At 34.0% G+C, this 72089-nt stretch overlaps 1 long non-coding RNA gene across 1 annotated transcript; it reads right to left on the reverse strand.

Moving 5' to 3' along the window:
- Positions 1-27286: 27286 nt before the first annotated feature.
- On the reverse strand, positions 27287-37705 carry LOC126956971 (uncharacterized). The gene is made up of 3 exons (XR_007726621.1): positions 37616-37705; positions 36506-36560; positions 27287-27360 (listed from the first exon to the last, which is right to left on the reverse strand). It is a non-coding gene; the product is annotated as an uncharacterized LOC126956971 (long non-coding RNA).
- Positions 37706-72089: the final 34384 nt, after the last annotated feature.

Below are 72089 nucleotides of genomic sequence, written 5' to 3' on the forward strand. Positions count from 1 at the left end.
TTTAAATGGTGGATTTCAGGGGTGTGTGTGTGTGTGTGTGTGTGTGTGTGTGTGTTTCAACACAATAAAAGAAAAGAATACAGAATCTACCTTTATGAAATGAAAATGAGCTTTTCTTGGGTGAACACTCTCTAACCTAATTTTTAACCTTGAATTCAATTTGCCCCTTTTGACTTCTGTTTTTATTTACCTTATGCATCTTTGCCAGCGTATTTTCTTTTTCTTTACATTTTAAACTACCTGTAATGGAAGATTCAAGAATACACATAAGTAGTGAAAATGATAATAACAATATTTATAATTATTTGATAATTATTATCAATTGATAATAAATTGATAATTATGATTGTCCATAGGCCATCAACCACCTACCTATTATACGCTAATAACCAATCTTGTTTGATATGTTCCTAGGCACTGTACTAAAGACCTCTGCATTACAACTTGAATAGTACTCAAATTAGGCAAAATAACATGGCATCTGCAAATATCTATAAGAGATCATGATCCTTTTTAAAAATCACAATCATAACATCATTCTCACAACTTACAAAAATAGCATCAATCAATCTCATCAAATATTCATTCAAAAGTAAATTGGTCTTTGTTTTGAGATAATGTGTTCTGTGAATAAAATCTTTGTTTAAAAAAGTAAACAATTTTATTTCTTCATTCCTGAGATATGTGTCTTGTATTTATTTTTCTTGCTTTATATTCTGGCTAGATACTCTACCACAATTTTGAGCAGAAGTCATTTGGCAACAAGCCTTTTCTTTATTTCTAGTTTTAGGGACAACATGATCAGTCTTTGCCATTAAGTATGATGTTAGTTGTAGATTTTAAAACATTTATTGTTAAGTTAAGAAAGTACCCTTATGAGTTTGCTAAAGAGTTTTCCTCATGTATGTGTCATTATATCAAATTATTTCCTTTTTTTGCAACGATTGAAATTATCTTTCTGTATTCTCCTTTATTCTGTTTATATTTAACATGGACAATTATACTGATTGATTTCCTATTGTAAACAAATTTTCATTCCTGAGATAAGAATTATTTGGTCATGAGTTATTTTTCTTAATACACGTTTCCTATAAGTTCCTTTGCAAGTAGCTTTGGCAGACATTTATAATGAAATTATAGATCCTTTATTTCATTAGAAATTGAAAAACTGGGATGGTATCATTCCATCATCAGTCTATCACATCATCCTCAATTATTGGATAGAATACTACTATAAACAAAATCTACTTCATCTTACGCTCATATGATAACTCCAGATCAAATTTAGTAATAAGATTATTTGATTTTATTTTTATTTATCTCTCTTACTCCTTATATGGAAATACTAGTTTCTAATAAGACTGTTACTTATTTTATTTATTTTATAATACATATATAAGTATTTTAGAATAAAATATCATTAATATTGCTGAAAATTTATGAAGCCTAATTATTTTCAATCTTTCGTTATAAATTTGCTTTGAGTATATTTCTTAGTTCATAAAAACTACATACTTTGGGCTTTAAATAAACTATTTTCTTCTGACAGAAAAGCAGAGCAATTGTCTATGGTTATCCAAATACAATCATTTAGCAGTATAGTGATACATTCCAAATTGAACAGGGCACCATTCTGCATGACGACATTCCCACCGCATATGTTTTGGACTCTTCAGTTAAATACCAGGAATCTTCAATATGCTGAATTATAGAGCAGTGCTGTATTTTTACCCTCCTGGAAACTGTGATTTGTGATGATAAAACCCTTAAAGGTGGCTTTACTAATAATTGAAAGAGATCATCCACACGATACCACAAGTAGGAGAAACACAAAGAACGGTTGTTATGACCAAAATAACTTATCTTATATGTATCCTGTTGTGCTATGTATGCCTGCCATGAAAGCAAGAGTATGTCCACGTAATATTGGAGGTCATTCGTGAAAAACACCTTATCTGTTTTATTATATTTCTTTCCATTTTATGAGTCAGAGCAAACTTCACCTTAAGTCTGTCCATAATTTATAGGGATGCTTGGTTTCAGCTACATCAGGTAAAATAATGATACCATTTCTCCATTCTGCAATGTGTTCTCAAATCCATTGCAGGACTGCTGTTTCTGTATATAAGTCATTCACGGAAAGATCAAAGAATGCTTATATCTGGAAAACAAGTAAGTTCAAAGTGATTAGGTGATCCACTTCAGTAACTGAAAACTTATGGGCAACTAGTTTTACATAAAGATTTATGATTTTTTTTTTTCTCCTTTCCTTTCTCTGATGTTTGCCAGCAATTATGTCCTCTTTTCTCTCTTTCCATTGTTCTTTCTCCCTCTCCTGTTTAAATTTTAGAATTCTACTGACATTTCTATGCTAAGTGTAGAAATTGTTTTCTTTTAAAAGCCAGAATTAAATGTATGTTCTATTAATATATTAAATTCCTACCCTCTTGAAATCTATTTTATCAATCTATACCTTAGCTGTCACCACATCTTCACCTCAGCCTAATTCTCATGTTCTGTTATTTGGATTTTTTTGAGATTTTAGAATATTTATCTGTAAATCATTTATATACCATTTATGTATTTATGTTTCTGATTCTATAACTTTATTACAAATTTTACACTGTAACTCATAATTATTCACTAGATTTGACTATAAATATAATAATATCAATTGTTCACCATTAGTTCATATACTAATGCCTAATTCAATGTCTTGTTTTGATTCATTTTTAAAATCTCTTACAGATATTGTTTGGATACCCTGTGAGCTTCTCTATATCCAAAAATTGTTTTTCTTTTCTGACAGATGACTCATTTCACTTCTGGATATACTGGGTACACCGTTCTTTTTTCTTAGTAATCTGTAGTCATTGTTCTATTGTCTTCTTGCTGCAAGTTATTCATATGAGAATTCCAATCTAATTGATTCTATTTTCTTTGATAGCACCATATATATGAGATTTTCACCTTTAAAAAAGTCTCTATTTTTCTTATTATGAAAACACAGATAACCAAATTTTTACATGTGTAAATATGAACTATGGTAGATTGTATTGCTAATCAACATATATTCAATTTTGCTTTTTCTGAGGTGTCCCTGACTGAGAAAAGCTCAAGAATTCCCATTCCATTCCTGTCATGATAACCCATGCGGCCTGCTTTGGTTAATGAAATATATGTGAATGTGATCAATTCTAGTTGGAAGTTTTAATCCAGTGCTTGGTTCATCAAATCTCTTTCTCCTTTTATGTGAGCTGGGTGATCTTCCAGCCAGTGGCTACTCTTTCAGGCTGGGTTTCCCGAGTGAAGGTCTCTTGAAGGTAAACAAGCAGATTAGTGACAGATGCATTAAATACAAAAGATTATTGCTTTAAGGCGGAAACATTATGGATTATGTATTATCTCCCTATTAATTAGTTTATCCAGACTCATTCAGAAATTGGTAGAAAAGTTTGGTGCAGCAATAACAAAAAGCTTAACCTAGATGGATGTCTTTGTAGGTAGGCAGTTAGCAATTAGGGAAATTTTACTGAAAGTTCAAAACATATTAAGCAATAAAATCTATATTCAGCAATTAAAAACATTTAATAATAATGCCTGAGAAAATGAGAAAGATAATAATGTACCATATGAGCTGGTGGCTTAGAAGAAGCTATTTGAAAACAGAATGCTGTAGAGTGCCTCAGACATTTCAGCAAAATTGGAAAAAAAATTAAACTGTAAGAAAGAAATTATCTCATAAAATCTAACCTGCACGTATGAAGGAAAGGGAAAGGAGAAAATTCAGGAGACGGGCGGATCAAAGGTCAGGAATCTTAGAAATTTAAAGGGATACAAGTCTTACTAAAAAAAAATACAAAAAACTTTATTCTTATTTCAACTGGCAATGCATAGAAAGGCGGAGCTTTGAGCTGAGATGCGGCCACTGCACTCCAGCCTGGGCGACAGAGAGACCAAAAAAAAAAAAAAAAAAAAATTAATACTACAGTTTATGTCATTTACTGGCAATGATAAAACCTTGAGTGGTAGAGACCAATTAATTCAGCAGTCATTTACATCAAGGTTTCTTACATAATTTCTTAAAATTAGGATGAATTGAATTGGAAACATGAGAATTCTTTTAGTTGGAAAAAATGGCTAAGAAAAAAAATAAAGTTATGATTTCCCTTTGATGTCTAACAGATGCCTGCAAGTAGAATTTTAAAAACATAAGTATGATAAAAATAATAGTGGTTTTGGCTCTCAGCACTTAGAACTAACTGGAATGTAATAGCTAAGAAACCCACAAATGTATTAAGAAAGGTGTTCTGTCGAGGCCGGGCATGGTGGCTCATGAATGTAATCCCAGTACTTTGGGAGACCGAGGCGGGAGGATCACAAACAAGGTCAGGAGATCGAGACCATCCTGGCTAACACAGTGAAACCCCGTCTCCACTAAAAATAAAAAAAATAGCCAGGCATGGTGGCGGGCGCCTGTAGTCCCAGCTACTTGGGAGGCTGAGTCAGGAGAATGGTGTGAACCCAGGAGGCAGAGCTTGCAGTGAGCCAAGATCACACCACTGAACTCCAGCCTGGGTGACAGAGCAAGACTCTGTCTCAAAAAAAAAAAAAAAAAAAAAAAAAAAGGTGTTCTGTCAAATAGCCACCAGTCTGGTTTAAAATACTGTGTAATTGTTTAATATTTAAAACAAGCAAATAAACAAATAAAAACACCTCTGGGCCCCAACATACTATAGAAGCTAAATAAAACAAGAAATTCCACACTTCCCAGATATGAACATCCTTAAGTGCTGTTTTTAGGTGCCATCAAAATGAAAAATGAAACAAACAAACAACAACAACAACAAAACTCTTTCCAGAAGACGGAGTTAAAAACCACAGGAACAGGGGAGTAGATGCACGAGATCCTGATAAATAATCCCTACCACCCAGAATGGGGGAAGAATTTGCATGTGACACTGGTGGAATTTAAAAATATATATGTGTCAGTGATGGATGTGGTTTTTTTTCATTATTTTTCTTTCCAAATGTGATTATTTAATATGATTATCTTCTTGTTTCACTATTAGTTGGGCTTGTGGAGGACAGGTATCTGTTATAGTTCACAGGTCTCTAAAAAGGAGGGAACAAATGTAGTACTCATGTAGAGAACATCATGAAATCAGTTAGTGTATATTACATAAGTATATATTCTAGCACAAGCTGTTGGGGCCTTGCATCTAGAACCTGGGTGCTCCTTGCTACCATGTCTTCCTATGAAAACACCTGTGCCTCTGCCTAAGGCTTTTCTCTGGGCTGCTTGGTGGATGAAAAACTCAGTTTTGTAGCCCTTGTATGAGGCGACTCAGGCATGCTCTGAACTGTCACCCAGAAAGCCCCAGTTCTCCTTAGTGGTCATCCACTCACTAACATACCTTGCATTGAGTAATTTCACTCATCTCTCTCAGTCTTTACTGTACTCCACAAATGCTTTCTGGGGTCACCTTCTAAATAAATCCTTCATCTTCAAAATCTTGTCGCAGGGTTGGCTTCCGGGTAAGTCCAAACAGACATATGTACACATATGTACACACACAAATACACCACACTCACAAACCACACACAAACGCGCACGCGCACACACACACACACACATAAAAATATATAAAAACACACCCTTCCAATGACTTTAGTCTACAACCTAACTGAGATGGAAAGTTGAAAGATACGAGAATTTTCCTAATATATTAATTCTAAAACCTCAAACTATATTTAAATACTTCAGTAGATTCAATTATATCTGAGATTTTTAAAATGTCAAGTTAGTAATTTTGATATTGGTTTTCTATTAAAAATCAAATGCTTCAGCCAAGTAAATATTTATTTCAGTTGATTTGAGAGCTCAATGAGTTTGAATATTGCAAGATCAGGTAAAAGAATTGCTATTCCACGGAAGTTCTCTGCTGCTGAACAGTTATTGTGCAGTGAAGAAGGAGTTTCAGAAACAAATGCTTTCTCAAAAAATGTGGACAGTTCTTGATTATTTTCTAAGCTTTCCAATTGAAAAGTTATATTTCACTTTGATATGATGACAATAAATCATTGTAGACAGTTGAAAGTATTGTAACACTTAAAAGTAAGCACTATGGCTGGTCTACAAAGTCAGATACCATGCCTTGTGAATGTATATAATAATATGTCTAAGAAGAAATTTTGTGGATATATTGCTTATTAAGAAATTATTCTGCATTTCATATAAACAAAGTGGTCTATGATTATTAGAGCTTTAATGTTATATTGTTTCTTTGTAGTCCTTACCTTTTTTTCTTATGCGATATGTATAAAATTTAAACAAGAAAAAAATATGTAATTGGATATCAAATACTTTATAAATGCTATTTCTCTTTCTGTATTTCCTTAATTTTTTCAGTAGACTTTTGTTAGAGAAAAGCACTTGTCACATCCTTAACATACTTAATTAACAAATATATCTAATTTTCTGGTGTTGGACACAGACGGACTACCACCACAGACTACGTGTCAAACACCAACTCACACAGAAACCTGGACATCTACCTGAACTAATTGGAAATTGCTGATTAAAAACAGTGTTCGTATTTTTCTAACATTGTTTTCACACTTATTTTGATTTTAGTTCATATAGTTGTTATAATTGCATGTACTTTTAGCCTTGTTGTTTTAAACTATAACAGAAAATATTTTGCCAGTTATTGGTTGGATTTGAATTTACTTCCAAATTTTATTCATTTCCTTTAAATGGGCCTCCAGTTTGCAGTGGAAAGTGAGTTACAACGTTACCTAATGTGAACTCTTCTGCCTTTCCAGTAGGCATCTAAAAAGTTACAATTAAAATTGCAATTAAAAAGTACCGCTACCTGGTGGGGCGCGGTGGCTCAAGCCTGTAATCCCAGCACTTTTGAAGGCCGAGGCGGGAGGATCACGAGGTCAGGAGATGGAGACCACCCTGGCTAACAGGGTGAAACCCCGTCTCCACCAAAAAAAAATACAAAAACAATTAGCCGGGCGTGGTGGCGGGCGCCTGTAGTCCTGGCTACTCCAGAGGCTGAGGCAGGAGAATGGTGTGAACCCAGGAGGCGGAGCTTGCAGTGGGCAGAGATCCAGCCTCGGCACTCCAGCCTGGGCGACTGAAGGAGACTCTATCTCAAAAACAAACAAACAAAAAACCTCTACCTTTATGTAACACTGACGTATGAGAAAGGAAACTTATCCAACTTTCAGAAAAAGATACACCATATAAAAAGTAAATGGAAGTAGAGTGATGTATTTTGGCCAACCAAAACAAACAAACAAACAAAAAAACAGAGTAATCTTATGTTCCTTTAAAAGAACATAAGAAAATCTATTCCTTCGGCACTGCTTGCTTTCTTTATTATAACAAACGCGCCAATCAACAATCTCTGAAGGTCAGAGAGTTGCATTTAAGATAGCCAGCGAAATATTTAAAAATGGTTTCTATATTGCAAGCAGCCATAAAGCAAAAAGGCAGAAAGCAGAAATATAGGCAATATCAGAAGTATATTGAAATTTGAGAGTTATAATCTCTACAAGTACATAACAGGGGTTGGAAAGAGAGCAGAGGTTGTTTTAATGACAGAGCTGGAAAAAACCTTCAAGTTCTGTACGCCAGCTTTGTGATTTTATATATGATTCATCAGTTCCCGGTGATTGAGAGGTCGTCGGTGGTGGAAAATATAAAAAAAGGGCCTCATAAAGTAGGAAATAAAGATGCTTATAATCATACCACTTAAAAATAATGGAAAGTAAACTATTTCAAATTCATGAGTGACACTTTGTTAGGCTAGAACTCATTTTAGTTCTTTGAAAATAAGTGTCAAGTCAGAAATCTCTAGACTGCAAAATATCATGAGAACATCTAGTATTATTTCTGCTGATTGCTCCTGTACAGAACGCTGTCATGACATTAACATACTGCTTTAGTGGTTTCAGACCTTCGCTTATGAAATTCTAATCTTCTTTGTGAGGTTGAGTCATTTTTCTCTGTCTAATCAGAATCAGACCTCTCTCAGCAGTTTATGGGACAGACACAAAGCATTTGCCAGTAGCCGCCCATCACCTCCCAGATTTTTATGTGTTCCAAACCTTCTAACAACCATTCTAAAGGAAAAGTGATCAGCAGTGATAGGAATCAATCATAACTCCATTATCCGTTTGTAGTAGATGAAATGAGCAGAGACTTCTGTGTTATTTAGAATCAGCTTTCAACAACAAGCGGGTACAATTTTTATAGAGTGATTTCTTGCAGAACAATGAAAGCATTTCATGTTCAATTTATTACAGTAATTTGAAATTCATATATCAGAGAAAGGTTGACATGGATCTTGCTGGGACTTCCTTGAAAACGATAATGATTAACAGTCATGATTTCTCATTCTCATCTTTTTCAAAGAGAGAAGGAAAAAGTCATTAAATGTGTCGTGAATGACAGGATTTCTAATCTATGAAAGAGGGTTTGAAAAGTGATTTTCTGCAACAATTTCCACATTTTTTCTTTCTACATAAATCCACATTTATTAATATTTAAGTGGCATTTAAAGTTACATACAATTTTATATTTTTATAATTGATATCCTTAACATTATAACGTTAGTATTTTTCATCTGATTAAATGATACTTAGCACATACTTTTAAATGTAACCTGATATTATATCATATGGATTTGGAATAATTCAATTAAATATTCTACTATCGTTAAAAAGAAGTCTTGCTTTTATAATTAATGTTGTAAATATTTGTGGATAAAATATATTCTTAGCATAAATAACAAAAGGTTAATTATTGAGAAAGTAATGTCATCATCTGAGTTTTATTCATATTGAATGTATTTTTGTAAAGACTAAGCATATAGGAGAATTTCCATATCGTCTGTTTTTTTCTATGATAAATCATTTTGTAACTTTACTTCCCTCAATCACGTTTCTTCTTCCTCTTTCTTAAATCAACTCTGCCTTGGATTGACTCAACCAGTGAGATCATTATAATAAATGTTTGTTTATTTTAAGTGGCTGCTAATTGTCAAACACTCTACCAAGGGGTTTACATTTATTAATGAATTGAATTCCCGTTTTAGAGATGAGGATACTGAGACACAAAGACATGCATAATAAGCTTCCCAACGTCCCCTAACCAATAAATAGCAAAGTTTGAGTGCAAAAGCAAGGCAACTGTCTTTAAACACTATATTTGATGACAATAGAGTGTGGTCTCTGATTAAAGCCCGAATGCCTGGAGGTGGATTCTCATGTTAGAGGAAATCGGGACCAATGCTGGGACCAGTAGGGGATTTACATAGGCACAAGGTTTCATTGTTCTGAAAACTGCTTACCAGCATGAGGCCCCAAAGGCTTCTAGGCAACACTTATTATAGTGAATAAAGCTGGGAAGGAAACCAGTTGTCTGGAGGAGGCTCAGCTAGAAGTGAGCACATTCCACATCATCTCTGACCCTGTTGACAGTGATGACACATGTGAACTGGACGATATGTTAATTTCTTACTATGAGTTGTCTATTAGTCTACATATGTTTGAGATTCCAAGTAGGCAATGGTGTAATTTAATACACAAATAAAGAATTGAATTAATGCAAATTAAATTAATAAAGAATATTAATATATTAATTTAAAAATAATTTTACTTCTTTAAAAGTATAAATTCTTAAAAACTATTAGGAAGTATAAAGATATTTACTTCTTAAAATATTTAAAAGTATATACTAAAGCTGGGCATGGTGGCTCACGCCTGTAATCCCAGCACTTTCTGAGGCTGAAACGGGCAGATCACTAGAGGTCAGGTGTTCCAGACCAGCCTCGTCGACATGGTGAAACCCGGTCTCTACTAAAATTACAAAGCTTAGCCAGGTACAGTGACGCACGCCTGTAATCCCAGCTACTCAGGAGACTGAGGCAGGAGAATCTCTTGAATTCGGGAGGAGGAGGCTGCAGTGAGCCAAGACGGTGCCACTGCACTCCAGCCTGGGCAACAGAACAAGAAACAAACAAGGAAACAAAACAAAACGAAGTAAAACATAACGTTAAATATAATCCATATTATTATTTTGTAATTCGGAAAATGAAGGACAATGTGTAAAGAAATTGTCCATTTCTAAAATAGTATCAGTTATTTAGAAAAGTAATATGAACACAACAAAATATACATAAAATGATGACTTATTTTATTTTATGAAACCAAGGAATATGTGAATAAATTAAGCTGGAGGTTTTGGATAGATAAACAAACTGAAAGGTGATTAAATCCTTCTCATCATAAAATACGTGGGTGTTATAATTGCAATTTAAGTCCTAATGGGAGTCAATGAAGTTAAAGTGATTCTAAATTTCATGTGAAAATTAGAGTTAAAAATATAGATAAGACCTAGTCTTTGATAGCACAACAAAGTGGCTATAATTGATAATAATTTAATTTACATTTTAAAATAATGAAGAGTATAATTTGATTATTTGTAACACAAACGATAAATGCCTGAGGGGATGGATACCCCATTCTCAAAGATATGATTATTACACATTGCATGCCTGTATCAAAGTATGTTATGTACCCAATAAATGCATACACCTACTATGTGTACACCTACTATATACTCCTAAAATTAAAAAATTAAAAAATAATATTAAAAAAGTAAATTGTTCTGATAAATAACAGTGAATACAAATAGGCAACTTTTCAAAATTCTGTTATTTTTATTTATTTGTTTGTTTATTTTTGAGACAGAGTCTCACTTTGTCGCCCAGCCTAGAGTGCAGTGGCATGATCTCGCTTCACTGCAACCTCTGCCTCCTGGGTTCAAGCGATTCTCCAGTCTCAGTTTCCTTAGTAGCTGGAATTACAGGCACGTGCCACCACACCCAACTAATTTTTGTATTTTTTTAGTAGAGACGGGGCTTCTCCCTGTTGGCCAGGCTGGTCTTGAACTCCTGACCTCAGGAGATCCGCCTGCCTCGGCCTCCCAGAGTGCTGGGATTACAGGCATGAACCATGACGCCCGGCTGGCAACCTTTGAATGAAGTGAATTGTGAATGTGATAAATACATACATATTTACACATACAGAGACATGATGAGAAAAACGAGAATCCTGGCATAACATATACATGGAATATTTCATTTAGAAACTAAAGTAATTTTATATGTTGAATATGTGATAAAAGTAGATTTTAGAGCAGTTATAGATGACATACTTTTGAGTAAAAAATCATTACTAAAATTGATTAACGATGATGGTAATCATGTACTCTGCAGCGTTCACTAAATATTTACCCAAACTATAATATTTTAAAATAATAATAGACTTGAATGTATATAAATAAATATTAGATATAAATAAATATATTAAAATATTACATAAATTTTATATTATTTATATTTATATTTATTATTTGTATTTATATATACATAAATGAAATATATAATTAGTCAACAATATCAGGAACCTAGGTAAATATTCATTTTGCTTAATAATAGTATCTACAAATATCAAATTGTAACTTTTAGTTACCTCTGTAAATTGTATATAATATTTCTAAAGTATTTTAAATTCTTCATTTCATGGAAAAGCTAAACGCTTTTGAGTTTACTTAAGTTTAATATATTCTGAGAATACAATATACAATTCTTTTTTATTCTAATGTGTACTAGGAAAACTGTCATTCCCATTATGAAGGAGGTAAGGCAGAAAATCTGAAAAATTACAACTTGTACTTTCTGTTGACATCACTCTTGTCAGTAGACCTAGTAATAAATAAATAGCAAACAGAGTAATTGATCTATTAAGATTTTATAAACTACTAAAGTATCCAAAGTAATATGAGTGCTAAGAAAATGAAAAGAGAAAGAATGTGAGAAATATAAATGTATTTTTATTTTTTGACCCAAATCATTGAGATTTAAACCAAATAAATTCTAAAGTCTTTTTCTTACATGTTTCAGATTTTCTGACCAAATATTATCTGTATAACTTGGGACAATTTCTGGATAATAAAATCTAGTTTTTTACAGTTAATCATTACTTCTTACATTTTTAGTTTTTATGTAGGCACTCCCTTAAATATATATTTGGGTAATTGAAACAAAACTTGTATCCCAGAGAAAGCTTCTGATTTCTAGGAATTTTTATGCAGTCAAATATTTGACGACCATGAATTCTGTTTGGGAAATTTAAAAATAGATATAATTAATATACATACTAATTTTGTTTGCAAATAAATGTACAAATTTAAACCCTTAATTATGAAATATTAAGCTAACAAAATATTCAATTAATGATAAACTGATGTGCATCCACGCATGTGGAGATATATAATTGTATTTTTGTGTGTGAATAAAGCAAAACAAATACATAAGCCTCTGTTATTCTTCCCTTGCCTATACTCCATACATAAAAATGTGAGTAACTGCAAACATGGAAGGACTTAGTCACCAAGGTTCTCTGCTTTTCTCTCGACTCTCAGAAAACGAGTAAATTTCAAAAGTAATGTTTGTCTTTTTGTCTGCTTGTTAGTATAAACAAAGTTAAAAATCGTTCCTCTGTAACAAACCTGCACGTTATGCACATGTACCCTACAACTTAAAGTATAATACTAATAAATAAATTAAAAAAAAAAATCGTTCCTCTTCTATTTATACTCTTATTTTGCGGGGTCAGGGAAGGGCAGTCATTGTTGCTTATAAAACCATGCAAAAAATGTGTATTCTGAAAAGTTTTTGCTGTAGTGCCTTTAATCTTCCATTTGTAGTTACTAATTTATTTCAAACTACAAATGATTCATGGCATTTTGAGATCTATAGTTAGGAAAGAGTAGTAGCTTTGTGTTATAATTTAGTACAAATGTATTTTCTTTTCAAACATACTTAAATAAAAATCAGGTTTTCATTCATTTTTAAAAAATATTAATGAGGTTGGACATGAAAAGCAAGCTGATGGGAAAAATATATATCTTTACCTAAAGAACATAAAGTCATCTCTAAGATTTTTATACACATATGGGGCATTTCATTTTCTAAATATTGATCTACCGCCATGACACTCTTCTGAAACTCTAGCTCTTCATTTATTTCCTTTAATTTGGACATTACAACTTTTTATTTTTACTACTTTTTATTTTCAGGAAGTCTAAAAACGAGCATAATTTTTGCATTTAAAATTTTATTTATCTTCTACTTTCCCTATGTCAGTGGCTTTCAAATAATATAGAAATTATTGAGTAGTTACCCTAAATGAATATTTTTGTTGTGACACTCAGAAAACTTCATTTTATGATACACTCTGAAGCAGTGTTTATCTAATTATTTCAAATCTGAATCTTAGAAACTCCAAAATAATTTGTTAAGTTGCTGGAGCTATATACTAATGAAATAAAACTTAAAAGAGGACACAGTCAAACTTTGGAAGATCTAGTAACTCTGATAACAATTCTTTATTTTACTTATTTTATTTCCTTGAATGAAATAAAATAGTCTCATTAAGATGATGGCATGAGCAAAACTGTATCTATGGAAAAAGACACCATTGGTATTATGGTGATGGAGAAGAATCCTTTAAATATGAACAAAAGTGGATAATGACTGGATGAAGTTAAAGGGTTGATCATTGGGAAAAAAAAGTCAGACTGGAATCTGAGGTTGACTTTTATCACTGGTGCTGGCTCTCCTCAAAATTTCATGGTGTGATCAGAAAAGAATAACCTCAGTAAATACTCCCTTTTAATTAATTTTTTTTTTAGTTTTTAATTTTCATGTACACATAGTAGGTGTACATACTTATGGTATACATGTAATGTTTTGGTACAAGCATATAATACGATATAATCAAATCTGAGTAATTGAGATATCCATCACCTCAATCTCTTATCATTACTTTGTGTTGGAAACATTTCAATTCTACTCTTCTAGTTACTTTGGAATATATAATGTTATTATTAACTACAGTCAGCCTGTTGTGCAACTAAACACTAGATCTTATTCCTTCTAATTAACCATATTTTTATACCCATTAACAAATGGAAGAAACATGGTAAACACTGTTTCATAGAAATCCTGAAGTCCAGCTCAGCATGTGGTGCTAGCTTCTCTTGATTACGGCCAATTCCTCTTTATGGGAATTATCTTTATGGCTTTAGGTTTTGCCCTTTGAGCTCTTATTTTGTGCTCTTCCTTTTCAGTAAGGACGGTCTATATTTGTAGCTGAGTAGCATTCCCAATCTTCTTACTCATAGAAGGTTGTCATTCCTAAACTTGCTTTTGATTTTGACCATCCTTTGTATTTTACAGTCCAAGCTTACGGTGCTTCTGTTAGTACAATTCTCTTAAAAATGGTTGGTTTCCTATTAATATTTTGGTTTTTCTCTTTTAAATAAAAAGTTAAACTCCGGAAGCTTTGTAAGATGGGTTCCTCTCTATACTGGTCAGTGAACCATGATGCTGTGGAACAACCTTCCAAGATTCTTTGAAACGATTTTTAAGATTTTTATGGAGTGTATTCACATGGCATGTCCTTACGATTATGTAGAAGTCGTATTATCTGAAATGGGATAGCAACCTTAAAAATTCTTAAAATAAAATTTCTATAGTAAAAAAAATCTAAAAATAAATCACTTTATGCCATTTTGACATCTTATCAAGAATTCCCACAGCTACACACTTAATCTTAAAGTTACTGTAAGGCCATGTTTTACCAGTAGGCCCTGAATTTGAGGTTTCCTCTGGTTATTCTTATCTTGAGAACATTTGAGTGGGTGGGAAGAGTCTTCTAGTCCCTCATATGTCCTCTAAATTTTGCTAAGCTATCAAATGGTTTCATCCTTAGTTTATTTCTTTATATATTCACTTTTTCAGACACTGTTAAAAGAAATTAGTTGGCCTGGAAAATCTCTTTAGATCAATTCATATGCTCATAAAGTTCATTTTTTCTTTTTCATGTTACTGCAGGCAATTTTTCTGCTAAACATTCTGCCACTAGAGAACACACATTATCATCCCTCTGGGCTCTTGTTTAGCATCCTTTTAGCTTCCAGCAGAGTCTCTCTGACATCATTTTTGCTTCTTCTAATTGCCTGGTTTCAAAGTCAATGTCAAATTATTCAGATTTGTGTTATAGCACCTCAACATAAAATTCCAAGGTGGCTCATTCACATGGCAGGTTTTTGACTGAAAGTTCAATAGATGCTGCTTACTGTGGAATCCACATATAACCTTTCACGTGACATGGGCTCTCACTGCAGGGCTACTGAGTTTGAAGAGAAAAGCAGCAGAAACTACAGGTTAGTTAAGAGCTGTTTGGACCTGACAGTTGTACTATATTATTTTGGTCAAAGCATTCTCAGAGCTTGCACACATTCAAGAGAGTGGAAAGACGATCCCAACACCTAGTGAGAAAGTAGTAAGAATATAATGCCAAAGAGCATGAGGATGGAAGGTAGAGGTGTAGTCATAATTAAAAGATACAATCTGCCATACATTCTGCTTAAAATGATTCTTACACCTGGACTGCATTCTCACTTAGAAAATTCATTTCATACACTCTGTATTTTAGACTAAACTAAACGTTTACTAATGGCATATTTTGTTTTAGAAATAGTGTGAATCATTTTGAACCTGGTGATCATAAACAAAAAGTTGTCAATCTAAAACAGCTCATAATAAATGATGGGAGACATTTATTCAATTTTGACTCATATTAGGAAGTATAGGACAATTTAATTCTCATTATTTTCCAAATGGCCTTTTTTTTTTTTTTTTTTTTTTAGCTTTTTAGTGTTAGTTTATTTATTTATTTATTTTTATTATTATAATTTAAGTTCTAGGGTACATGTGCACAACGTGCAAGTTTGTTACATATGTATACATGTGCCATGTTGGTGTACTGCACCCATTAACTCATCATTTACAATGCTCATCATCACTCACCATCAGAGAAATGCAAATCAAAACCACTATGAGATACCATCTCACACCAGTTAGAATGGCAATCATTAGAAAAATCAGGAAACAACAGGTGCTGGAGAGGATATGGAGAAATAGGAACACTTTTACACTGTTGGTGGGACTGTAAACTAGTTCAACCAAATGGCCTTTTTGTTTGTTTGCTTAGTTTTGTTGTAGCTTAACAATGAAAGTTTTCAGAGTCTTTTTTTTTTTTTTTTGTCCGTGTTATTACAGATTTTCACAATGGTTTTGGGAAAGAGCCTTTAAAACTCACTCTGCTGAGCTATAACTGAGACTTTTCCGTCTGAAGATATTATAATTCTAGGTAATACAGTAGAATTGTGGTGATGATTTTCTTCTCTTCAATTTTTAGATTTCTATCTTTCTATAATACATGTAATGCAGTTGTTGAAATGTCCACTTTGATTGATTATCTAGGGCTCTTATCTTTTCAACACTTTAATCTTGGTCACTTGATTCTGCGTTTTGGGAAATTTACAGATTTCTCCAAAACTTCTACTTTTTTCATACTGTTGTGTTTTTATAGTTGTAGTTTTAATATTCAAGTCTTTCCTATGCCTTTACTTGTATTACTTCCATGTTTCTTTCCATTATTTTAAATTTATTAATTTATTTTTTCTCTTTTCTTTTTCTTAACCGACTTCCTAAAAATATATATTTTAGATTTTATAATCCAGGCTCTCAAAGTTTTACTTAGTTATGTGTTAATCCTTGATAGTCTGTTAATTATTAAGATATAAAAATATTGAGTCGCCATCATCATGTCCACAGCCATAAATCTTAGGACCAAGACCTTCCAGGCATGGCCCCTGGGCACGGGCAGTTTCCCACTGAATCTTTTCAATGAATATGAAAGCTTAAAGAGAAATTATGAAGTGTCTTCATGATAATAAATGTGAAAATAGTTTGCAGAAGAATAAATCAAAAGCATATTCAGAATACAGAATGGAGAGACAATGAAAGGCATAAAAACCAACAGGACTACTGGGATTTGGAGGTTTGACAGAAAATCATAGACAAAAATAAATTTTGGTGGGAATAACACTGGGCTTTGTTCAAGGAGCAGTCTAAGAAACAGCATGTTGCACTATGTGCATCATATGAACCCTGAAGGTTTCATTATCATGTCGAATTACATAGGAATGAATTTTCAGAATGCCCTTTAAGCACTTAAATTGAAATCAAAACTGAGATACTTACTTTTACAGATAGGAAAACAGGGAAAAGCCTTATCATTTGAAAACCTTACAGAATTATTTACAAAACAAAATATTGTTTATTTCAGATTCTTACTTTCCCCTATAAGAGCATTTTGTTTTATCTTTAAATCCATAAATGTGACAAAGTTAACATGAAGGCTTACGACAGGAAGTACGAATGCCATCTTAGCATTACAATTAGTAAGTGGATGCCTCAGGTCTCCTACGAAATGGTATTTTTACTTATAATACTCTATCTTTCAGTATTAACATGTGTAAAATATTCAAAATTTCAGTCACAAACATCAGTCAAATTATATAGACAGATATTGTCAGGAAATAGCCTTTCACTGTCAAAATGTTTTCTATTTTTTACTTGTAAATATAAATAACATTTTCTTTCTTTTTTAAAAAAAATGGAGTACAAAATAGAAAGTGAGAAATTTTGTTTTTTTACATAATTGACTTTTTGATTTTTTTTCTGGTTATGCCTAAACACTAAGTACCTTCCCAATCAAAGGATCTTTTCTGATTCCGTCAAGCTACATTTATAAAACCAAATGTTTAAGTTCAATATTATTTATTGTAACTATGAAAAGTAAAATTCCAATACATTTGCAGTTTGACTTACAAAATAAAGATTGAGAAAGTTTGAAAACTTCTTACAGTATTTTCTATACCTGAGCGAAATTTATTGCTTGGGAGACTCACATGTATGGAAAATTGTTTGCAAGAGTTCTGCCCTAGACCAACATGAAACAGTAGGGATTGATTAAAATAAAGCTACTATTTGAAAAATGTAAATCAGCCCATGTATATGAAACAATGATTTTCAAGGCATTGAACATCAAGTCATATAAGACAGTGTTCACAGCAGGAAAACAAAGGAGTCCTGATCATGCCAGCTCACTGCCCTCATGGAATTCCCAGGTCGCACCTCAGGATGGGGATTCCAAAAGGAGCTCAGGAAACTCCCTGATTGGAAGATGTAATACTGTCTTAAATTAACCAAAGAAATACTAAGGACTTTTTAAATAAATGGAGAAATGTGCCATGTGAGTAGATTAAAAACCTAGTTTTGTTAATATTAATTTTTTTGAACTATATCTTCAGATTCCCCCCAAGATATAGATACTGATTAGCTGACTCTAAAATCTCTATAGGAATGCAAATAAACAAAAATAGCAAAAATGATTTCTAAAATAATGATCAGAGTTGAAGGATGATATGATTTGGCTCTGTGTCCCCACCCAAATCTCATCTTGAATTGTAATTCCTGCATGTCGAGGGAAGGAGGTGAGTGGATCATAGAGACAGTTTCTCCCATGCTGTTCCTGTTGTAGTGAGTAAGTTCTCATGAGATCTGATGGTTTTATTTATTTTTATTTTTGTTTTAATTTTCTTTATTCCTTCTAAAAAATAATTGGGATACATGTGCAGAACGTGCAGGTTTGTTACATAGATATATGTGTGCTGTACCTATTGATCTATGACCTAGATTTCCTCCCTTGGCCCCCCAACCACAACAGGCCCTGTTGTGTGTTGTTCCCCTCTCTGTGTCCACGTGTTCTCATTGTTCAACTCCCGTTTATGAGTTAGAACATGTGGTGTTTGGTTTTCTGTTCCTGCGTTAGTTTGCTGAGGATGATGGCTTCCAGTTTCATCCCTGTCCCTACAAAGGACATGACCTCTTTCCTTTTCATGTCTGCATAGTATTCCATGGTGTATATGTACCACATTTTCTTTATCCAGTCTATCATTAATGAGCATTTGGGTTGGTTCCATGTCTTTGCTATTGTAAATAGTGCTGCAATAAACATATGTGTGCATGTGTCTTTATATTAGAAGTGTTTACATTACTTTGGGTAAATACCCAGTAATGGGATTGCTCAGTTAATGGTATTTATGGTTCTAGATCCTTCAGTAATCACCATACTGTCTTTCAAAATGGTTGAACTAATTTACATTCCCATCAACAGTGTAAAGGCATTGCTATTTCTCCACAGTCTTACCAGCATTGTTTCTTGACTTTTTAATAATTGCCATTCAAACTGGCATGAGATGGTATCTCATTGTGGTTTTGATTTTCATTTCTCTGATTATCAGTGATGTTGAGCTTTTGTTCATAGGTTTGTTGGCCATGTAAATGTCTTCTTTTGAGAAGTGTCTGTTCATATGCTTTGCTCACCTTTTGATGGGTTTGTTTGTTGTAAATCTGTTTAAGTTCCTTGTGAATTTTTGATATCAGACCTTTGTCAGATGCTTAGATTACAAGATTACAAAAATTTTCTGTAGGTTGCGTGCTCACTCTGATGACAGTTTATTTTTCTGCGGTGAAGCACTTTAGTTTAATTAGATCCTATTTGTCAATTTTGGTGTTTGTTGCAATTGCTATTAGCTTTTTTGTCATGTATTCTTTGCTCACACCATTCCTGAATGGTATTGCCTATGTTTTCTTTTAGGGTTTTTATAGATTTGGGTTTTACATTGTAGTCTTTAATCCATCTTGAGTTAATTTTTGTATAAGGTATAACGAAGGGGTCCAGTTTCAGTTTTTTGTATAGGGTTAGCCAGTTTTAACAGCACTATTTATTGAATAGGAGGTCCATTCCCCATTGCTTGTTTTTGTCAGGTTTGTGGAAGACCAAATGGTTGGAGATGTGTAGTGTTATTTCTGAGGTATCTGTTATGATTCATTGGTTTATATGTCTGTTTTGGTACCAGTACCATGCTGTTTGGTTACTGTAGCCTTGTGGTATAATTTGAAGTCAGGTAGCATGATATCTCCAGCTTTGTTCTTTTTGCTTAGGATTGTCTTCACTATACGGGGTCTTCTTTGATTTTATATGAAATTTAAAGTAGTTATTTTTCTAATTCTGTGAAGAATGTCCATGGTGGTTTGAAAGGAATAGCATTGAATCCTTAAATTACTTTGGGCAGTATGGTCATTTTCACAATATTGATTCTTCCTATCCAGGAGGATGGAATGTTTTATTCATTTGTGTCCTCTCTTATTTCCTTGATCAGTGGTTTGTAATTCTCCTTGAAAAGGTCCTTCACATCCCTTGCTATCTGTATTCCTAGGTATTTTATCATCTTTGTAGCAATTGTGAATTGGAGTTCATTCATAATTTAGCTCCCTACTTGTCTGTTTTTGATTTATAGGAATGCCTGTGATTTTTGCACATTGATTTTGTGTCCTGAGACTTCGCTGAAGTTGCATATTAGTTTAAGGAGTTTTGGGACTGAGATGATGGGGTTTTCTAAATATAAAATCATGTCGTCTGCAAACAGAGACAATATCAGAAATACAAAAAGGAGATGGGACTATTCATTCTGACACTATTTCAACAATTGAAAAGCAGGGACTTCTCCCTAACTCATTTTATGAAGCTAGCATCATCCTGATAACAAAACCAGGAATACACACAACCAAAAAAGAAAACGTCAGGCCAATATACTTGATGAACATCGATGCAAAAATCTTCAGTAAAATACTGGCAAACCAAATCCAGCAGCAAATCAAAAACTCATCCACCACCATCAAGTCGACTTCATACCTGGGATGCAAGACTGATTCAACATACTCAAGTCAATAAACGTAATTGATTGCATAAACAGAACCAAAGACAAAAACAACATGATTATCTCAGTAGTTGCAGAAAGGGCCTTTGATAAAATTCAACATCCCTTCATGTTTAAAATTCTCGATAAACTAGGTATTGATGGAACATATTTCAAAATAATAAACCCACAGACAATATCATTTTGAATGGGTGAAAGCTGGAAGCAATCCCTTTGAAAACTGCTACACGACAAGGATGCCCTCCTTCACCACTCTTATTCAACATAGTATTGGAAATTCTGGGCAATCAAGCAAGGGAAAGAAATAAAGCATATTCAAATAGGAAGAGAGGAAGTAAAACAATCTGATGGTTTTATAAGGGACTTTTCCCCAATTTGTTTTTTTCACATGTTCTCTCACCAGCTTCCATGTAAGATGTGCCTCCTTCCCCTTCTGCCATGGTTGTAAGTTTCCTGAGGTCTCCCCAGCCATATTGAATTGTTAGTCAGTTATACCTCCTTTCTTTATAAATTACCCAGTCAGGTAGCTCTTTATAGCAGTGTGAGAAGGAACTAATACGTTAAATTGGTACTGCAGAGAGTGGGGTACTGCTGTAAAGATACTTGAAAATGTGGAAGGACTTCGAAACTTGGTAACAGCAGAGAAGAAGGAACAGTTTGAAGAGGTCAGAAGAAGACAGGAAGATGTGGGAAAGTTTGGAATTTCCTAGGGACTTGTTGAATGGTTTTGACTAAAATGCTGATAGTGATATGGACAATGAAGTCCAGGCTGAGGTGGTCTTCACTGCAAATGAGGAACTTCTTGGGAAATGGAGAAGTCACTCTTACTATGCTTTAGCAAAGAGACTGGTGGCATTTTGGCCCTGCCCTAGATATCTGTGGAACTTTGAACTTGAGAGAGATTATCTGAAATGGGAACTTATGTTTAAAAGGGAGGCAGAGAATAAAAGTTTGGAAAATTTGCAGCCTGATAATGAAATAGAAAAGAAAAACTTATTTTCTGGAAAGAAATTCAATCTAGTTGCAGAAATTTGCATTAAGTAATGAGGATCCAAATGTTAATCACCAAGATAATGGGAAAAATATCTCCAGGACATGTTAGAGGTCTTCGTGGAGGCTCCTCCCATCACAGGCCCAGGAGCCTAGGAGGGAAATTTGGTTTCTTAAGTCAGGCACAAGGACTCCCTGCTCTGTGCAGCCTTGGGACTTGGTGCCCTGTGTCCTAGCTACTTCAGCTTGTGTTTGGGCTAAAATGGGCCAGGGTACAGCTCAGGCCATTCATTACTTCAGAGGGTGCAAGCTTCTGTGGCTTACACTTGGTTTTGGGCCAGCGAGTGCACAGAGGTCAAGAGTTGACATTTGGGAACTTCTGCCTAGATTTCAGAGGATGTATGGATCTCGGATGTATGGATCTCATATGTATGGATTTCAGAGGATGTATGTCTAGATGTTCAGGCAGAAGTCTGCTGCAGGGGCTGAGTCCTCATGAAGACCATCTGGTACGGCAGTGAAGAAAGGAAATGTGGGGTTGGAGCCCCCACAAAATGTCTGCACTAGGGCACTGCCTAGAGGAGGTATGAGAAGAGGGCTACCATCCTCCAGACTCCAGAATGAAAGATCCACCAACATCTTGTACCGGGTGCCTGGAAAAGCCACAAGCACTCAATGGCAACCCATAAGAGCAGCTGTGGGGGCTGACCCCTGCAAATCCACAGGGGCAGAGCTGTCCATGGCCCTGGGATCCCATCTTGTGCATCAGTGTGCTCTGGGTATGAGACATGGTGTCAAAGGAGATCATTTTGGAGCTTCAAGATTTAATGACTGCTCTGCTGGATTTTGGACTTGCATGCCAACCTGTCCATTGTCCCTTTATTTTGGCCAATTTCTCCCAATTTAGAATGGAACATTTACCTACTACCTATATCCTCATTGTATCTTGAAAATAACTAACTTGTTTTTGATTTTACAGACTGACAGGCAGAAGGGACTTGCCTTGTCTCAGATCAGACTTTGGACTTGGACTTTTGGGTTAATACTGGAATGAGTTAAGATTTTGGGTGTTGAGAAGGCATGATTGCTTTTAAAACATGAAAAGGACATAATATTTGAGAGAAGCCAGGGATGAAATGATATGGTTTGGCTCTGTGTCCCCACCCAAACTTCATCTCAAAGTGTAATCCCCACATGTTGAAGGAGGGAGGTGATTGAATTAGAGAGGTGGTCTCCCCCATGCTGTCCTCATGATAGTGAATGAGTTCTGAGAGATCTGATGGTTTTATAAGCAGCTCTTCCCCACTTGCTTCCTCTCACCTTTCGCCATGTTAAGATGTGCCTACTTCCCCTTCCACCATGATTGTATGTTTCTTGAGGCCTCCCCAGCCATATAAACTGGGGAAGTAGGCACTTAACTACTAGGAAGTAGGCACTTAAGTAAGCCAATTAAACATCTTTTCTTTATAAATTACCCAGTCTTGTGCAGTTCTTTATAGCAGTGTGAGAACAGAGTAATACAGAGAACTTATACTATCTAGGCTGACATTGTATAGTTACAATAATCAATATTGTATGGTATTGGCAGATGAATAGACACATAGATGTATAGATATAACACTTATGTCAAAAAAGAGGTACCCAAAAGTGCAAAGGGAATTCAGTAAGATGAGATCTTTGAATGATGCTGCAACAACTGCATATTCACATTAAAGACAATTTTTATGCAAACCTTGCAGCACCAAAATAAAGGACTTCAAAATATATCACAGACCAAAATATAAAATGTAAAATTATAACTCTTCCAAAGAAGAAAAGTCTTTCTGGCATTGTGTTGAAGCAAAGATTTAATAAATACAAAATCAAAATTAAAACACCAAAGAAAATTTTGTCTCCATAATAAAATCATAAATTAGAATTCATCAAAGTTAATAACTGTAACTGTTTGAAGAACAATATTTTTTCTCATGCTACTATGTCTCAGATGAACAATATTAGTAGAATGAAAATTCAAGCCACAAACTGAGAGAAAGTGTTTTCAAATCAAAAATATGATGAAGGAAGTGGCACAAGATGGCAGCCATCATGGGCTCAGACAATTTATGAAAACTAAATGTATGGCCTTAATCTAGAATGTGGACCTAATTACCCAGAAATTTCACCCCTTTTAAGATCTATAACAAAAATTAATATAAATGGAGTTAATAGTTCTAATGTAGTGGTGGACCCAAAAGCTATATCAGTGCCAGCAAAAAAGTAGAATTCATATAACTTCTAATTGGTTCTACAACAGCTTTGGCACCTAATGATGTCTAAATAAAATATGAAGCTTCTTCAACTGTCTGAAGAACAATAAAAAAGAAAAACACTTCTTCCTTTATAATAAGAGAAGCGTGGAAAGGCACTTCTCTTTCTACCCCATTTGATTAAAACAATCTTCATCTTCCACAGTGGTAAAATTTCCAGATACATCTTGCAGACCACAAAATACTAGAAAGGAAGCTGTCATTCACAGGTAATTTATTTTAAGATACTGTAAATAATATATTTTTTGCCCACTCAAAAGATGTAAGTTGTGCTATAACATATCATCTTGTCAAGTGTAACCACTGTACACATAGTTAAACTTCTGGGAGCGAGAAAGTATATTTAAATTAATTCCCATAGTAACTGGTGGAGAACATCCAACTCAGCTATGAAAAGACACATCACACAATTCACCTTGCTACTGATTCCATGGCCTGGGTCTCTTCTTTCCCCCTCTTCTCTCACCCCTTCTTCCATATTCCCTGTAACAGCTGTCGGCTTGAGAGTCTTGTTAGATCAGATGTGAAGGTTTCAAGTTGGTTGCAACCTGTGGGAGGACTATTGACTCTGTGGGGTATTTTGCCTGCACTCCTGATTTCTTTCTTTAAGCCTGAAGAGATCCCCCGTTCTAAGACATCATCCTGTTCCTCTGCTACTCCACCCCTCTCCTTAGAGAAAGCATAGATTGTAACACCCCTGCAACTCTCAGAGATTGGACTTTGGTGAGGAATTCAGGGCTTTCCCCATATATTCTCTCCTCCACCTGTATTAAGGGATGCTTCATGTTTCCTCTCTCCTCCTCTTCAAGTCTCGTTTTTCACTGTCACCACCCAACATTTTCCATGACACTTCCTTACTACTGCCAGAAGCCATCAGGTAAGGTTGGAAAGAGTCTCTGATCTCCTTCATTTAGTTTTAAAGACACATTTATTCATTTTCCACAAGACTGGAATATAAGTACTGTGTCCTCAGCCCTGCAACCTTCTGCTGTCATCATCAGTTGATGTGGTTTTCTTAGCTCAAGTTCTGAAAAGTTGAGAAGAACAGTGACCAGGATTAGTCAGTCCTGACAGCTCTCAGAGTCTTTGGTGGTTAAACTTGGAGAAAGGTCTCATAAAACACTTGTAAGCACACATGATCCCTCTGAATTGTTTCCTTTTTCTGTAATTGCTTTAGCTCTTAAAAATTGAAGACGTTTTAAACAGGATTCTCACTTGGTCATCTGTGCAATCCATTGGGTCTAATTTTGAGTCTGACGACTGGAGCAATAAAGCCTTGTATTTGGACACACTTTGGTTTTGGTGCTTCTCACCATCCTCTGAAGGGATTGAGAAATAACTTTGTGTTAACAGCCTCTGAAATGGGAGGGCTTGACTTCCTGGGAAATTGCTGCATTTTTCCACTTTCTGGTCAGGACAACTAAATGTTAAAATGTGGATGCAAACCAAATACAAGAAATTCATAGTGTAAAGAAATCTGGTAAAAGATTTGTATCTAGAATAGGTATAAATAATACACTCTCAAAACTCAGAAAACAAATATACCTCTCATGGTTAAAGATTTGAGAAAACAGTACACTTCACCAAAACAAGTAGCAAATGCAAGTGCAGAAAAGTATTCCACATTATAAGTCATTAGGGAAATGCAAATAAAAACCAAAATGAGATGCCAATATACACACATATGAATGGCTACACTAAAATGACAGACCATACCAAGTGCTGACAAATTTGTGGAACAACTGCAACTCTTACACACTGCTGAGAAACATATACAATGACATAATCAATTTAGAGAAAAATATTTGCTTTCTTAAGAATGTAAATATGCACTTAACATATGATATAGCCATTTCACCTCTTAGTACTATAGAGAAATAAAACAGAACACAAATGCTATGAGTATTACGTGTATTAACCAATAGCTATAGGCAACACAAATATTCATCTACAGGTAAATAGTTAACTAAGTATTGACATTTTCATACAATGGAATACTATTCAGCAAGGAGCTAAATCTCAAAATAGGTATGCTATGTGAAAGACAGTCAGACAAAAAGTATTGCATATTGCTTGATTCCATTAATACAAAGTTCTAGAAAATGTGCATTGATCCAATGTGACAGAATACGTCCCTTGGAAGTCTCTATGGTAGATTGCAAACTTTATTATAACACTGATTCCCCAAAGCATCCATTTTTTTAACACAGACTTTATTTTTCAGAACAATTTTAAGTTTACAGCATAATTCCACCTGACACACATATACAGTCTCCCCCAACATCAACCTTCCACATCAAAGTGTTACATTTGCTGTAATCAATGAGCCAATATTAGCACAATGCTATCACCAAAGTTCATAATTTATATAGGGCTCACTCTTAATGTTGTAATTCTTATGGATTTTGTGAATGCATAATGACATGTATCCATCATTACAGTAGCATGGAGAATAGTCTGATTGCCCTGAAGATCCTTCGTTCCATGCTCTTTTCCATGTGACATTTCACCTATTCCCATCAAGCAAAGGAATCTATCATCACCTTTCCTAAGAAACGAGTTGTTTTAATTTGCATTTCCCTGATCATTAGTGATGTTGAACATTTTTTCATATGTTTGTTGGCTGATGAGATTGGAGAACATTATTCTAAGTGAAGTAACTCAAATGGAAAAAGTAAACATCGTATGTTCTCACTGATATGTGGGAGCTAAGCTATGAGGACACAAAGACATAAGAATGATACAGTGGACTTTGGGGACGTGGGGAGAAGAGCAGGAGGGGAGTGAGGGATAAAAGACAACAAATACAGTCAGTGTATACTGCTCAGGTGATGGGTGCACCAGGATCTCACCAATCACCACTAAAGAACCTACTCATGTAACCAAATACCACCTGTACCCCAATAACTTATGAAAAAATTTAAAACTATTATGCTAACAAAAAAAATAAAAATAAAAAAATAAATTAGCTTATTTTTCCAAAAAATAAATAAATAAGCAAAAGACACCATTCAGTTTGGTCTGGTTTCTTGTGGAGGGGTGCAAATCTGAGCATGAGGGGACCTAAAAAAAGAGAAAGAAAGGGGTTGGCTGAATGCAGCAGAGGTGAAAAAGGGCCAGTTCTAAATTTCTTTCTTAAAACACCTGAATGTTTTTGCTGTCTGTCTTGAAGGCCTGTCCATCTACCATAAAAACTTGTTTTCATACTAGTTGATGAAAGACTAAGTAGAGCAGAGTTGAGTCCTGCTGAAGCATCCTAGACTGGCTGGTCACCTGCCGGCCCTGGAAAGTGACCACAGATGCATGAGTGAGACTAGTCAAAATCAGAACTGTTCAGCTGAGTCTACCCCAAACTACCAAACTATAGAATTCTGAACTATATAAACGGCTACTGGTTTAAGCTACAAAGTCTTGGGATGTTATGTTTTGCAGAAAGATCTTACAGAACTGTCTCTTACGCACCATCCCCACCTTTGTAAATAGACTGTGTAATTAAATTCTTCTCAGATAGTTTTTTAGTATAACATAAATTCTTTCCTGTTCCTTATTGATATATTGGCAATTGGTGAAATATTTAGGATAAATTCCAGAAAATGCAAAGTGCCCCACTGCATCCCTCAATACTATTCATCTTTCTTTACCTAGACTATTTGCTTCCTATAAAACTTTTTCATTGCTACTATGAACTTCCAAGATCTGGTTTCTCTTAACTTCATTTCCTGGATTGTAAATATAAATATTTTGCTCTATTTCAGGTTGACTTTTTGATACTCTAATTTAACACATCAGGGTATTTTGAGTTACTTCTCTGAGTTTGTTAAAATTTGGGTATATTGAGAGCATTGACTTGCTAGATAAGGCCTAATGCTTTCTATCATGGAGGATACAAAAAAATACTCCAATTATCCTCTTCATGAGACCATACTTAGTCTCATCTTTCTATACTTGGAATAGAACATAGAGGTATATAGCAAATATTTTATAGCACATTTTAAGTCAATAGTATTTTATCTTAATTATCTTCTTCATGAGATCACACCTAGTCTCATCTTTCTATACTTGGAATAGAACATAGAGGTATATAGCAAATATTTTATCGCACATTTTAAGTCAATAGTATTTTATCTTATCTTTTTAAAGTGCAGCAAATAAGTGATTTAATTTACTCCTATTCATTCAGAGTAGATACCAAGAATTAGGACATATCACATTACACACATAAAAAGCTCAAAATGCAAAATATTTGTAGCATACACTTATACATCATTCTTAACTAAATTTTTCCACCGTTATTAATAAGTTAATCTTGAAGAAAATGGTTTGAAATGATATGTTTCTCTTTTATTAATTTCAAGGGTTCTACTTAATAGATAACTCTTGTCTTCGAACAGTCAATTGAAATCTTTTATAAAATACCATTTGGTTATTCAGTAGTAGGAACCACACTGAGAGAAACTGCGAGATACTTACTCAAGATCTGACTCATCAGGATTTATATATGCAAAGATTTTATTGACCTTAGAGTCAATGAAACTTCAGGCAGAAATTTTGCCTGAGCAAACACAGCTGAATCAGAACCAAAATGAATTAATATAGTGCCTATCTGCAACACAGATTGGCAATCATCCAAAATGAATATGTAAGTTGAAAAGAGTCTGATTGCCAAATGTAAAACTGAATTGCAAGCTATTTCTCCTCAGCAACGTAAGGGAAAATATCAATCCATTGTTAAAGATGCAGAAATTTTCTAGCATAGAATAACTTTATCCAATGCCTAAATCAAACCTGATACTTCAATTTTAGCTTAAGGTTTTGGTTTGATGATGTCATCACAGGGTTTGATTGTTACCAAAAAATATATGAATTAGAGATGAACCTATATAGATCTAAGAAGAAATGGAAACATGAAAAGAAAAGTAGGGTGTATTATAATAGTAACCAAGGCACAGGTGAGAACAAGCAGAGGGCTTGAAAGTAGAAAAGGTCCAAGAAAAGGGTGAAACTAAATTGGAACACAAGGAGGTCTAGTTCATTTGTGGATACCAGTTACTGAGTGCTAACATTTATGGATAAGTTAAAATAAGTCATACATCTTCTAAAGGCTTTATTTGCATTGACTCATTTAGTACTCAATGACCTTATGAATTAGGTAGTCTTAATAGTCCTAGATAACAAATGAAGGAACTAAAGTTAGGAGGATTAAAAAACTCATCCAAAGCCCTCCATGTAGTTAGAAGTAGTTAGTGTCAAAGTCAGGATTCAAATCCAGAGTGTATGACCACAGAGCTCATGATCTTTATGAGTACAGAATATTTCCTCTCAAGCATAAGTTCATGTCTAGCAATTGACTACTTAGAGATCAAGAACTAGATTACCTTTATATCAATGGTTGGAGTATTAAAAGATATTTTCTAAATTCCATGTCACTAAGAAAAAAAAAAGGTCTGTGGAAGAAAAGATGAAACAATGGGTTTGAAACTATTCCCTTCCTGCCAGGGAGGTTAGGGTGTGAAAAATGACTTAGAGAGGATCTTCAAGTGAATATTCTAATGATTCGCCTCAGACCTGCAAGTCCATGCTGCAAAATATGCCAGTAGCTTTTTAAGAGTGGAAAAGGTAGTGTTGATCTGTAAAATGACTATATCAGGACATAGCTCATACCCCAATTTTATACAAGCTTGGCATTTGTGAATTTATGGGATTGGTTGGCTACAAAATGGGTGACAATCTTATAAACTATGTGATTTAAGAAGTTTAAAACATTATTGTTCCAAGGTTGAAAAGATTTCCTTTGTGATCAGTGCTTCCACATACATTATTGTTATTGTGGGACCAAAATGTTTCCTGGTGCAGATAAAAAACAGGAAAACTTTTGAGTGTTACGGTTTTCAAACTTCTCAAGGAAAACAATATTTTATCTACACTTTGCATTTTCCACTATATTAAATATCAGTAAAATTTGAGGTTGACTAATAGATTTGTGTCATCTATTTTAATAATTCAACTCTTCACACTAAAATTTGTCAGGGATGAAATTGCCATTTAGAACTATGAATCATAGTTTCTAAGAAAATATTTAATAGAAATGGCCATAAAAAGTGAAGATTGACCGGGTGCAGTGGCTCACACCTGTAATTCCAGCACTTTGGGAGGCTTAGGAGGGCAGATCATCTGAGATCAGGAGTTTGAGACCAGCCTGACCAAAATGGAGAAACCCAGTCCTACTAAAAACACAAAATTAGTTGGCATGGTGGCATATGCCTGTAATCCCAGCTACTCAGGAGACTGAGGCAGGAGAATCTCGTGAACCTGGGAGGTGGAGGTTGCGGTGAGCCAGGACTGTGCCAATGCACCCCAACCTGGACAACAAGAGGGAAACTCCATCTCACAAAAAAAAAAAAAAAAGAAAGAAAGAAAGAAAAAGTGAAGATATCTTTTTTTTCTAATCTTGTGACTTTAATAAAACTAATATTAATTTTAAAACAAAAAGTTGGAGGTAATTTGGGAAAATGGGAAGAATTTGATGCTGGTGTAACTCTGTAACTTAGGTATGAAGATGCAAAACTTTTGAGGGAAGCTATAAGAGAAACTATTACCATTGTGATGAGAGAAAGCAGGCTTATTCTGGAGAATGTCCTAAATGAGTAAGGATAGAATATCAAATGTAAGGAATATTTTTTTGATGACTATTGTGAGAAGCTCAGTCTAAGTCTAGCAGAGCAGAAGAAAAATAATTAAAATTGGCCTGTCATATTACTGGAAATTCTTCCAATATCATCACTGTATGATGCAACAAAGGGTGTGTAGGTTTATAAACATAATTAAATGTAAACTAGATGAGAAAAGATTTAATAAGGTTTTTAAACTCTTTCCCCAAATGATGTGATACTAGAATAAATTAAATTGTCCATCGAAGGAATTGAATTTTGCCTTTAAAATGAGTTATTTAACAAAATGCCTTGATTAATGTATATAAAGCTTGTCAACTATTGATAATGACATCAAACCAGAAATTGAGCTAAGAAGATTCCAAAAGACTCATGTAGAAATATGCTTGTGATTCCCACGTTTTTCAACAGAGTTAATATGGTTGTTGTACAGGTTTTTATGACTTATTTGTTTTTGAACAGTTTTGAAAGACAAACTGTAAAAACGTATATAAACAGGATTAGGTAAAGACCTATCTGTGTTGTGAAGAGGTTGGCTTGGAAAGGAAAACAGTAAGCAGAGTAAGCAACAAGCTTGATGTTACCGCCACTGCTGAGGACACTCAAGGAAATGAAGGCCCTTAAGTTATGCTAAACACATTAATGATCTTGTTCAAAGTTGTTCAAAAGCTTGTAAAGTTGATAATAATATTTAAAAGAGGCAAGAGTCTATAAAATATTTCAGTAGGTGGTATCAGTTGTTCCTAGAAGTTCACATTGTAAGCCTAAAATGCATGGGGTTATGAAGCATCGCTGGCTGAAAAATGTGAGCCATGAAGTAAGGAGAGCACAGATGTTCTGGAACAGAAGTGGCTGCCTCAGGAGACCACGTTGCTTCAGACATGGCTCAGAATCTTGCCAGCCATTATAAAACGAAGAAATGTCCTCATTTGCAAGAAAGTTGACACTTGGTTAGCCATATCTAATTGTCTTGCATATAAAAAATATTGTATCTGTGTCTGATGTTCACTTGCGTATTTTAAAAATCTGCAAATTTTTTTTTGTTTTTTAAGAAATTTTTAATAGCATAAAATGTTAATTCTCCTCCTCATCAATAATACCCTTTCAATTCTTTACAATCTTGTTATATTCCCAGTCAAACAATTTTCAACTCTTTTAGTGATTTCCTCTGTTCTTATATTCCATATTCTAAGCAACATGAATATGTAATTTCTTTTTTATTTTCAATTTTTGTGTATTATCTTTTGTCTTATGACAACAGAAGACAAAGATTTTACTGCTTCCTCTGGTCCTTTTTTCTCAGCACAAACATAAGGAACAGTTACTAAGTCTGTTTGTTTGTCTTGTTGTACTATGTGAATATTCATAGATGGGCCATCTAATGTGCTATGTGTGAATTAATTTTTTACACATTTTGTGTGCTTTTGCACTAATGCACTGTTTTTAGTTGTCTCTCTCTATATGCTGGTCACTAATACTTTCTCTGTAGTTTTATTTCAATATATTTAGACACATTAGGGACTATATCAGTTTCATTTTCTTCCTTAGGAAATTTCTCCTGGAATCCAGCATCCATAAATTTTATTCAGGACCTCTTTGTCTAGTTCTTATCCTTGAACTCTCTCCACCATCCACCTGAAAATTGTCCTCACTTGTTTTGGTGGAACATGCCCTTTAATATTTTCCTTAGAAAGGAGATTTGGAAGGTAACATTTTTGAGATCTTGAATGCTTGAACATATTTTTACTTTACCTTTACACTTTATTAATAAGTTAGCTAGGTTATGGATTACATATTTCTCTTTTACTCTCAGAATTTTTGCAGCATTTTTTACTTCCTTCTCAGGACAACTGCCAGTATTGAGACATTTGATGAAACTTCAATTTCCAAAAAAGAAATATGTAATTCTTTACCCTTTCCGAAAGGTTTTAAGACTTACTTCTATGCCTGCTGTCTCAGCTTCCGAACAGTATATTATAGAATAACATTTTTTCTATTAACATATTCCTTTTATTTCTAGAATCCATGTGGTTCAAGTAGGAGACACTTGACTATCATAGTATTATAATGACTTTTATACTTTGCTGATTTCTGTCATTGAAACTACCATTCTTTTATTAGACATTTCACAAATCCTCTAAATTTTCTATTTTTGTTTATATATTCTAATACCTTAAAACATTTAGGAGATATTTATTTGCCTTTTTTCTAAGAAAAATGTTGTACTTTTTAACATCCACTATCATATATATTTCACTGCTGAAAATAAGAGTTTCCATATATATTCTTGTAGCATAATTTATCTGTTATTAATAGTAATCATTTCTCTGTAGACATTTATCAGGTAACCAGATTCTAACTAAGATAGAAGATACATAGATAGATGATAGATAGATAGATAGATAGATAGATAGATAGATAGATAGATAGACAGACAGATAGATCTTCTGTCTTAGTCAGTTTAAGCTGCTCTAACAAACCACCATAGATTGGTTAGCTTATAAACAAAACAAAAAAAAATTATTGCTCGCCATTCTGGAGGCTGGGAAGTCCAAAATCCAGCATTGGCCAATGCAGTGTCTGGTGAGGGCTTACTTTCTGGCTTATGGACACTGTTCATCTGGCTGTATCCTCACTTGATGGAAGGGGAGAGGGAGCTTCCCCTTTTAGGAAATTGTTTATAAGGATATGAATCTCATTCTTGAGAGCTACAACCATATGACCTAGCCACCTCCCAAATATCACCTCCAAATGCCATCACCTTGGGGGTTAGATTTCAACATGTGAATGTTGAGGGAACACAAATATCAGTCTATAGCACACTGACCATATTATATTTAAATTCTGAAATATTTCCTAACCTTTAGTTGCTATAATTAATTCATTACACCACATTCTCAAAATGTATCTTGTTTAAACAGTATGTTTTCATCATGCTACTTTCTAAAGGTAGCCACTCCAAACATCACCCATTTTTTAAAATTGTTGAAAATTTGTATTTTATTTACATTTTAAAATGTAATTTAGTTTTTATAATTGACAAACAATAATTGTACATATGCATAGGATACATAGAGAAGTTTTGATACATATAATGTATAGTGATCAAAGTAATTAGCATACATGTCATCTCAAACATTTATCATTTCTTTCTGTGGGGAATATTCAACATCTTCCTTCTAGCTACTTGAAATTATATATTATTGTCAACTATAGTCATCCTGCAGTGCTATAGAACACTATAACTTATTCTTTCTTTTTAGCTGTGATATTTACAAATGTCTCCCAATCCCTCCGTTCCCCATACCCTTCAGTATCCCCATACCCTTCAGTATCCTCATACCCTCTCCAGTATCCTCTGTTCTACTTTTTACTTCTGTGAAATCAAGATTTTTTAGCTTCCATACATGAGTGAGATCATGCAGTGTTTAACGTTCTCTTTCTGGCTTAATTCACTTAACATAATGTCCTCCACTTCTACCCATGTTGCCATGAATGACAGGATTTCACTTTTTTATGGCTGAATAGTATCCCACTGTGTATATACACCACATTTTATTTATCCATTCATCTTTAAATGGAAACCTAGGTTGATCCTATACTTTGGCTATTGCAATTGTGCTGCAATAAATATAGGAGTGAAGATGTCTCCTTAATATAATGAGCTCCTTTCTTTTGGATAAATGTCAGTGGTGGGATTGCTGTAGCATATGGTAGTTTTTTTTTTCCTTTTTTTTTTTTTTTTTTTTTCAGGAAACTCTGTATTTTTCTCTACTGTGGCTGTACTAGCTTACATTGATTCCCCCGCAGGCAACTAACTGATAAAATTTTTATTTAACTTTTGAATTTTTACACTTTTCCTGATTATTCTGTGTAAAGTGAAACTAGAACTGTTTAAAAGACATACACAAATCTAGTACAGAAAAGTTCCCTTTTCTTTGCATCCTTGCCAGCATCGGTAAGTTTTTGGCTTTTTGATAATAGCCATCCTAACTAGAGTGAGATGACACCTCATTGTGACTTGAATTTGCATTTCCCCGATGAATAGTGATGTTGAGCACTTTTTAGACACTTGTTGGCCACTTGTAAGTCCTCTTTTGAGAAATGTCTGTTGAGATCATTTGTCAATTTTTATTTTTTTTTTTTTTTGGCTGATAGGATATTTGAGTTCCCTGTATATTCTGGATATAGGCTCTGCCAGATGAATAGTTAGCAGATATTTTTCCCATTTTGGAAGGTTTCTTTTTCATTCTGTTGCTGTTGTTTGTTTTCTTTGTTGTGCAGAAACTCTGTTGTCTTATAGTGTCACATATGTCTATTTTTGCTTTTGTTACCTGTGCTTTTGAGATCTTAATCATAAAATCTTTTAAATAGTTGCATACTTTCTTTTTAATCTTGCACCCTTGTACCCTCATATGAAATCTGAATAATACAAATTAGCTGAATGTGACATATATGTATGTGTGTGGATATGTGTATGTGTGTGGCCATGTATGTGTGCACAACACAAACACACACAGACACATACATATCCACACAGACACATACATATCCACACAGACACATACATACATATATCCACACACACATATATATGTATATATATCAGCAAATTTATAAGTATCAGATACTGTAATATATGTGAAAAATAAACAACTAGTATCAAACTAGAGTTTTATCTATACAAAGACAAAAATTATCACAAGGAAATAAAAATTAAAGACAGCATAAAACAAAATACATACTCTCAATTGCAAGAAATAATTTAAAATGCTATATTTAAAAAGGCCAAAACAGGATACAATTTTCTTGTAATTGCTTACAAGTATTCACATATGAACTTTATTCATATTTTAATAATGAAAGAGAATGAAAAGAATGTAAAAAAAGAAAAAAGAGTGTGTTGAAAATTTTGCTGACCAGGCTGTCTAAGTTGTCCTAGTCTGGGCAAAAGGGATGCTCATCAGGTAACAAAGACAATTGCTATAAATCAAATCCTGTCGGGGTTAGATCCTGGATGTCAGATCATGTTTATCAGGTATGGTTAGCAACTAAGCCTGTGTTGTAGGTTAATACAAAAATTCTGTGTAACATCTTACACACAGCAGGAACTTAAAAATGAACACCAGTTACAGCTAAGAAGCCTTAGATTGCATTTGACAGCAATATATAAGCATTTGGTCTACTCTCATGCCCTCTTCTTATTTGAAGTATTTTCTTGCTTCCTCTAGGCCACTCTTTCTTGTTGTTGTTTTCTATTAACTTGTTATTCTGCTGTGATGTTAGTTTTTATGCTACTCATTGTAAGTGTACTTGGCAGAAAATTTTGCATATAATATAAAATTATGGGTATATAATATGTATAACATTCAAACAAATATATCGAAGAGTGGAAACATGACATATATGCTGACTATAATTTATTATATATTATATTGAATATATTGTATTAATAAATTATGTATATAACATTTATGTGTAATATATATGTATATATACCAAAATACATTAAAAATCTATTGAAAAACAACCAATATCTAATAATAAGTCAATCAGAAAATGTGCCTTCTCTATGTGGAAAATTATCAGAATTAGTGGAAACTATAAAATAATACTGAGATAAATAGTACCAAAATTAATGGAAAAATAAGCATTCATAGATTAAAAAATTGACAATTAACAATATTTTGGGTATCTTCAAATTGTCCTACAGACTCAATGAATTCCAAATCAAATGCATTCTTTGTCAAGAAACTTACTTGCTTTTGCTAAACCTGTTGGAAAAGCAAAGGATCTGAAATAGCCAAAACAATCCTGAAAAAAAATTAAAAGAACACATTCAGAAGACTTACAAAGTTACAGACTTACAAAGTTACAGAAATAATATATTAATCAAGAAAGTGTGATCTGACAGAAGACCAAATAGATAAATGGAAGATAATTGAGAGTCCAGAGATAAACCTGGTCATAGATCTTTAATTAATTTTGGATTATGGCATCAGGACTGTTAAATGGGAGAATGAAAGATTTTTTTTTTTTAAATAGTGTTTCAACAGCTCTATGGTTGTAAGAAAAAAGTAACCTTAATCTCTACTTAACCTAATAAAAATATAAATATTAATTCAAGATGGATCATAAACTTAAAAGGCTACCTTAGGACCATAAATCTTCTATGGAAAAGGTATCTTCACAATTTTGGTAAAACAAGAGTTTTGACACACACCAATATAATAATAAAAAACATTAATTAGATTTTATAAAAGTAAAATGCAACTGCTAATAAAAATACATCATGAGGAAAGCCAAAGGCAAACTATAGATGATCAAAAAATAATCTGTAATTCATATATCCCATAAATGACTGGTATACATAATACATTTTTTAAATCTCCAAATCCATAATAAAAACATGAACTAGACAATTCATCATGGATAGTACACATGAAAACTTTTCTCAGGTTTTAGTTTTTAGTAAAATGAAAACTGAAAACACTATAATGACTATAAGTAAATACAAAATGACGGTACCATATGTTGTCACAAGTAGGGCACACTTGGAACTCTCAGATATCACTGATTGAGTGTAAAATTTTGTATCAACTTTGAAAACCTTTTTGTTTATCTAAAATAATTGATGAGCATATTCATAGCAACCTGAATCATAATAGCCAAACATTGGGAACCACCCAAATATCTATCCACAGAAAAATGGATACTCAAGTGTTAGTATTTTTACAGGTAACAAGATAAGTGAATCTCAAAAACATTATGTTGATCAAAAGAAGGCAGACACAGAAAAATACATAATCAATTATTTCATTTCTGTTAGTCAAAAAAATAGTCAAAATTTAATCTATGGTGTTACCTACCTGTGGTTGAATGGGGAATGGAGTTGAAAGCAGGAAATTTCTTGGGTGATGAAAATATTCTGTATTCTGTTTCAAGTTTTTTGAAAAGCTGTCATAACATCAAAATGAATATTTACATGTAAAATTTACTTCAATAACAATACATTTTTCTATTAAAAATAGAAGAAAGAATAATTATTTCCCTCACTGTTAAACAAACTGTGTTGTTTTGATTTTTATTACTGTTCATAAAAGTAATACATGCTCATGATGAAATTTTGAAAATACTTAAATGAGTATAAAAAAGTATTTCTCACCATAGAGAGAATACTGCTTTATAACATTTTTTGGTAAAATTACAGACTTATTTTGTTCTTAAAGTTGGAAATATATATCTAATATCAATGTATAAGCAATTTACAAATTAAACTTTTCTTTTAAATTTCCACAATCTGTTTTTATTTATCTTTTCTGAATAATGATCTTTTATAGGTTGATCTTCAGGTTATCTCTCAGACCTCTGTTGTCCAAAAATGTATCCACACATATTCTGGGTGATTTTATCTGAATGACATTATCTACTTCAATGTCTCCAACTACGAGCTGTTACAGTGGTGATTCTTAAATCTCTCTTCAGATTTTTAAAACATCTCTTATTTAAGCCCTGCTCCATTGGTCAACATGTATAAGCAATTTACAAATTAAACTTTTCTTTTAAATTTCCACAATCTGTTTTTATTCTTATATTTTTTACTTGATAAAGATTTGTTGACACAAATCATTATTGATACACATTTAATTCACTCTCCTTTTTTTTTTTTTTTTTTTCTTTTGAGATGGAGTCTTGGTCTGTTGCCTGGGCTAGAGTGCAGTGGCACCATCTCTGCTCACTGCTACCCCTGCCTCCTAGGTTCTGGGTTCAAATGATTCTCCTGCCTCAGCCTCCTGAGTAGCTGGGACTACAGGCACACACCACCACGCCCGGCTAATTTTTGTATTTTTAGTAGAGATGGGGGTTTCGCCATGTTGACCAGGCTGGCAGGCTGGTCTCAAACTCCTGACCTCAGGTGATCCGCCCACCTCGGCCTCCCAAAGTTCTGGGATTACAGGTGTGAGCCACCATGCCCAGCCTTATTTCACTTTCATTTGATAACATCTTAGTAGTATCTCTTAAATGTATGTTCCCACACCCTCATCTTTATTATCAACTCTGGCTCTCATCTCTCTCGTGCAACAAACTCTACACTTACATTTAATCTTGTCTTTTTTAGTTAAGAACATTCATTCCCCAGTTTTGGTATTTCTTTCAATGTTATGGGGAATTCTTTTTTTTTTTTTTTTTTTTTTTTTTTTGAGACGGAGTCTCGTTCTGTCCCCCAGGCTGGAGTGCAGTGGCCGGGTCTCAGCTCACTGCAAGCTCCGCCTCCCGGGTTCACGCCATTCTCCTGCCTCAGCCTCCGGAGTAGCTGGGACTACAGGCGCCCGCCACCTCGCCCGGCTAGTTTTTTGTATTTTTAGTAGAGACGGGGTTTCACCATGTTAGCCAGGATGGTCTCGATCTCCTGACCTTGTGATCCGCCCGTCTCGGCCTCCCAAAGTGCTGGGATTACAGGCTTGAGCCACCGCGCCCGGCCATTATGGGGAATTCTTTAACATGACACTATCTGTTTACAGCCCTTCAATGGCCTTTCAGGGTAAAAATGATAAAATTCCTTATCTATAATAATGACATTTAAAAAAACTTTGATGTTTTGCAGCTCATCTTTTGTCTATTGTATAATTACGGGCTACTCCCGATATATAAGGAACTTTTGAAGTTTCTTACATGTGGTAATATTCTCTCTTTTATAAAATCAGTTCTACTTTATTTTCCTTATTTTGCTAATTTCTAGTTGGCAAATGGTTCATTAACTTTTCCCATATTATTTTTTAGAGAAGTAATTGTTGAATCAGAGTTTTGTTTGGACGTCTTTGAATACCAGTGAAAAATTTTCTATGAAGCCTGAGAAATCTTATTCTATTTTGTAAGGCATCTTAAAATGAATAATACTTTTTAAGTCAAATGTGTCCTAGGAGGGCCATTGAAGGCACAAGTCACCTTCAGTGAAATTAAGCCATTTAGAGAAATAAGTACAGGAATTATTATTTTAATGAGGGTTCATATAACAAACAGGAGTTTTTTTTCTGGAAGAAGAATTAGAATTAGATAACCCCAAGAAAGATGGCAACATTTGGTTAAAATGATGCCTTTGCAGCTTGTGCCTCAGGTTCCCTACTGAATATTTTTCTTTTGTGAACACAGATTTCACTATCTTTACCCCTGGCAAGTGGAAAACTGGAAAGAATGATTGCAATCTCTGTATAAAAACCAAGCTCTTTGAAGACAAAAAATCAAGATGGAAGGAGAACCTTATCTATTTTTATAGGTGACATAGCACAATTTCCAGATGAAGGCTGATTTGGTAGGAACTGTAAACATATTGGTCTAGGAGGCCAGTTCGAAAGCCAGATTTATAGGAGCTATGACAGTGTTCTACCTTGTGACTATTCTTCTTATGAAAATCAGTACATTTCAGCAACACAATACAAAACAGAGGTATAATTAGAAAAAGCAGAGAAGAGTGAAAGGTACAGCACATTTCCACCAAGGATGTTAAATAAAGGGGAACCAATATTGAAATCTGGGTACCAAACTGCAAATAAATAGCTAAGGAAGTCAACACCAGGAGAACAGATTTTGGACCTGATGCTGAGTTACTACGCCAGCACAGATTCCATAAACAATTAGCAGCAATGCACAAGAAACCACCATGTGCATGGTGTATGGTGATGTTGGCTGATTCAATAGCCTTCGTTTATTCTCATTTAGATAGACTCTTTGTTTTCCTGAAGTCTGCACTGAGACAAAGTTTTCACTGTCTTTTTTTTTTTTTTTTTTTTACAGACCCAACTCTGTGACCATACAGCATGATCATGGTGGTTTCTTGCGCATTGTGTGAGATGGTATTTCAGGCAGTTTTTATTTGCATTTCTCTAATGATTAGTAGTGTTGTGCATTTTTATATGTTTGTTGACCATGTGTATATCTTCTTATGAGAAGTGTCCATTCATTTCCTTTGCTCAGTTTTTAATGGAGTTGTTTGTTTGTTACATGTTGATTTGTTTTAGTTCCTTATAGATTTTGAATATTAGATTTTTGTCAAGTGCATAATTTGCAACTATTTTCTCCCATTCTGTAGGCTATCTGTTTACTCTGTTGATTGCTTATTTTAATGTGCAAAAGCTCTTTAGTTTAATTAGGTCCCACCTTTCTATTTTTGTTTTCATCATGATTGCTTTTGGAGGCTCCATGATCAAATATTTGCCAAGGCATATCTCCAGAATGCTATTTCCTAGGTTTTCTTCTAGGGTTTTTATAGTTTTAGATTTATACATTTAAGTCTTAAATCCATCTTGAGTTGATTTTTGTATATGGTGTAAGGAAGGGGGCCAGTTTCAATCTTCTACATATGGCTAGCCCATTATTCTAGCACCAATTATTGAATAGGGAGTCCTTTTCCTATTATTTTTTATTCTTGACTGTCAAAGATTAGATGGTTGTAGACACCTTTTCTGAGTTCTAGGACCCGCTTTCTGAGTTCTAGGACCTGCCTTTTCACCATCATGTATCAAAGGTCTTGACATCAACTTGTCCATGGTTTATCTATGTCTGCAACAAATCACTTCCCTTTTTTGTTCCCTATACCATTGACCAATGGCAGAAGCAAAACAAAACAAAACAAAACAAAAAACCAGAAAAAAAGTGATATTTTTTACTACTCTATCTCATTCCTACCAAACTCAGCTAATTTTTATTTTTTTTACTCATTAATATTGTTTACTTTTTTAAAATTTATTTTTCTACAGCGTTCATACTTGCTTAATTTACCATATTCTTTCTTAGAGGTTATCTTAGTAGCTTCTTGAGGATTATTGTTTTTGGTCCTGGTCCTTACTCAAACTATGGTCTAATCTATTGTTTGCTGTATAATCAGAAGGATCTTCCTGTATAATAAATCCTATTAATTTACCTCTCTCACTGTAAGATAACTATATTTTCCTATTAAATTTATGACCTCAAATTATAATCCTAGCAGAGAAACTTTTGACAGTGAAATGAACTATAAACATTACTCACAAGATTAATTAATTTACAGAATATAAAAACCAGAATTTTCCTGGAGTATCAAGAAAATTTGATCATTAAATTAACTTTATAATTTTTCTTGGATCTTTCTTAGTATATGAGAGTAAAGCAGAGGGAACTTAGACAAGTCTTAGGTTAGTGGCAAGTCTATGTATATTAGTTTTCCCATAATTTCACTTTTAAAACAGCTCACTTATCTCTAAATAAAATGAATGTTTATTATCTGGGTTATAGTCAATAACTGGATATTGACTGATGGTAACAAAACCACCCACTGTACAAAATTATGATAAAAATGCATAATTAAGAATAAATGTATTCATTTATTTGTATAATTTATGGATATATTGAATACACTAATATCTTAATATCTAAAAATCACATTGTAAGCAACAGCCATGTATCAATAATTTGGCAAAATATTTGCCACCCAGTCAATAAAATACCCAGACAGGGTCTGAAGTTTTGTTTTAAAGAAACCCTTACCACATTTGCTTTATTAATACAAATATAAGCCCTTGAATTGCACCCAGGAGCCAAGAGAAAACTAGCTTCTGTTGAAAGATTTTTAAAGATTTAGTGCATAAACTCCTTCCAGTCAATAAGAAAAGACATGTATATAATAAAATATGTGATCAAAAGACACAAACCTATAAACAACAGTAGAATAAAAAACAAATAAAAAAATTACTACTAATGAAAGAAACTGGAAAGTAAATTTTCAATGAAAAATTAGTTCACTTATCACTTTGGTATGATTAGGAATGCTAATGTTCAACACATTATCATTGAAATGGAAATTGGAAGAAACATTTTTAGAAGTTGGCCGTATGATTCAAGAGTCATAAAAATTGAGTTGTTGAAGGTAGGAGTCATTTTAGTAGTCATACTAAAGACTACTATTCTCAGGTATTTCATTTATTTGGCACTAACCATACTACATATTTTTGAAAAGTCCATTTCAGAATAGGATGGATAAGAACAAATATTGTCTCTGAACATAGAAGAGGAATGAAATGTTTAGCATTTAGAGTGAAAATTGGTAATTGTTTTCTTGAAAAGTGCTGCAATGCGTAGTTTTATCTTTAAACTAACTACATGAACAGGACGGACAAACAAATGAATAAAACAAAAACATTTCAGTCAAGTCAGATAAGAGGGCTCGAATATTAACAGATTTGTCTTTGAACTTTTAATTACTTACAAAAGTATTTCACATGAGTATCTTGTTTATTTATTTATTTTTAGAGATGAAGTCTCACTATATGTTCCAAGCTGGTCTGATTCCCTTGAGCTGAAGGGATCCTCATGCCTCAGCCTCCGAAGTAGCTGGGACAACAAACAACTGCCACCACACCCAACTCTCATTTTGTAAAGAGATCTAAGGTGGAGAGTCATATGATATGCTCCAAAATAATTTGGAGATTGATGATGAACATTAATAAAATAAAGCATTTACTAAATCTTGCAATAAATATGGATACCTTTTTAGGTTTATGTAACTCTGCATTATTGTTATGTATTCCATGACTTCAAACTTTTTATTTTTCTGTGTTAACCTACCTTAATCATCCATAAAAATTGGATGTTATATTCTGAACCATTAACTCCTAATAAGTTAGCTTTCTTTTTTCTGTAGGTTTGAAAAGCTATACATTATATGTCATCACAATAATGTAAAGTGAATTAATTTCAATCAAATTGGCATCAGAGTGATTTTTAGAACTACCTCAAATCTAATATTTTCAAGGGTGTAGTAGCCTGAATTTCAGCACAAGTATTTTATGAATGTTCTAGTTGCTGAATATCATTCTAGAAAAGTGTACAATCCATTGTACAATGATTTGTAAGTTTCTGGTCAACAGAATGGATTATAAAAATAAATGTGAAATTTCAAAATGCCTCAGATCCAGTGTAGTGAAAACTCAGTTTTAAGGCAAGTAAATGTTTAACTGAGCTGAGTAGCATAGATTCAAGTCTCAAAACTGTTATTACTTTTGAGCTTTTGGGATATGTAAGTAGCCAGTATATATTATTAGATTTTCCCATGTGCATACTGTCAAAAATATAAGAATATAATTCAGCATCTAGCCAGGAATATTTTAATTAAAAATATGAAGTACAAAGCATATTTCCATGTGAACAATGATAAAATGGACACAGTTTCAAAATACAACACATCTAGTGCCTCAGCTATAATGTCTCTGTTCTTTAAAGTAACACATTTATGCATACAACTTTATATCCACAATAGTGTACTAAAAGTCAATTATGTAACATCACTTATGCTTTCTTTTGGCATGTAGAGATCTCTTTTCACACCCAATAAAAGGAAATGAAGCTTTCAAAGTTGCATATAAATAAAACTATTACAGAAATACAAATGAAAAGCATATAGCTTCATGCAAAAATATGTAACTATAGGCTTACTCAAAATATGTAGGATGGGATAAAAATATTTGATTGCTTCTGCATATGTATGTTATTTTTAGGTCAAATATATTATTTAATTCATATCTTTTAGTTCAAATATTGTTAGTTTAAATCACAGCTTTCACCTAGTTGCAATACATGCTAATCTGAGGACGGTTAATTTTCTGTTCTTTTGCGATAGTTTAGTATTGGCTATTATTTCATGCTGAAATCAATTGAGTAGAAAGAAGATAAACTTTTCGTTCCATTACTTTTCTGTAAGATTGATTTGTGCTTATGAATTAACTTTTTAAAAAAGACACTATAGAGCCATGTTGCTGGCTGTAATAGATATTTATAATAATACGTAGCCTACTTTATCTTTAATTATATTTTCCCTAACGTTTCCTTGATGTCCTTGGCAATTCCCTTTCTTTGCTAATGCACTGGCTTTCAATGGAATATTGTAAAGCATAATAATGAGGGGGTTTTTTCACCTTATGACCGTTTTCTCTTTTAAGAGACTTTCACAAAATATCTCTTGCATGTAATTGTGTCTTGCTTTTCTGACTTTCACTCTATTTGCTCTTTGCGTTTCCAAAAGAAAAACAAACAAAAATCCTAGAAGAGTTTCACCATTTATTTTTAACATGAACACATTGAAGAAGGAAGATTATCACTTCAATGAAGGAATACTGTCTTCAATATATTTTGTGATATAAAATGATTTGCAACTAATGACAAATTGGTTGTAATTACAAATTAGACCATTATATCTATAAATTTAAATTTATGTGCAGCTACCTATGTCAGTTCCTTTGATTAAAAGTATTTTAAAAATATTGCCTGTGCTTTAGAATATTCTTGAAAAATTATGTACTAGGAGATGGTAAAATTATAATTAGAATCACAATAAAGATTCACTTAGGTTTATTATATTTAAATAATGTATGAACCTTAGATACAGCCTTGAATGTAGTCCATTTTCTCCTAAGTAAATACAGTAATTTAGATGCTCTAGTTGAGGTCTTGCATTCCATGACAGGGATTTCAGTTAAATGAAAACCTGCAAATAACCTGTAAAATCCCACATGTAACCAGTATTCTAGTACTGTTTTCAGATCTGCCTGACTCCCTTACTAAAACACCTGTCTCACTGTGTAGGTGAAATTATTTGTTCAGGTTTTATTTTTTCTGGTTTATAGACTATGTTTCTACTTAGGAAAGGACTGAGCATGCTGGTGCAATGCTGAATGCACAGTAAATGTTTAGTAAATGTTACTAATGGTCAAATGAATAGCTGAATAGACACATTTCTGCTTGAGAAAGCATTAACCCAACTTCTCAGAGGAAGTCTACAAAACATTATTAACTCAAAATGAAAAAAGATGTAGAGTGCCTCTGCTGGATTACATTTCAATTTTCGAAAGTTGAATGGAAATATATTAATTCCTAACTTTGATAGTAGAAATAATTTTATATTTCTATATTTTCACAAAATAATAGTTTCATTAAAAGATGAAGTTTGCTCTAGCAGGCCTTGAATCGTATATCCTACAAGTAATGTAGCTAAAACGTATGAAGAAAAACTGTAAAACAAAAGAAATTTTACTTTTTTGCCTCAGAAAAGAGGCCAGTTTTCCAAATAAAAAATGAATACTGAGACCTGGGTCCTAATTTTTCCCTTGTCTTATAATTTTTGAAGCATGCTATTTTGTTTTGAAAGAAAAATTTGCTTTTATAAACACAATAGCTAAAATAATAAAGCAAACATCTACAAAATTAGCACTAAACAGAGTATCTTTTCTACCATAGAGATAGCATTACTTTTTAATAATAAGCATAAGTAAAAGAGAACCTGCATGTTCTCATTTTCTCATTTAGAAAGACCCTATATGTCTATGGTAAACATCAACTTAGATCATTAGCAAATGTGAAGCCTCAATCTAGATTGTTCTCTCTGCCTTAAACACATGAACACAAAAAGTAAGGGGCCAAGGTGAGGATTTGGAGCTTGATTTCTTACCTTCTTGTAATTTCTTCCTGCCAGTAAGTGTATCAAGAGCTACATTCCAAATTAGAATTTTAACAAATATTAGAGTAAAAAAGGAGCCAAAATATTGGGATTCAGTAAACATTTTATTTGCTTTTTCATTTTTCCTTTGATATATTTTATGATGCCATGTATCCTTATCCCAAAGCAGTCAAAGCATATTTTCTCTGGCCCTAAAACTTCTCTCTTTAATATGCTCCGTGACTATTTTAAAATGTGCAAAGAAACACATGTGAAACACATTTGACTGCAGATTACGTGTGCCAAATAACAAGTGGTAATAGAGTGCTTCCTCTGTGGGATACTAGATCATCATCACTGACGTCTTAAAGCTCATAAAAATCATCATAAATTTAAGGGATCCTAGTCATAAATCAAGAGTTGCTGTTCATGCAAAAGTACCTTAGGAATTAATAAAAGTTTTTTTTTTTTTTTTTTTTTTTTTTTTTTTCAGAAACCAGAAGGTATGGAAAATAGTTCTTCTAGATGGTATTTTAAACATAAAGTTTCTTTCTCTTTTTTCCTCTTCCCTTTTCTCCTCCTCTTTCATTCCTGAACTCCTCTAAAAAAGCCAGTGGGTGGTACATCAGAAGACAGGCATTCGCTCAAGGGGCAGGAAATGGGGAAGCGCTTCCTTTGCTTATAACAAGTGTCAGACCTGATCGCTGAGCACAGGCATTGGCTTGGGGCAGGGACACCCCACATGGAGAGTCAGAATTCAACAATATATAATGTTATTTGAAAACAAAGTATCAATTCACATTATCTATTGATTACTCATCTGCTTTTCTAAGTTCACGTAAGTAAATCAAAGGAAATCTGCAATTATTGAAGGATGAACACATTTTCTATGTATTCTAAATGATGAAGAAGTGGCATATGACATTCAATAGATCCTATAAATAATATTTTATGTAGGAGCCACATTACTGGAAAAAATTACCCTCTGAAAAGCACTAAAAAAAAAAATGATTAGTCATTTTTTGCTGGCAAATTAAACAACTCTTGATTAAGACTGCTCATTTACCTATAAAATTTGCATGGATTTGAGATCCTGCAAAGAAGTGTAAAGTGTCAAATTACGTATGTTGAACTTTCTCAGTGAGTCAAGTTTTATTTAATTTAAGCAATTACAATTTAAATCATATCATAAAAATCCTCAGCGTATAGAAGTACAACTCCAAAATAATATCTTCTCTTCACTTTGTACAAAAATGTGTCCGTATTTTCACAGCACCAGTTGTATCATATAATGTTTTAACATAAAGCGCTATTTTTGTAGGTCAATGCTTTTTTAAACTAGGGAGACAAATTTCATGCTACTTTATATCTTATATTCTCTTTCATTTTTCAAAACCAAAAATTAGTACATTCCAGGATATTAATTTACTTTCCATGTGGTTTAAATTTTAGACCGAGTTACAATGCCAGGCATTCCAAGTTTGTGATTATCACTGTCTTCTTGACTTCCGTTATCATAGTTCATGACAAGTAAAATGATTAGTAGCCTACCAATCTCATATGATTGTCATCATTGTAACAATTAGAACTGTACCAAAACTAGAATGACTAAAATAGTACCTATTTAAATTTAAATGACTTCCAAGTAACTTATGAACTGTTAGTATGAGACTAAATAAACCTCGGCAACATAGTGAGAACTTGTCTTTACAAAAATTAAAAATTAGCTGGGCATGTTGGTGCGTGCCTGTAGTCCTTGCTACTGGTGAGACTGAGGTGATAAGATTGCTTGAGTCCAGGAGTTTGAAGATGCAGTGAGCTGTGACTGTACCACCATACTTCAGGCGGGCAACAGAACAAGACTTTGTCAAAAAAAAAAAAAAAAAAAAAAGAATATATAAGCACACTAGTATGCTGATGCTTCTTCTTCTTGCATTCGAAGTACAGTAGTCTTAACTTATAAGAAGCTGGAGTAAGAGAAAGCCAAATCTTAAGGAAAAATTTAATGATCGTCTTATATATAATTAATGGTAATTGTCAGAGCAAAGAGCCAGGGAAGGAGTGGTGAGTAGCTAGTGGTCACTCAGACCATGTGTATATATAAGTGGAAGAACGACATGGAAGGAAACGACCGTTTCCCATTCTCTTTCCTTTTCATATTTCACAAATTACTGGACTCAGACCATGTGTAATATAAGTGGAAGAACGACATGGAAGGAAACAACCGTTTCCCATTCTCTTTCCTTTTCATATTTCACAAATTACTGGCCATGTGCGTTTCTTGTGACAGATTGTGTTTAAAATTTTTCATTGTTTTTTGGAGTTAATTTATAGAAATCCACTTTCAATGTGTATATATTGGACATGTATGAACAAATACAAAACAAACACATAATTTAAGAGTCTTAGAAATTCTATGTGTCTAAAAAGTATGGCAGCCCCAAATCAGGCATTGATTCAACTACTAAACCAAGTAAAACTAAACAAAAATAAAAATTATAGAACCTCTCATGAAGTCTCCTATCAGCCACTGAAAACTGTACTATAAGACTACAAACTAATACATGTACAATACATATTACTGATTTGTAAAGAATAGATAATAAAATAAAAGTTAAATTTATAGTGTGCTTACTATTTGACAGAAATTACTTTAAGGGCTTCATACACATCAGCTTACTAATCAGAAAAAAAACAACTCTTTTATTACATATATAATATAAATTTATCTAAGATCACACAAGTAGGAAATACTTGATAAAGAAAAGCACAGTTATTCCTATATTAGAACCTAGTGGAATGATGTTTCAGTGATATAACTAAATGACTTTACTGCTGAAGCTATTCTTTTTTCTCGAATTGGTAGTGAAAAAAACCTACAGGAAGACTGCCACAATGCAAACAAAAATCATAATTTTTTCATATACCTTTACAGATTTGGGAACCCACAAGTGTGTTGATATGTATGTGTTCTGAATACAATGGCAGAGTGCTTAGAATGACATTAATTTATAATAAAGAGGCTGTAAAGGCTATATAGTTCTTAAATTCTTACACTGAGATCTGCGATTCTTTTCAAATTGTGTACGAAAAGGTATGTTTATGTTCTATTTTCCAGATAAGAATATAGACCTTTAATGAACTTTCAGTGCAATTAATAAGATAACATTATGAAATACTTATCTTAATATTCTTCTTTTACATATGAAAAAACTGAAAGCAGAGAGAATTTTTTGGAAGCAAGAATAAGATCTTGTAATGAACAAATCAGAATTATTCATATTAATTTTAAGTACCCAACATATAAATGTTAAAATATAGATGCATTCATACACATTGTTAATAACATTTTCAGTGATTACTTTTATTTATGTTATCTTTTTCCCGAAAAGGCACCATAGCAGGTCCTGGATTTGCTAATCATTTTAATCTTGGTGTGTTAGGCATGCTGCAAAATACCTCCAATAACAGAGAAGTTACACTCAGGTGGCTTGCTATACATCAAGATCTAACTGATAAAGCTCTCGACTGGTGGGTACAAATTCTACTTTAGCTAATGTAGCCCAAATGGTTAATTAAAAACATCTTCTTGAGAAAAGGCCTCCAAGTCATCCTCTAATGGAGAAAAAAATCAACATCAGAAAATATATGGATTGTTTTTAAAAGCATATACATTTTTCCGGTGGGTAGAAAGTAATAAGCTTTTCGGTCCTTTTAAAAATGAATATTTAGATGTCAAATCAATTTAATATTCTGGAAAGACTTTGCTACTTAAAATACATATATTTAAGAAATACATATACTTATCATTTCATTTTCATCCATGAGTTTTTAGACTCACTGGGGTCTGATGTTAAAATTGTACATTCTTGAGTCACTGTCTATTTCTGTAATGTTATGGCAGTCTCCGTGCCCAGGATTTCAGTGTTCACAATAACACTGAACAAAGGTATAGCTTCATTCTATTTTTCATGGACATGAAATTGTCCAAAAAAATATTTAAAATACAGTTTTCCTTGTGCACGTCCACTGAATTGTCAAAGATGTCTTAAGAATTGGCCATTTATTCAATATGTAGAATAGCCTCTCATTTTTGTGCCTCAAGGCCACTAGAATATATAGTTGTAAAAGGAGATTTTCTCAGACTAAAATGTGAGAATTTCTAATGCAATGTGTCTTTAAAAGATAGATGTATTTTTGTCCCACTTGGAAGAAAGCAACTATTTTCTAAAGAGTATGTTTAGAGTCCATTTCCATGTTGTAAAGCTCCCAGGTACTTCTGAAAGAGGATCTCTTGCTGTTTATGATATTGGAGCCTAATTCAAAATCTTTTTACCATGAAAAATAGCATACTATAAGGTAATAGAAAAAATTCTTGAAGCTCAATGCATTTTTCAGTTTTTAGTCCACTTTTCTAAAAGAAATACATTTTCTGTCCATTTATTTCTAAGCATGTTACTCGCTTTTCATTCCTGTTGCCTCTTTCTGAGCAATCTTCAAAGAACCCATGGAAGTACCCAACTGAGTAAGATATTATTTAAGAGTAAATTAAATAAGTGCCTCCAGAAAGCCAAAGTAAACTAGAGTAAATTCAGAGATTGGTGAATATCAGTTGAACTGATTAACGCTTTGGTAATTCTTTGTGGTGCGGGAAGTCAGGAACCCTGAATGGAGGAACCGGCTGAAGCCATGGCAGAAGAATATAAATTGTGAAGATTTCATGGACATTTATTAGTTCCCCCAATTAATACTTTTATAATTTCTTACACCTGTCTTTACTGCAATCTCTGAACACAAATTGTGAAGATTTCATGGATACTAATCACTTCCCCAATCAGTACTCTTATGATTTCCTATGCCTGTCTTTACTTCAATCTCTTAATCCCATCATCTTCCTAAGCTGAGGATGAATGTCACCTCAGGACCCTGTGTTGTTTGCATTAACTGCACAAATTGTTTGTAGAGCATGTGCATTTGAACAGCATGAAATCTGGACACCTTAAGAACAGGATAACAGCAATTTTCAGGGAACAAAGAAGATAACCTTAAAGTCTGGCTGTCTGTGGGCTAGACGAAACAGAGCCACATTTTCTTCTTTCAAAAGCAAATAGGAGAAATATCACTGAGTTCTTTTTTCTCAGCAAGGAACATCCCTGAGAAAGAGAATGTATTCCTAAGGGGAGGCCTCTGAAATGGCCGCTTTGGGAATGTCTGTCTTTTTGGTTGCAGATAAGGGATGAAATAAGCCCTGGTCACGCATAGCACTCCCAGGCCTATTAGGATGAGGAAATTCTCACCTAATAAATTTTGGTCAGACCAGTTGTCTGCTCTCAAACCCTGTCTCCTGGTAAGATGTTATCAATGACAATGCGTGCCCGAAACTTCATTAGCAATTTTAATTTCGCCCCAGTCCTGTGATCTCGTCCTGCCTCCATTTGCCTTGTGATATTTTATTACCTTGTGAAGCATGTGATCTCTGTGACCAACACCCTATTCGTACACTCCTTCCCTTTTGAGAATCACTAATAAAAATTTGCTGGTTTTGTGGCTTGGGGGGCATCACAGAACCTGCCAACATGTGATGTCTTCCCTGGAAACCCAGCTTTAAAATTTCTCTCTTTTGTACTCTTTCCCTTTATTTCTCAGACCGGCCAACACTTAGGGAAATAGAAAAAATCCTACATGAAATATTGGGGGCTTGTTTCCCCTGATATCTTGGATTGATGTACTCACTGAAGGTAATATTCTTGGATACTAAAAAAAAAATCATTAATGTGTAAAATTTTCTTAAGTAATTTTCTTTCCCTTTTTCTTTAAATTTTCTATTTTTATGACCTCTTATACATATTCACATTTATTGGTTCATCATTCATTCATCTCTTGTACATATTCATTGGTTCTTTTTTAAATAACAGATTTATTGAGAGAAAATTCATACAAGTTATTTTTCTGTCTTACTACTTTCAAGAATCACATTTTTTAAGGTCTCATTTTTGTTGTGTCTGGGCCTACATCTCTTCAAGTTTATTCTCTTTGGTGCATTAAGCTTTTTAGATGTAGATGAAAGTTTCTTATCAAAATTGAAAAAATTTCAGCTATAGTTTTTCAAATATTTTCCTGCCCTTTTTCTCTTTTCAGTAGATGTTAGTAAGCTTCATGGTGTCACACAAGTCACTGAGAATTTTCATTTCATGTTGCTTCTTTCTATTTCTCAGACTGGATAATATTCAATTGATCTCGCTTCTTATTTGGGGATTATTTCTGTTGTTAGTTTAAATCTTCTGTTGAGCCACTATAGTGAATTTTGCATTTCAGTTACTTCATCTTTAAACTTCAGAATTTAAACATTAGACTTTCCCATTTAGTACTTTATACAAAATAATTTCTATCCATTTATTTATATTCCTTATTGGTGAAACATAGTTCTTATTACTTCCTTTAATTTTTTAGATATAATGTCTTCTGGTTTTTAAACACATATTTAACAACTGTTTAGGTCTTTGTCTCATAAGTCCAATGTCAGCACATAATTAGGAGTTGTTCCTATTGATTGTTTTTTCTATGTACAAGCCATACTTTCCGGATTCTTTGTGTATCCTACAGTCTTTTGTTGAAAACTAGACATTTTAAGTATTTGGTTGGTGCTAAAGTAATTGCAATTTTTGTCACTACTTCTAATGGCAGAAAACTGCAATCACTTTTACATCTACTAAAGTAATAAAATGTGAAAACCCCTGGAAGCAACTCTTCCTCACAGTTTGTCATTGCCGGTTTTTGTTGTTGTGGTCATGATGGTGGTTTCTGATTTTTTAATGACTTTTCTGAACTCTGTAAAATCAGTACTTTTTGTTGTGTGCAGCCACTGAAGTCTTTGCTTAATTAGCTTGATATTAATTTAATGATTACGCAGAGAGTGTCTTAAATGCTTTAAACCAGCAGGTCAAATAGCAGTTAGTATTTGGGGAAGAATTCTCTGCATGTGTCAGAGCATACTTTCACCATTTCAACTGGCATTTTAAAACCTTTAGATAATAAATCTATTGAGATAAAAAGGCTTAAATTCAGCCAGAGGTGAAAAGGCCTTCTCAGGTCATTCTTGGGAATTTTTCAGCACTGTATATGTACATGACTTCTAGACTGTCAGAATATATTAGAGATTTTTGAAGCTCTCTCTTGTCCTCTCATTTCCCAGTTTTCCCTTTCACATTTTCAGGTAAGTACGTTATGAGCTTCTTGTGGAAATGGCACCTTAGGAAGCTGCAGTGTTTAATAATTATGCTCTTTTTTGTTTTGTCTTTTTTTTTTTTTTTTTTTTTTTTGACAAACACCTTCTGGATAGCACTGTCCACATAGATTGATTTCTGACTCAGGTCAAATAAAGAGAAACTCAAAATGAAGACTTTCAGTGAGTTTCCAGGTCAAATAGTGACATATCTGGGGTTGAGGTTTATCAGTGGTTGAAATTCTGTCATTTTCAACAGCTGTTAAGCTACTTCTTTACAGCTATCAAATTTGTTACACTTGTTTTTTAAGGCTACGGCTTTGCTGGGAGAAAGGGAGCTAAAAGTGCAAGTTAGAACACCAGAGAACTCACCATTCTTCCTAAGATTCAGACATTTTTTTTTTTAAATAAACACTCCTGCAATTCTTAAACTTAATTTTTGAGTTCTAATAATTTGTTTGCTATGGTTTTTGCCTTCCTTTCAAGTTTTGTGGAAAAGAATATTGTTGGAATTTCTTGCTCTGCCATTCCAGAGGTCTTCCTCTCCATTGATTCTTCTTTCAATAGACATTTATGGAGTAGTAATATATTTTTTCTATATGAAAAAACTGTATTGTACTATACAGCTTTATTTTAGCTCCTATGGTGATTAAAATTTACAAAATTTGTATTTCTATAAAATTTCTATATTTTAGTTGCTTCTTCACATCATACTTCTTACTAGTCCATTCTTGTTCTTTTCCTTTGATAAAACATAATCATAATTTTAGTGAATCTAACAAACACTTGAAAGGAGAGCTTAGAACTGAGTGACCAAATGTATCAACTGCAACATTAAAGGAATATAGGTGTTGGAAATTTATAAATATTTTTAGGGCTTTCATAAAGTTAAGTAGGGCCTATCCCAAAAGATGTACTTTTGACAAAATGAGAAGAGAGAGAAAAATGGAAAATCAAGATTAGAACTAAGAAGGTAATAAAATAAACACAGATAAGAAAATGTCTTTTTTAAAAACAACAAAGAATTCTTTAAAACCTCTGCGAAGTAAAGAAAACCACGGGGTAGTCTTCTTTCTTAATTTCTTAGAATAGGGTCACAAGAATAAGACATAAAAACCAATAAGAAAATATTTCACAATTCTCCAGTTTGAATGTTATTTGCGTAAATTTGCATTTTCCAAAATGCTTGTCTTCATTAAAAATGTACGAATGTGAATGCATAACTAATCTTAGCTAACTGCTTTAACTTGACCTGTGAACTATACGACTGTGTAAATAATGCTAGATCATACCAAATGATCTAAAAAAGAATCACTTTCATGTCATATTATTGCATTTCAGATTTAAAGGCTTATGTGAACACTTAGAATATATGAACTCTTATATAGATATAGACAGATAAACAATATATAAACTCTTAGAATACATAAATTGGGCCTGATGCACACTCTTTTTTCAATTCTTTTTGAAAAATTAGTTAAATTTTTGTGAGAGGTCTTATTTGTCACTGCGTCACCTGTAATAGGTATTTCTCATGTTTACTCATCAACAAAGACAGAGAAGAACTATCTTAATTAAGATCTGTTTTACAATAACAAAGCATAGTCCCATGACCACTTTATTAGTATCTGTTTGTTTTATTTTGCATAAATTTAGAAAACATCTTAGAGTGTAGAATATACTTAATATATATTATTTAATTTTTCAAAGGTTGTAATATTTTGTGTAAAAAGAGAGATGTTTTTAATAGTTCAGCCTCTTATAACCACAAATCTGGCAAAACTCTGAATACTTGGCCTATGCCTAATTATAATTGCTTGTCCTGATGATTTGGGTGCATCCTAGTTATGGGTAGGAACTCTTCAGCATCAATCAATCTTTTCTTGTGATCCCATTTAGCACTAAAAGGCATGATGCCCTCAAAGACACTGAATAAATGGCCAGTTGCTATCTATGATACATGTAGACCTGACTGTATTGTCTTGTATTTTTAATGACACTTCTTTCACATCAACTTTAAATTACAGAAAACTCCTATTCTAGTTCACACTACTACTTTGTGACTGTAGCATCTTGATAAAGTCACATAAATTTTGGAAGATTATTTTACTTTTAAAAATTATGTTAATTTAAACTACATTTGGTAGATGTGATGTGAAGAAGTTTGCTTAAAAAATAGGACATGATAATTTTGTTAACTGTAAAGTGCCATTGTTATTTTTTAATAATAAATATATATTATATACAAACAGAAATATGAAAACAATTTGAACTATTATTTTATTCTTTTGAGAGGGTATTACTCTTTTCAGTTACATGTGATCTTTAGGAACATGTTTCACAGATTAACATCAAGATTGTCAAAGATATGTCTGCTGAGGGGTCAGTTAGCATGCCAGCCTTTTTATATTCAAATGTGGAGTCATCCTATCACTTGAAGCAGTCTGTGCTTTCTGTGCCCATAAGAATAAACTGAAACACCTCTTTAGTTAGGCAAAGGTAACATCACACAAACAGACAAATAACATCAAATAAAAACAGGCAGAATCTTTAGTGTTTAGTGACTTATTGAAAATGACTATTTCAAAGACATAGGCAATACAGATCTTACAGTTTGGGATATAGGTTATCAAAATGCATATAGATCTCAGAAATCTGATGCTTCTGAAAACTGAAGACTTGTTAAAGAGAATTGTGTCACCTAAATCAAGGCAAATTGATAGGGGAAGGGGGTAGAATTTGATTATCTATGTCTAACAAAAGGCCAGGGCATTTCAAAGGGAGGGCTCATTCAGCACAGCATATCAGGAAAAAGTGAACTTGTTGTTGTGAAACCTAGGAACCAAGCATGAATGAGACACCACGCTAATAGTTGGCTCAGATTTCACATCTCCCCTTATTTGGAATAGGGTCAAGTATTAAATGCATATTTGATTTTAATACTCCTCTTCATTTATTTATTTATTTTTCTTTATTTATGTATTTCTTTATGGTTTTGGTTTTTTGTTTTGTTTCGAGACGGAGTCTCACTCTTTCGCCCAGGCTGGAGTGCAGTGTCACAATCTCAGCTCACTGCAACCTCTGCTTTCCGAGTTCAAGCAATTCTCCAGCCTCAGCCTCCTGAATAGCTGGGACTACAGGTGCGTCACCATCTCCAGCTAATTTTTGTATTTTCAGTAGAGACCAGGTTTTACCATGTTGGCCAGGCTGGTCTCAAACTCTTGACCTCAAGTGATCCACCTGTCTCAGCCTCCCAAAGTGCTGGGATTCAGGCATGAGCCACCATGCTAAGCCTTCTCTGCATTTAGAAGCAGTCCATTGTACATGACTGAGAAATTGTGTCTTTTGGTAATAAAACAACTAAGGGCTCAAGTGATGAAAAAGTAAACAAATAAAATACCGTATTACTTTACATCCTCAAACAGAAGGAGTTTATGCCAAGTTTTTATGTTATGCAATTCAATAAACCATGTCAGTATGATATTTCTAACCTCATAATATATAATATTTAAAGCAGTTTCCATGTGGACTGGTATCAATCCCAGGAGAGTACTCTAAACTCCTTCCTAATACTGTGCACGTATATCAATTCACCTACATAAGTCCAGCGACAGAGAACACCCACACAGTAAGTTATTACTTACAGATAGGCAGCAATGGATAACAGAAGTCTAGGATTTACGATAAGCCAGGACTCAGGAAAGTTGCCTAGGACAGTGGAGTCTATACTGCACACACACCATGTCACACAGCCACTGAGAAACTCTGAAAGTATGTTCTGCTCTGTGTTTTATTTCCAGGGTGACGTGACACTCTGAGCTAAAGCATTGCAAGTTCTGCTGTTCTAGGAGAGATGGAAACAGAGCCTCAACTGTTCCAGCCAGTTTCTCTTCATCTCAGAGGGTTCCATCCCAGCATATTCTACCATCGTTCTTGAGAATTATACACCAGAAAGAGAGGAGGGGTTTGAGTTTCCAAGGTCATCCGGGGACTTCGCCTGCATGACACCACAGAACTTACTTTCACAACACTTTTATAAGAAGGGAAGACACAAAAGCCCTTCAGGCAATAACTTGGAATTTGTGAAGTGTCAACATTGCTCTTGGTTTTCACTTCCCTCGTCTTTCCTCATTATTAGAATACATCAACAAAATAAAAATTAAGCTTGTTATTTTCTTGTAAGGAAGATGTAAGTATCCCTGGATTTTAGATATATCTTTTCATTTCTCTTTTCTATTTTCATATGTTAGCACTGCAAATAACTATGTCAAAGATAACAATTATTTCTAAAAGAATATTACCTAAAGAACACACAAATGGTTCTGGGACAAGTTCAGATTTCTTTTAGAAAGAAAAATAAATGTCTGTTTTCTTCCTGTGACTTGTATTTAAAAATAAGTGTGCCTAGTCTGTAGAAAAGGTCCCTAGTCAGTAGTTAAATGAATAATGAACCATTAAACAAATGAGTAAATGAATGAATGCATAAAATATTTTTAACATCATGTAATTCTGTTACTCAAACTTAATCAGAGTGAGTTTGAATAAATTTCTACCTCTCACTTCCACCATATCCATTAAAGAAGTATATGGCAATACTGATACAGAATTTTTACAATTAATTTGATGTTCTCAAGAGATTAATGCTTTGATTCCTGAATATATTTAGATTTTGAATCACTTCTAAATCTCTTAAGGACGTTTACTGCAATGATGAAAAAGTAAGTATAGAGTGAACATCCAAGAAAAAACAAAGAATAGAGCTGAAACAAGCTATGTGTCTGTAGTGTTCATTTTTAGGACCATTCTGAAGGTAAGTTCTTCCCCTTAAATATTTTATCATTAATTTGCTTTCTGTCTTTATGTTTATGATGCCACAATAAACATAGGAGATACTTCTCTCAAAGATAAGCAACTTTATATATTATGCATAGTAAGGAGGACAAACAGATAAATAAGAAAAAATATACAGTAAAAGGAGATGAAGAAAGAAGGGCAAAGAAGTGTGAGAAAATAGAAAAATAAATGTAGATGATAGTGCAGTGGTGAAGTTAGTGCCTATCTTCTTCATCTTGTAAACCCCTCAGTGACTTGCACAAAATTACCCTACATGAGAGAGCCACGGATGTATCTTCTATGTTATAGCATCAATTCTGTAAAATACTTGGCATTGCCCCAAATTGTCTTTATTTGTAGCCAAGAAAAAGAAGCCCTTGCTTAAGAATGCTTTGTTGGTGATATTGTTTGGCTCTGTTTTCCCACCCAAATCTCATATTGAATTATAATCCCCAATGTTGAGAGGGCTTCTCGTGGGAGGTAATTGGATCTTGGGAGTGGATTTCCCCCTTGCTTTCTCCTGAGAGTGAGTTCTCACAAGATGTAGTTGTTTAAAAGTGTGTAGCGTTTTCCCCTTCACTCTGTCTGTCCTGCTGCCAGTGAGATGATGTGCTTGACATTCCTTCACTTTCCTCCATGATTGTCAGTCTCCTGAGGCCACCCCAGTCATGCTACTATCTAGCCTGCAAAACCGAGAGTCAATTAAACCTCTTTTCTTTATAAATCATCCAATCTCATGTAGTTCTTTACAGCAAAATGAGAACAATTTAATACATAAAATTGGTAACAGAAGTGGAGTAATGCAATAAAGACACCTGAAAGTGTGGAATTGGCTTTGGAACTCGGTAACAGGTAGAGGTTGGAACAGTTTGGAGGGTTCAGAAGAAGACAGGAAGATGTGGGAAAGTTTGGAACTTTCTAAAGACTGGTTGAATGGTTTTGATCAAAATGCTGCTAGTGATGTGGACAGTGAAGTCCAAGCTGAGGTGGCCTTAGATAAAGATCAGGAACTTATTGGGAAATGGAGTGAAGTTCATTCTTGTTATGTGTTAGCAAAGAGACTGATGGCATTGTGCCCATGCTCTAGGGAGCTATGGAATTTTTATTTTGAGAGAGATGATTTAGGATATCTGACAGAAGAAATTTCTAAGCAGCAAAGAGCTCACGATATGACCTGGCTGCTTCTAAGAGGATATGTTCATTTGAGTTCCAAAGAGATGGTCTGAAATTGGAAGTTATATTTAAAAGAGAAGCAGAGCATAAAAGTTTGGAAAATTTGCATGTGATAGAAACGAAAAATTCATTTTCTGGAGAGGAATTCAAGGCTTCGGAAATTTGTATGAGTTAAAAACAACCTAGTGTTCATAGCCAAGAAAATGAGAAAAATGCCTCCAGGGCATTATAGAGACTTTTGCAGCAGCCCCTCCTATCATAGGGAGGGAGGTCTAGGGTCATGTATTAGTCAGGCTTCTCTACAGGGATAAGATTAATAGGATAGATGTAAATATGCAAGGGAGTTTATTAAGGAGCATTGACTCACATGATCATAATGTGAAGTTCCACAATAGGTCATCTGCAAGCTGAGGTGCAAGGAAGCCAGTCTGAGTCCCAAAACCTCAAAAGTAAGGAAGCTGAGAGTGCTGCCTTTAGTCTGTGGTATAAGTCCAAGAGCTGAAAACTTGGAGTCTGACGTTTGAGGGCAAGAAGCATCCAGCACAGGAAAAAGATGAAAGCTGGAATATCCAGCAAGTCGGCTTCTCACACCTTCTTCTGCCTTCTTTGCCCACTCAGATTGAGGTTGGGCCTGCATTTCCCAGTCCACTGACTCAAATGTTAATCTCCTTACAGACACACTCAAGAACAATACTTTGCATCCTTCAATCAAGTTGACAGTCAGTTTTAACCACCACAGAGGGAAAAATGATTTTGTGGGTCAGGCCCAGGGACCCACTGCTCTGTGTAGCCTTGGGACATGGCACCCTAAATCCCAGCCACTCCAGCTCCAGCCATGGCTAAAAGGGAGCAAGTTACAGCTTAGACCATTGCTTCAAAGGGTGCGAGCCTTAAGCCTTGCTGGCTTCTACTTGGTGTTGTGCCTGTGGGAGCACAGAGGCAACTGTTGAGGCTTGAGATCCTCCACATAGATTTCAGAGGATGTATGGAAATGTGTGGATATCCAGGAAGAAGTCTGCTGCAGTGATAGAGCCCTCATGGAAAACCTCTACTAGGGCAGGGCAGAGGGAAAATGTGGGGTCAGAGCCCTCGCAATGTCCCCACTGGGGCACCGCCTAGTAGAGCTGTGAGAAGAAGTCCACAGTCCTCCAGACCACAGAATGGTAGATTCACCAATAGCTTGCACCGTGCACCTAGAAAAGTCATTGGCACTCAATATCAGGAAGTGAAAGCAACCAGGGAGGCTGTACCATAGGAGCTGCCCAAGGCCTTGAGAGCCCACCCCTTGCATCAGTGTGGCCTGGATGTGAGACATGGAGTCAAAGGAGATTATTTTTGAGGTTTAAGATTGAATTATTAGCATTGGGTTTTGGATTTGCATTGGGGCCTGTAGCGCCTTTGTTTTGGTCCATTTCTCCCTTTTGGAATGGGAGTGTTTACTCAATATCTATATCCCCTTTGGACTTTAGAAGTAACTAATTTGTTTTTTACTTTACAGGCTTGTAGATGGAAGGAATTTTCACTGCCTCAGATGGGACTTTAGACTTAGACTTTTGAGTTAATGTTGGAATGAGTTAAGACTTTGGGGGACTGTTGGGAAGGTATGCTTGGTTTTAAAATATAAGAAAGACATGAGTTTTAGGAGGGGACAGGAACAGAATGATATGGTTTGGCTCTGCGTCCACATTAATTCTCATGTTCAATTATAATTCCCAGTGTTGAGGGAAGGACCTGGAGGGAGGTGATTGGATCTTGGGGATGGATTTCTCCTTACTGTTCTTATGACATTTAGTGAGTACTCACAAGATCTGTTTGTTTGAAAGTGTGTATCTCTTCTCCCTTGGCTGTCTCTCTCTCCTGCAGGCCATGTAAATATGTGCTTGCTTCTCTGTCACTTTCCACCATGATTGTAAGTTTTCTGAGGCCTCCACAGTCATCCTTCCTTTACACTGTGTGAAATTGTTAAGAAATTAAAACTCTCTCTCTTTTTTTTTTTTTTTTTAATAAATTACCCAGTCACAGGTAGCTCTTTATAGCAATGTAAGAATGGACTAATATGGTTGGTAAAAAGAACTGTGCAACACTTATCTACATGAAAACAAGTAGTTTGCTTCACATTTGAATAAAATTATATCTATTTACTAAACCATAGATTCTTGTTACAGGAACTCAAACAAATGTGTAAAAATAAATTTTATTCTCAACAGGATATTCATCTAATTTTACAAAATTGGCATCTGTTTTTTCGTAGCTATTGGCTTCATTTACTAGCATAATAGTTCATTTCCTTAATTTAGCAAATTGTAAAACATTAGTTTTCAAAAATCACAATCAACCTCCTTATATTAAAAAAATATATATATTTAAAAATACACAAAATTTTTAAGGAAAGATAAAATACATCCAAAAATTATTTCTTTTTATTTAAATATTATATAAATATCATACTGTTGTATCTTCTGATAATAACAAAAGTTTACAAATATAATTGAAACATCAAATTGATAGCCTCCTTTAGAATTCATTGGGTTTAGTCTGTAGGATAATACAAAGAAAACTTTTTATACCAAAATGTTAATATTACTTAGTTTAATATTTAATAAGAACATTAAAAATAGTAAATGGAAATACTATAGAGTTATAAAAATACTGAATAACAAAATATATGTATGTACTATTGTAGGAGGACTTTTTTTTTTTTTTTTTTTGAGACGGAGTCTTGCTCTGTTGATCAGGCTAGAGTTCAGTGACACAATCTTGGCTCATTGCAATCTACGTCTCCTGGGTTCAAGTGATTCTCCTGCCTCAGTCTTCCAACTAGCTGAGATTATAGGCACCTGCTACCATGCCTGGCTAATTTTTGCATTTTTAGTAGAGATGAGGCATCACTATGTTGGCCAGGGTGGTCCCAAACACCTGGTATATATCTTTTAATTAGACACATATTTTACCTATAAAAAATGCTTCTTATGCAACTTAGTCCACAAATAGATATTGACTGAAATTCAGTCATGAAGTATTGTAGCAGGTACCAATAATACAGGAATTAAATATTTTTATATGCTTATATCATTATAGAACTTAAAAATTATGATTTAACTGTGAAAAAATAACATAATCTTCAATTATTCTGGAAGTCCTCAGAAATAGAAACTAACAAACTCCTGCAAGGAAAGACTATATATATATAGTACTAAATTTCACCTGACAATTTAGTTCTAAAGCAAAAGAAATTTTAGGTCTTACACTTTTTGCTGAGCTTTGGAAATTTTGGTAATATTTTTTCCTTCTAAAAAAAAAAATAAAGCAGGTAATGATCCTATCAGAAAGAATCATAACAAAATGGTTTCAAAAATGTATACTGTTATATTTTCTTTACATCACTGCATAGAGAATCTCTTATTGCGTATCTTCAATGCTAAAATATAATCACCATAAAGAGTTTTGTTTTGGCTTGCTTAAAGATACCTAGGTTGGCCCCTAGGTAGATTAGTCCATTTTCATGCTGCTAATAAAGACAAACCTGAGAATGGATAATTTATGAAGACAAAGGGTGTAATGGACTCACAGTTTGCATGGCTGGGGAGACCTCACAATCATGGCAGAAAGAAAAGTCATAGCTTACATGGAGGCAGATGAGCAAATGAAAACCAAGCAAAAAGGGAAACCCCTTATAAAACTGTCAGTCTCATGAGACTTATTCACTGCCACAAGAACAGTATGGGGGAAATTGCCCTCTTGATTCAATTATCTCTCACCAGGACCCTCCCACAAAATGTGGAAATTATGCAGCTACAATTCAAGATGAGATTTGAGTGGAAACACAGCCAAGCCATATCATTATGTCCCTGGCCCCTGCTGAATCTCATATCCTTACATTTCAAAACCAATTATGCCTTCCCAATAGATCCCCAAAGTCTTAACCAATTTCAGCATCAACTCAAAAGTCCACAGTCCAGGATCTCATCTGAAACAAGGCAAGTCCCTTCCACCTATGAGCCTGTAAAATCAAAGCAGTTAATTACTTCCTAGATAAAATGGGGGTGCAGGTATTGGGAAAATACAGGTGTTCCAAATGGGATAAATTGGCCAAAACAAATGGCTACAGACCCCATGCAAGTCCAAAATCCAGTAGGGCAATCGAATCTTCAAGGACCAAAATGATCTCCTTCCATTCCATGTTTCACATCCGGTCATGCTGATGCAAGGGGTGGCTCCCAGGGTCATCAGTTGCTCTGCCCCTGAGGCTTTGCAGAGTATGGCATCCCTCCCAGCTGCTTTAATGGGGTGGTGTTCAGTGTCTTTGGCTTTTTCAAGTGCACGGTGTAAACTGTTGGTAGATCTCCCATTCTGGGGTCTGCAGGATGGTGGCTGTCTTCTCACAGCTCCACTAAGCCATGCCCCAGTGGGGATTCAACACCATGTGGAAATTGTCAAGGCTTGGAGCTTGCACCCCCTGAGGCCACAGCCCAAGCTTCACCTTGCCCCTTTTAGCAATGACTTAGAGTGGCTAGGATGCAGGGCACCAAATCCCTAGGCTGCACACAACAGGGTTGGCCTGTGAAACTATTTTTTCCTCCTAGGCCTCTGGGCCTGTGATGGAGAGAGCTGCCACATAGTTCACTGACATGCCTTGGAGACATTTTCCCCACTGTCTTATCAATTAGCTTTTGGCTACTTGTTACTCATGCAAATGTCTGCACCCTGCTTGAATTTCCCTTCAGAAAATTGATTTTTCTTTTCTATAATCTAATCAGGCTGCAAATTTTCAGAATTTTTATGCTCAGTTTCTCTTTTAAAACTGAATGCTTTTAACAGCACCCAAGTCACTTCTTGAATGTTTTGCTGTTTAGAAATTTCTTATGCCAGATACCCTAAATCATCTCCCTCAAGTTTAAAGTTCCACAAATCTCTAGGGCAGGAGTAAAATGCAGCCAGTTTCTTTGCTAAAACATAGTAAGAGTCACCTTTACTCCAGTTCTCAACAAATTTCTCATCTTCATCTGAGACCACCTCAGCCTAGATTTCATTGTTCATATCATTATCAGCATTTTGGTCAAAGCCATTAAACAAGTCTCTAGGAAGTTCCAAACTTTCCAACATCCTCCTACTTTGTAAGCCCTCCAAGTCTCTAGGAAGTTCCAAACTTTTCCACATTTTCCTTTCTGCTTCTGAGTCTTCCAATCTGTTCCAACTTCTACCATTTACCCAGTTCCAAAATTGCTTCCATATTTTTGAGTATCTTTACAGCATCACCCCACTCCCAGTACCAATTTACTGCGTTAATCAGTTTTCACACTGCTAATAAAGAAATACCCCAAACTGGGTAATTTATAAAGAAAAAGGTTTAATGAACTCACAGTTCCACGTGGCTAGGGATGCCTTACAATCATGACAAGGTGAAAGGCATGTCTTGCATGGCAGCAGACAAGAATGAGAAACAAGCAAAAATGGAAACTGCTTATAAAACCATCAGATCTTGTGAGACTTACTCACTACTATGAGTACTGTATGGGGAAAACTGCCCCTATGATTCAAGTATCTCTTACCAGGCCCCTTCCACAACACATGGTAATTATGGGAGCCCCAATTCAAGATGAAATTTGAGTGGGAACATAGTCAAACCACATCACTAGGACATATTAGGCTTTTAATAAATACTGAATAAATGAATCAATGATATCAGAAAACATATCTGTTTTTCAGACTTGTCAAATACAGTGAAAATTACATATTCCACAAGTAAAAACTGTTTTATTTACTATCTTGATAACTAATAATTTAGTTAATTTAAATATATTTATTTGACTAATATATATTATCATATAATGATATATTATATTGATATATATAAGTCAAATATATATTTAAAATATATTTAATTAACTATTTTATTAATATTTAATAAAATATTTATTTATTTATTTAATAATTAATTATTATATAATTATATAGATTGTATTATATAATCTATATATAATTTTATATATATATATATTTGACTTACCTCCACTGATGGAGTTTAATTCTTATTACCTGTGTTGCTGAGAGGCATGGAAAACAATCTCAGTAGTATCACATGCAAGACTTAGAAATAATACAAGGTTGTTCACAATAGAACGATAACACTAGTGTCCCAATGACCAGTCCAGTTTGTCATTCCAGACTGTCTGCCCTCTATTTTTGTATATATCACCTTGAGAACTTCTCTCTACCAGCAAGCAAACAGGCAAGAAAGAAAAGAAGAGAGAGAGAGGAAGGAGAGAAGGAGAGAAGAACATATTTCTTATTTTAGAACTCACAGTAAAGTTCTTGCTCAATTAAATTGTGTCTAACATATGTTGATTGCACATGGCTCAAAACTTGGAGATGTATGTAATCAAATTGAATTCTTGTTACAGGAACTCAAATAAATAAGTAAAATTGAATTTTATTCTCAACTGAATAGTTTATTTAATTTTATTACAAAAAGGCATTTGTCTGTTTTTTCTTTTTTTTTTTTCTGACTAAGGCAAGCTCTCAGAACATTATGACTTAGCAAATAATTACATGTAAATTATTTTTCCTATTCTGTAAATATATTGATCTTAAAGCAACTATCTGTTGAGGATTATATGACAAAGTAAAGTGTCAATACATGTCTGAAAGCACAGGGAGAGGGAACTGAACATATGTCTCATTCAGTCATTTAGTTGGGAAAGAATAACAAAGTGATATATTAGCCTTATTACTCAGTGGATTCTTATTTCAATTCACTGTAATAAAATTACTCAAATGTAAGTTAAGAATATTTTGGAAGAAGACTTTTCTTCATGACTTTCTTTGCTCCGCTATCACACTAAACAAGAAGCTTTTTTTTTTTTTTTTTTTTTTTTTTGAAGACGGTGTCTTACTCTGTTGCCCAGGCTGGAGTGCAGTGGTGTGATCTTGGCTCACTGCAACCTCTGCCTCGAGGTTTCAAGCAATTCCACTAAACAAAAAGCTTGCAAGGAGTTACTTTGGTTTAAAGATAAAGCTAAGTAGTTTAAAAGTGGAAAAGACAGAAGTCATTTCAACTTTTTAATAATTAAGGCATTAACCCTTAATTAAACCTGAAATTAAGGTATTGTGTAGTATAATATATATAATTTTATACAAAATTAAAATATAGTGTAGAATTGGAAATGTACAGAAATCATTTACAAAACAAACAATTACGACTCTCAAAATAGATTAGCTCTTTCAAATGTTGAACTACAGTAACAGTTATGTCATCTCAAATTGTTTTAGCAGCATCTTATATAGACCCAAAATGAGACCATGCACCAAAAAAAAATCTGTTTTTAACAGAAATTATTTTCATACATACACATTTTAAGGATTGCCGACTGTTCTAGCAACTTGCCTGATGTACAAAGTTATGAGTAATAGGACTAATTCCTTCCTAACCAAACCATATGTGTGTATTTTTCTTTAACTTTCTCCAACTAAAAAATAGCCCATATATGTTAAAAAAAAAAACAAAAAACTAAGCTTTACCATTAATATGTAAAATACAAAGTTTAAAAAACATGTTTCATATAATTAACAACAAATGATATTTTTCTAGTAATGAATAGTTTATGCTAGTAACAAATTTGTTAAAATATTATAAATACTGTGAAGCAATAATTTTAACACATCTACTTCTGAGTTCTACATACATTCTGTCCAATTCCCCAACCAGAAAATTAATATTTACATTTTGAAATTTATCTCCCTAGACCTTATTTTTGCCTTTTTGTTTTAAAGAATGATTGTCTTCAGCCCCCCTCCAAAAAATATATATATATAAAAATCATATCAAGAACAAGTTTATTTACTTATTTATTTTATTATTATTATTTTTTTTTTTTTTGAGACAGAGTCTCGCTCTGTCGCCCTGGCTGGAGTGCAGTGACGCGATCTCGGCTCACTGCAAGCTCCGCTCCCGGGTTCACACCATTTTCCTGCCTCAGCCTCCCGAGTAGCGGGGACTACAGGCTACCGCCACCAAGCCCGGCCAATTTTTTCGTATTTTTAGTAGAAACGGGGTTTCACTGTGTTAGCCAGGATGGTCTCAATCTCCTGACCTCGTGATCTGCCTGCCTCAGCTTCCCAAAGTGGTGGGATTACAGGTGTGAACCACCGCACCTGGCCAAGAACAACTTTAAACCAGCAAAAAAAGCCTGAGATGACATTTCAACCATGATGAAAGAGCATTCCAGATGGTTTATCGTGCTTTTATAAAATAGACAAACAGAAAGGAACTAAAAAAGGATGAAAGCAAGAAAGAAAAATCAACAAAAAGAAGGTATTTTATTTAAAACTGTGCTATGAGGGATGATTTTAATATAAACTTTATTTAGTATACTTGAATTTAAAAGGAAAAAAAAATTAGTAAATTTTATTTAAAAAAAAATTAGCTGTACAAATATCTGTTCTTCTTAAGACATACTTCTTCCATAAAAGATACCTCAAAATTTAAGAAGAATTTTTATTATTTTTTTTTAATATTGAGAGTTTGGAATTTTGCTGTTGTTTTTGCTATTATTTTGAAACAGGGTTTTACTGTGTCATCCAGGCTGGAGTGTGGTGGTGTGACTATGGGTCACTGCGATCTCTGCCTGTCAAACTCAGACGATTTTTCCAATTCAACCTGCTGAGTAGCTGGGAATAGAGGTGTGTCCCACCACTCCCGGCCATTTTTTTTTTTTTTTTTTTTTTTTGTTTTTTTTTGGTAGAGAGGGGATTTTGCCGTGTTTCCCAGGCTGGTATAGAACTCTTCAGCTCAAGTGATCTGCCTGCCTTGACCTCTCAAAGTGCTGAATACAAACATAAGCCACCACACCCGTCCTGGAAGTTTTAATATTTCAAGTAGACCTAGCATAACCTGGGCTAAAAGATAAATTAAGGCACAATAAAATGTTAAAGAGTTTATTTGAATAAATATTGACTCATGAATTGAGCAGCTCCAGCTCCTAACCAGAAGTGATTTGGGAGCTCCAATAGATGCTTTTAAATGACAGACATGGAAGTAAAGCCAAGAAAAGATTTCACTGGTTACGGTTATGCAATTGTCTTTGCCCATGCTGCTGAATAGGTTCTTGTTAGGTAAGTTAGTTGGCAACTTCTGATTGATAGAGTCTAAGTTTTGTTTTTCCTTAATACAAGCGTTTACAAGAAATGGCCCATGTTTAAGTTTTGCTGTGCTTGCAAGTTAAGCAATGCTAAGGTTATTTTCAAGGCCTAACTGGCTTTCTCTGCTCAGAAATTCTCCAGACCTAGTTTCCATTTTAATTTACTTAACACCTGCACAATCTTGTACTTTATTTTATTCCTCCAAGTTTATTGACATTACTGATGTACTGAAGATTTGTGTTTTTGCTTAATTTTCACTACCATGGTTGCTTAGTTTTATTTCTGTTTCATTTAGTTTAGATTCTAATGATTGCTTTATTTTTCCATTATTTGACTGTTTTAATTGTCAAAAACGTGTTTTGTTTGTGTCTTTATTTATCTCTGTCTTTTTTGTTTTTTCCAGAAAGGCCTATTGGTTGTTTATTTCTTCTCTTATTTTTAATTTTCATATCAAAAGTCAAGGTACATTTTAATGCTTCAGTAACATTTAATATCTGAATATATAGGTCTTGAGTAACATCTTACCTCTTATTTTCTTCAGAACCTCGTAGCTCTTACACTATTATCTTCCATCATTGAACATGTCTGTGGATAAATCTGAGGCTACTCTGACACTTCCTTCTTGTACATAACTTTCTCTTCTTTCCTGTATGCCAGATAATACCTAATTCTCCGATTTCAGTTACATCACCAGATTATTTATTGGGCCAAATTGTTCTGCAAATTGTAATTTCTGGAACACTGTGTATTCTGTCATTGTGCAAATACATTTTAAAATTTCTGGGAAATCTTCATCCATTTCTCATGAATGATTTTTGTTAATTCTATTGAAGTTTTTACATCACAGATGACAGTTATTCTCACTTTGGAACGTCTCTGCTCTCTTCATCTATTGTGATTCATCGAACTGCTTTGATCTGGGTCTTTTTTCTCTGAATTCACGTAACTTTAATAGGCATTTTCTCCACTGTGTCAGTGATTCCATTTTCAGCCACATCTGTTCTGTTTTGTTCTGTTTAGAGTGCATTTATTATTTTTGTATTGTGGTAATTTTGTTCCTCAATTTGTTTCCACAGCTCTTCAGTCACCGTTTTCATCTGCCTGGGTTGTATTGCCATCTGGTCTTTACACTTTTGTTTGATAAATTAATGCTTCTATTAAATACTTATAGAGTAAATCACTTGTGGAGGATTTAGTGCTATTCATTCGACAATGATTTACTCTTGTCTAAGATAGTCACTTATCTTATGCAAATTATATTCTTTAATTTCCTTATTTTTAAATATTTTTATATACTTGCTAAACCTCTTCTTTGTACCTTGCTAACATAACTTTTTATAGAAATTTATAGAATCTTCTTTTTCTCTCTACTCCTTTACCTAAATTTAGCTTTTTTTCCCATCTGAAAATATGGCTTTGTTGCTATTGGTTTTGTAGACTGAGTGTGAGGTAAAAGAGGAGGTCTCAGCTTTGCGTATGCTTTTCTAATAAAACTGGGTCCTACAGTATTGATGCAGGTAAATCCCCAAATTGGTGCTCAGCCGGGGCAGGGAGGTTCTTGGCTTCACACAAAAAAGAATTCAAGAGCTATCCAACAAAACAAAGCAAAAGTGAGTTTATTACAGCAACAGAACACAGAAAAATGGCTGCTCCATAGACAGAGCGGTAGCAATGTTTCATGTGGATTGCTGGCTAGCTATATTTATGGCCGTTCCTTGATTAGATGCTAAATAAGGAGATGGTTATCTGAAAAAAGGGTGTGGAGTTCCCAGAACTGAGGGTTTCTCCTCTTCTAAACCATATAAGTTTACTTCCAGCAGTTGTCATGGCATTTGTAAACTGTGGCATCATGAATGGGAGTTTCTTTTAGCATGCTATTGCATTATAAGTACTATATAATGAACAATGAGGAAAATGAGTTAAAAGTCACTCTCATCCCCATCCTGGTTTTAGCTGTTTGGGGCCTGTTTCTTTGCTGCATCTGTTTTCATCAAATTCTATTTTGATCAGCAGGGTCTTGTAAGCAATGCTGAGAAAACAAGTTCTCCTGCTGATTCCCTACTTCAGTGTTACATAATATTATGTAATGTGTTGTTAAAGTCCACTGCAATAGTATTTTTAAACAATAACCATTTCTATAGAAATTAAATGGAGATTTTATCAAAATGTCAATGGCTGCCCTTGCATCTAGTTTTATTGCAGGCTGCCAGGTGATGCCAGTGTTACTGGTCTGATAATCATATTTTGAGTGTCAACAATCAAAAACAATTCACTGCACTAAACAAAGGGAAAAGCAAATCACATTGCTGAGACTTCCTCCCCATTTGATGTATTTTTACTATTCATTGGTGATTCCTGGAGCTTATGTTTTGACCAGGAAGGTTTAGCCTCACGACGTCCTCTCTGTGAAAACATATCTCCCCGTGGCCCCTACTTGTTAGAGACGGAAAAGATGAAGATCTCCTCTGAGGTAGCTTTTAGATAATTTGGTGTCACTCTAAAAGATAAGATAACTCTGCATTATCTCCTTTTGGGTTAGAGAAGCACAAGATTATTCTTCCCTTAATTCTGTTTCTGACATTAATCTTCAATTTTTAAGTTTAAAATACATGACTGTGACATTCTCCTTGTTTGTTACGTATTAATGCTAATCTACTTTATTTATTTATTTTCTAGATTAGTTAGCTCATTATTCTCATAAATACTAATTCAATGAATAAACCCTATTCTAAATCTTCATTTTAAAACAAAAATCATTTTTCATGTCTTTTGAATGCATGCATTTGTTCATATACACATTTATAGTTGGGCAATAATGATATTATCCATACTGGTTTTATTCTTTTTACTTAAGTGGGTTTTATGACCTTTCCAGAAGAGTATATATAAATATACTTTGTTCCTTTTTAATGGCTATTATATCAACTTCTGAAGCTTGAAGTTCATTTAATGATGGTCATTTCAGTGATTTAAAATTTAAATCAATGCAAAATAAAGCACTTTACGTTCTAGTTTTGTGAACTCTCAATTACTTTCAAAAATATATTTTTCCAAATAAAAATCTTAGTCAAATGTAAACACATGGTACAATATCATAGCCACTACTCAAGAAGATGGACTGAGATTTGCAAAGATTTCTGTAAGTTTGCGCATACCTTGCTTCACACAAGTGAACATTCAATAATAGCAGTGGAGTCAGGGCAAGATGATATGGTTTGGCTCTGTGTTCCCACCCAAATCTTCTCTTGAATTTTACTCCCATAATTCTCACATGTTGCAGGAGGGACCTGGTGAGATAAATTGAATCATGGGAGCAGTTCCCTGCATGCTGTTCTCACGGTGGTGAATAAGTCTCACGAGATCTGATGGTTTTATAAAGGGTTTCTGCTTTCACTTCCTCCTCATTTTCTCTCTTGCCACCTCCAGGTAAAAAGTGCCTTTCACCTTCTGCCGTGATTGTGAGGCCTCCCTAGTCACGTGGCACTGTATGTCCATTAAATCTCTTTCTTTTGTAAAT

This window comes from Macaca thibetana, chromosome 6 (genome assembly GCF_024542745.1).
Source record: "Macaca thibetana thibetana isolate TM-01 chromosome 6, ASM2454274v1, whole genome shotgun sequence".
Taxonomy (NCBI): Eukaryota; Metazoa; Chordata; class Mammalia; order Primates; family Cercopithecidae; genus Macaca; species Macaca thibetana.